We start from the raw sequence: 72089 nt of genomic DNA on the forward strand, positions 1-72089 counted from the left end.
AAATTGAACCACTTTCTTATACCTTACACCAGTGGTTGGCAAACTGCGGCTCGCGAGCCACATGCGGCTCTTTGGTCCCTTTAGTGTGGCCACAAAGTTTCAATTGCACTGTACATGCGCGCCCGCACATGGTATTTTGTGAAAGAGCCACACTCAAGGGGCCGCAGTTTGCTGACCACTGCCTTACACCAAACAGCTATTGCCCTTAAAACCCCTCCTCAGTCCCCACCTTAGGTTCTGCCTTTGCAGTTCACCCAGATTAGGTCTTGATTGGTCGGTTTCTATGCCAGTCAGCATCAAAAGCTCCACCTCCTAGGCAGCCATTGGCGCCTCTGGGAAATCCAGAACAGCCACGCCTTCACGTCGGTGCCAGCCCTTCAGTCATGCCCCAAGTCCACTACTGGGTGTATCTCTGGCCATTCTGAGAAGTGACATCTCAGGTCTGTGATGGTGGCAATTTTGGATTCTCATCCCTGACCTAATCTTCTTACAGTCAAGCTCTGTAAAGGCAAGCATTTGTCTTGTTCATTCTTAGTTCACTCATAGACTTTACCTGTGTCTATGCATCTATGCTAGCACCGCATGGTGAATGGTCGAACAGTCATTTTGGTCATCACGATCACTGTATATATATATAATTTCAGATACTAAAGTTAAAGTTTCCTAGGAATTATTTTTATGCATTCATTTGTCAACAAACTTATTGTTTTTTAAGAGGGAAGGGCTAATTTTATTCAATGTAGACTTTTATTTCAATTGGATTATAAAGAATCTTGAATGTACATGAATGGTTTTTAATATTTCACTGTTTGATGTTCAGAATTTGCATTAAATGTATTTTTAAATATATCTCGATTTTAATCTTCTATGCATCTAGCGACATTCTCTGAAATATAATTATTGATATTAAAAGCCAGATGTAAATTGTGAGCTTCCTACATGGGGTTCTTCCTAATCCTTGTTACTGGCACTATAATAAATTTAAGATGACAATGATCCTAAGAAGATATATATGTATATATGTATAGGAGGAGGACATTTTGTTTAGTTCAGCATATTCTAGTTATTAAACAACAGCAGGGAAAGTCTTACTTGACTGGTTTTCTTGTCATTTCCAAAGACCATCAGCTTCTTTCCCAAGTTCACAACTGGATATTTAATCATTTCAAAGACTTTATTTCATTTCTATGCTTTTTTTAAAAAAATATTTTTATTGATTTCAGAGAGATAAGGAGAGGGAGAGAGAGATAGAAACATCAATGATGAGAGAGAATCATTGATCGGCTGCCTCCTGCACATCCCCTATGGGGATGGAGCCCGCAACCCAAGCATATGCACTTGACCAGAATCGAACCTGAGTCCCTTCAGTCTGCAGGCTGACACTCTATCCACTGAGCCAAGCCAGCTAAGGCATCTTTCTGTGCTTTCTTAAATATGGTGTCTTCATTGGCCATTTCTACCTCTCAAGAATAAAGAGGCAACTTTTGAATTTTTTTCAATACATATCTAATGAATAGTATGTATTCATGTATTTATTGACTAGCAAATAGTATTTAATGTATCATTTCCTATCTAATATGTCTGCATTTCACCTACTATTCATAGGACCATAAAATGCTCAGATAATTTTTCTTACAAAGCAAAATTATTGCCTACAGATTGTAAAATTATTCATATCCAGAGAGATCTGGCTGTTGTTAAGTGAAATAAATATCTACACAGCACTGGTGTGTGTGTGTGTGTGTGTGTGTGTGTATGTGTGTGTGGTGGGGGGGGGGAGAGTATTATCTGTGTGTGAAGGATTCGTAACAGACTATTTTTAACTGTTAACTGTTATATTTTCTCCAGTGTTTTCATTATCCTTTGAATCTTCCCACATTGAGTAATTCAAGCCTTTTTTTTCTTATTGTTTCAGAAAACGTGAATACAATAGGTTTTTTTCCCCTTCATTTTTTAAAAATATATTTATTGATTTCAGAAAGGAAGGGATAAGGAGAGAGAGATAGAAACATCAATGATGAGAGAGAATCATTGATTGGCTGCCTCCTGCATGCTCCCCACTGGGGATCAAGCCTGCAAACCAGACATGTGCCCTTGGACAGAATCGAACCTGGGACCTTTCAGTTCACAGGCCAAGGCTCCATCCACTGAGCCAAACCGGCTAGGCTGAGATATGTTTTATATATTATCTCTTTTAATGTTTACAGTATCTCTTTGAACTGGTGTTATTAATAATTCTCATTTTATGGGTGAGAAAATGAGGCTTAAAGAGGTTAAGTAAGGTATTCAAGGTGAATACATAATTTGTATTTTATTCTTTGTATTCTCAGAAAGATTATAAACTGGAATTTGAATCAAGATCAAACTGATTTCAAAACTATGCTCTGAAAACTGTACTAATATAAGTCAGCTATTAAAATTTTAGAACAATCAAGGATTCAAATTCCATATCATAGCACTGTAGCTATGAACTTGGCACAATCAAACAGTATACGTGTTAGCTATTACATGAGAAAAAATTCAAAATGTGTTCTTTAAATACCCAGCAGAACATATAACTATCACCTCAAATATAATTTTTGCAATCTTAAAGATAACAAAGTAAAGAAGATAATTTAAATGTTAACAAACTAGTACAAAAGACAGGAAGAACAAATTTATTTTCCTGGGTTTGAGCAAATGCTAGACATGGACAACCAAGTCAAGTTTATCACTATTTTTAATGAAAGTAATGGTCATCTGACTGTCATAGAAGGCATGATCATATGACAATTGTGTGCTGAGCTCACCATTCATCCCTGTGGAACTACCATGTCCCAGCAGAAAGCATTACTGACTTTAGGAAAACTCCAAGACGACAAGACCTAAAGGGCCAAGATAACCATTATTCTTAAAGAAAGATATTAAAATTGCCTCTAGATTTTTATGAGATTAGGAATCCATGAAAGTGGATTATATGCAAAGGAAAGATTTTCCTTCATCATTCATTTAATACATTTTATTAAATGCCCTTTCTGGGCATGCATTGACTTAAGTGTCACAGGACAGACAAAGAGTTTGTAGTCACAAATGGATATAAAAAAATCACAGGATTGCTGGGTAGAAATGGGCAAGAGCTACCGGTGCACTAAGTGTGAGTCATTTATGATTTGTGATGCTACTGGTGACTCTCATTGTCTCTAAAACTTTTAAAAGTTTGATCCCAGAGTAGCAAATATTTCTTCTAGGTATTGCATAGCAATCAGTGGTGATGCTAATTAAAGCAACCTCTGTCTACTGTTAGATGTGCAAAGGAACATGAAAGATTATTGTTCATTTGTTGTACTATCATTTGCTCTCCCAAATAACTAAACTAAAAGATGCCATGTCTTACAGTCATGTGATAGATATAAATGAATTCTTTTTTCACTCCTTTCTTTACCTGGAATGTATGTATTCTTTAATGAAACACACTCTCAAATTTCATTTCTGTGCCAGGAAGCAGGTGGTCATCATAGATAACATTTTAACAGCATTTCTCCATGTGATAGGCACTTCACATATTATTTCAGTTAACTTTGGGACATCCCTGTGAGGAAAGTCTACAGTTTGGAAAACTGAATAACTTGCCCAGAATTACAAGTTAGCAAATGGTTTGAGATTGGAATCCAACTCATCTGACTCCTGGGTCCATAGGCATCGCTCCAACTCTAGGCTGCCTCATTAATGGATGAGTTGACAGATAAGACCTTGCATTCACTCTATTGCCAGCCACAAAAACAAGCCCTGCAGGCTGTCACTGCAGTATTTCCATGCCCACGTGACTTTAACAACAGAACTCGATCACTCAAAGTAACAATAGTTACATGTTAACAGCAATAATTTAGAAAGCACAGAAATACTTGCTGACCACATGAAGTTTACAAGCTACCAACATTTTTATATAGCAATCTTTATCTACCAACCAACCTTATCTACTGTAGAAATCCTTCTACTTCCAGAACAAACAGATAATACAACCTATTACAAGATAAGAGTTGTGTAGTTCAAGCCAGAAGAGCAAATGGAGGTGGCAAAGAGGGATGGCCCAGATGGGAAAACAGTGTAAATGAGGTACAAAGTATCAATGAAATGGACAGGCAGGTGAAGAAGGTGAAAGTGCTGGATCACACATCGGGGTGCAGGAGAGAGAAGTAATGAAGGGAACTCAGTGTCCTCCACCTCTGGTTCAGGTGCGGCAGCCTGTGTGCCTGTGGAATGAAAGGGCACATCCTTTCCATGGGCCATTCCTGTATCTCATCCATGAGTCAGACATCAAAACTCATGCTGCTACTAGTATATAGCATCTTAGTGAAGAAGGGGGGAAAAAGACTCTGCATTGAAAGTTTACATAGTAATCCCTCCCCCAAATTAATTTCACTACTTTTAGTTTTAACAAAGGCCAAGTACATCATAATCAGGTCCAATGTAAAATGCATGGGCTTGCTCCTCGCGTTCACCTCCCTGCCACTCACTGCCCGCCTTGCTTCCATTGGAGCCTGTGGGCCATGGGCAAGGGACCCAGAGATGCTCAATGCATCTCATTGTGACTGGTCATTCGGTCGTCATGGTTGTCAGGGACATTCGCTTTTTATATATATAGATATATATATAGATAGTTGGTATACTATATATATTAGTTATATTAGTTTCAAGTGTACAATATAGTGATTTGACACTTTTATACCTTACAATGTGGTCACCCCTCTAATTCTAGTGATCACCTGTCACCATGAAAACTTATCACAATACTATTGACTATATTCCCCTTCCCTTTTCTCACCCATCCCCCATCTCCCCTCTGGTAACCATTGTTTTGTTCTGTTTCTATGAGTCTATTTTTGTTTTGTTTTGTTTAACTTTTTTTAGATGTCACATATAAGTAAACCATATTTGCCTGTGTCTATCTGACTTATTTCACTTAGCATAATAGCTTCTAGGTTCATCCATACCCCCAAATTTATGTGGAACTACAAAAAGTCCACAATAGCCAAAGCAACCTTGAGACAGAAGAACATAGTTGGAGGTGTCATGCACCTACCTCTACTTTAACCACCTCCCCTCTCCAGGTCTCTGGGCTTTAGAAAACTAAATATACATTTCAACATTAAGCAAGCTAATAATTAGTTGCAGCTATCTGCAAACTGGCAGGCCTTCAAGGTGTCAGTAGTATAATTTAAATCCATTGTTGAATGATATTTGTTTATTCTATGTTATACATAGCCACCCCAGAAATTCAAGAGAGAAAAAAAATATACTTCACGATGCAAAAGTCTATAGTATTTCCCCTTTGTATACTTTCTAATTAAAAAAGGAATGAGGTATGAAAGAAAGGGAATATGGCTATTTGTGCATGTAAATAAAAAAACAAAAAACCTGGTGTACTCAGGGGGCTGGCTAATGTCCTACAGAGAGTACAAGTTCATTTCCAGAAGAATTCTTGAATGTACATATCTGTGCATATTCTCACAGCAATTATCTAGCATTCATTGTCTGCATTTTTAGTAAAATCAATACATTTGCTAATGCAAAGTAGTCACTTCTATCCGTAATGCCAAATACAGTGATATTAAAAGTATCTATTAAAAGTGTGTAGATAATACAAACATGGACTGAAATGCCCAGTTCTCCCACTGGTCACACTGATGTGTTTCAAGGCCTCTTTGTAAAAAGCACTAAGACTAGAGTTTAAGATCAGTGTGTAGATCTGTTTGCTCATAAATCTTTAATTGCATAAATGTTAAGGACCAGTAGCTGATAACAAAGGCCTAATTCCTCACCAGTATGTATCCTAGCCACTTATCCAAATGCAATTGATTTTCCTTAAGAAAAAAAATAATCAGTTGACTCATGTATTTTATACTGCAATATTTTAAATGAAAAGAAAAAACTTGTTTAACTGCTTATTTTAGAACTGAGGTGAATGTCATGCAGTTTCATAAAAATCTAATTATTTAAATTGTGAATGGGTTAGAATCAGTGGTGGGTGTGGATGTGTGTGAGAAGAGTCAAGGCTGGTGGGGGTTGGGGTGGGGGAGGGTTCTTTGCTAGCTTCACCAGATTATAAGGCAGAAATCTCCATTCAGGAATGGGACCTTGTGGTCTGCCTTTAACCATTTCACTATTTTCTTGTAGGATGCAGATAGCTGAATATGTTTGCACTCACTTAACTGCTCATTAAAAAAATAAAATTCACCTGAACTCTAAAATGCACACTTTATAAGAAGAATGTTTTCATTACTGCTCATGATGATGAAAGAGAGAGAGAGAGAGAGAGAGAGAGAGAGAGAGTGTGTGTGTGTGTGTGTGTGTGTGTGTGTGTGTGTTGAGGAAAATGTCCTCCAGTTCCCAGTGAAACCATTGTCAGCATTTCTGGGGAACCTGAGGGCACTTTGCAAAGCCTCAGGAGCTCTAAGGTAGACATCAGAGGTGTCCTGAGCATTGCAAGTGCCCTGGGTGTCAGATGATGTCATACATATGTCAATTAACCGGATGTGGCACGGAGAAAACCCCTCCCACTTGGGATAAGAATTGGGGCTGATCCTTGAGAAGTAGGGAGGCATCATTTCTTAAAATTGTAGCTGCCCTGCACGTCTGCCATATTCTGCATTACAGGCTGGGACCTGAGCTCCCTTCAGAGTCCTGGAGAAAACCAGGCTGTCAGACAACCCCTTAAGGCTGAGAAGTGAACCAAATTCTCCCCTTTCCCTTCAAGCCCAGCATCATCTCCTCTCCCGCCGGGCTGGTGAACAGCAGAGGGTTACCTCGGAGAGAGTGGAGCAAAAGCCTGACTCGGGGGCTTAAAAAGAACAGAAAGGCACACAATTAGGACCCAGGAAATGGGCAAGGAGGCTGCCCAGGGGAGTTGGTGGAAGTCCTTGCAAATAGCACAGTGTTCTAAGCACGCCCAGCAAGGTGGCTGCTGCAGACGGAGGGGTAGGGGTCTCATGGAGAGACGGCCGGTCCCTGCTGCTACTCACGCGCGTCCGGCCTCCTCCGAGTCGCTGTCCGAGGCCCACTCCTCGCCGATGCCCGGCAGAGTGAAGAAGAGGGTCTTGGGGCCAGGCCCGGGGGGCATCCCAGCGCTGGGCTCTTGGTCTCCGGGGCCAAGCTGGCGGGGGTTCCGTGGGCTGGAGACTGAACTGCTGCTACCCATGGCGCCCCGGATGGATGGCAGCGCCGCCCAGACCCCGCCGGGGCCTGGGGTCGACCGCGCCCCCGCCCGCAGGTGCGCAGGGGAGCTCTCAGCTCTGCAGCCACCGCCCCACGGGGCCAGGGGCAGGTCCTGGGGCAGGGACTGGACTTTGGCTGCTCTGGGGCTACTGGGCAGGGACAAGGCGGTCCCTACTGCTTCTGCCGCGCGGCCGGCGACCGAGACCCTGGGGGAGGAGGCGGTGAGCAGAGCATGGGGCGCGGCGGGCGCCCCCCGCGAGGTGCAGGGGGAGTCGGGCGCCAAGGCGGGGAGGAGGGGCAGGGTGGGGGCCGTGCTCAGCGCTGTGCCCGCCGGCCCCGCGATGGCAGCGCCTTCCGATTTGCTGGAGGACACAACCGGGGAGGGGACCGCCGGGGACGCTGGGGACGCCGTCGAGGTCTTGAAGATTTTGGAAAAGAGAGACCCGAGGTCCAACACGGCGACCTTCATGGCCCAGACTTGGAAATGCTGTCCTCGCTGCTGCTGGAACCTCAAGACCACGGGGAGCCGGGCTTCGGGGCTCCATCCACCCCTGCTCGCAAGAATCCGGAGGAGGCAGCCCCAGGCGGGGCGGGGCGGGGATCCTGGGGTTCCCGTCTGCTGGGGTCCCCCCGCCTCCCGGGAGCCTCTGGTGCGCTCCCCACGCAGAGGAGCGTCTCTGGGCGCTCAGCCCCGAAGCCCTGGAGACCACCTTCCCGACGCCCAGATGGCTCCCGGGGCTGAGGCTGCAGGGGCAGCGGCGCCCTCTGTCCCTCTCTGTCCTGGTGCCCTGAGACCCCAGCGCCCAGGTGCACAGCTGCCAGCGCCACCGCGGGCTGAGGGTGCGGTTGGGGCCTCTGGTGGCGGAGTTACCCCCATGGGCCTCCAGGACGTGCTGGCGGTTGCTAAGCTAAACAAAAACGCTGCCTGGCTCAATTGGGCCTGGATTACAGCTCAGGACTGTGTCCACAATAGGTACCCAGGCTCCCCTCCTGGATACCTGCCTTAAAGGAACACTGTCCAATTTCTCCATCACCCTTTGAGCTTCACCCCACTGGCCAGGCTCTGGGCTGAGGGCGAGGAATTTGAACAGAGGGAGATAACTCTGCTTCCAAAAGAGCTGGAACTTATCTAGTCTGACAAGACCAACTGTGCCAGGGCAGGGGGCGGCCAGCTCTCTGGCAGCAGGGAAGGCTGGTAAACAAACAAACAAACAAACAAACCCCAAACACCTGTGTTCAGGTGAGGGGACTTGGAACAGCAGTGCCCACTCCTCCCCCTTCAGGGCCAGGTTCAAACTGTGCCACTAAAAATGACACAGAAGGCGACTCACCCAAGAACTTGGAAATAAGATGGGGCCTGGACAGCTGAACCAGCAACATGCTCAAGGATAAAGGAATTAAAGTGTCAGAAGGTATTCTCTTACAGTTTTTGCATATTATTATGGAACATAATCCTTGGTTTCCTGAAGAGGGCACATTAGATGTTGAATGTTGGGAAAGTGTGGGTCAGAACTTGAAAAAAGCAGCAGGGGAAAAGCTTGCCTCCAAATTGTTTCTCCTTGTGAAACATGGCATTGCATTTGCTAGACCAGTGATTCCCAAAGTGAGCGCTACCGCCCCCTGGTGGGCGCTGCAGCGATCCAGGGGGGCGGTGATGGCCACAGGTGCATTTGTTTTAACTTTTTTTTGTAATACCTTTCTATTCTGAGTTCAATAAATAGTTTCATAATTTCAAACTTCAATGTTTCTAATTTACACCTTTCTTTACTATATTTTACGGAAAAGGTAGAAACGTTAATACATATATCTTTCTGTTTAATTGCTATTAAAATTTAAAAAAAATTAATTTCCAGGTAGCCGTGGAGGGGTATGAAGTCAGAACATTGGACTATTTTCATAGAGTACCATTCAGGATTGCAAAGATGTGTCTTAAAGAGTGTTGTTTCTTTCATAGAATAATTAAATCCTCAATACATTAGGTTACTCTCAATGCAAGAGGTATCACTTCTAGAATATGCACTTTCAGTGTTTAAACTGCTAATTATCTGATTGATTCTGGGCTCTCACAGCTGACCAGCCTCTCCTGTTGGAGCCCCAATAACCTGATTCATAAAATCCTCAGTGCTCTCTTTCTCACCCACAAATTGCCTTCAAAATAAAGATATAATTTCTAAGCCTGGGAGTCAAGGTCATTCAAGCTGGCTCCATGCTCTTTGTGGACATTAACATTGTCTTGTCCTGGTCACCCTGAGCCACCCTGTGCTCCAAGCAGGGGTCCCCTGCACACTTTCTTGAACCTATCATACCCTTCTCTGCTTAGGAACACTTCCTACTCATGTTGGCTGCTGCCTGAAGCACTCCGCACTACCCCTTCTCCACTTCTTGAGGGTAGTGATTATATATTCCTTGTTTTGTCCACAGAGATGAGCAGAGAGTCAGATATAGAGAAATCCCATGAGTTCATAGCTGTGATAGACTTTTAGAGAGATGAGATCTACTTAAAAATATTAGAGAAAATATATTTAAAGTCTTAAACAGATGAAATCATATCAAAGTGAATAAAATAAAGTTTGTAAGTTCTTCTTCTCCGTGGACATTCCATAAGGTAGACCAGTGTTTTTCCTCCCAGACATTAGTCTACCTGCAGAGAACTAAAGTTTTTCTCCCCAAAGATGGCATTACATTATGTACTCTGTTGTGCAACTTTAAAAGTTTATCTTTCACTTACTATTTCTTGAACCTTTTTCCATGTCAAGACAGATGGATGACTTGAAAAAAAATCAGTTGGAGAAAAGTCTTAAGGATGTTTTTCTCTGCCCAGAAGAGGCCCTGCCACCTGTACCAGAGCTGCCAGTAAAACGGAGGGAATTGAGCAAAGTAGGACCCAGGGCATTTCTCACTATAGGTCATCTTCCTTGGCACCTTCCCGGTCACTATGGACCTGCTCCTAGAGAGGGACACTCCTAGCCCAGTGCCTCTGTAGGGAGGATCACCTGTAGAAAAGAGAACCAGAGTCAGGATTGGGGTCCTGCTACCTGAAGAAGGAAAATTCCTAGTCAGTGAACACAGCCATGGGCAGAATTGGGGCATCCTTCTCACCATCATTCCCTTTCCCTTCCTTCCTTCCATAGGCTCAGTGGTTTGTCTTTTGAGAGTTACTTCATAATTACTGCTCCTTTATCCAACCCCGCTCTGCCAGCATCTCTTATCTCTCCCACTTCCAGAGACCTTGCCCTTCATCCTCTCCACCCGCCTGATGTTCTCTTGGTCCCGAGGATAATTGGGAAACCATTGGGATCACAAGAACATGATTCAGCTCTCCCGTGACCTGATGACGAATTCTACCTGCTCCCTCAGGTTGGAGTCCCAGGTCAGAGTAGGGATCTGCTCTGAATGACCCTGATGCTCAGCCAGGATGCACCCCACCTCCTGCGCGCAGCCAGTTCCAGGAGAGTAGAAGACACCACAGGTTGCGCAAGGGAGCATCATGAGGCCAGGCGCCCAGCCAGGGAAAAACTAACCCCAAACCGAACTTCCAACCCGGCGCCCCTTTAATTCCATTCTAAAACGTACCGCTCACTCCTATAAGGAAAATCAGCGCACCCCTGCTTAGTGGGCCTCTCCATCCTGAAGTTGCCCCTAATTGCACCCATTCTCCTCCCCACGCCACTCAAGGGCCTCCCTGTCTTCTCAGCACTCTCTGCCTTCAGAATCCGCCTTCCGGGCTTTCGTTTCTGCTGGAACCGAACAGAGGCCCTTGCGCGTTACTAGGCGTTTGTCTGCACAGCAACCGGCAGTGCTTTCCTCCGAGCGGGGGAGGCTCCAACCCAGTCCCGAGGGGCAGGGCGGTCCCTGCACGGGAAGTCCCGCTTCTGGGTGCCTGGGCTGGTGCCTACGGGTTGCGGGAGGAGGGAGAGGCGATTGGGCCGGGAGCCACCTCTTCCCCCGCCCTCCCGGCCCGCTGCGCCCGCCCCCGGGAATGTCGGGACTCCTCCCAGGCCCTGCACTTGAAAGGTAGGGGCTGGACCACGCCCTGGCGCCAAGCACCGGGCCCCAAGTTTCTGGGTCTCAGTCCCCAAGCAGAGCTGACCGCTGGCGCGATGGTGGCCGTCTGGCTGGTGCACGTCGGGCAGAAGCTGCTACTCTGGGGCGCGCTCAGCGCCGTCTCCCTGGCGGGCGCCACCCTCATCCTGAGCTTCCTGCAGATGATGGCGAGCTACGCGCATAACTGGCTGCAAATGAGGCCCATCCCCAGCATTTCTGGCGCCTACCCCTTCCTGGGACACTTGCTGATCCTGGAGCGAGGAGGGAAAGGTAAGGGACTGTGCGCCCGGGCCCGGCCGCATCCCCGCCACGGGCTGTTGGGCCCCTTGCAGGGAACCGCCCGCTTCCCCGCCTGGAGCACCAGGACTGGAGCTGCAGGCTGCTGGGTGAAGGGCGACTCTATCACCCCCTGGATAATGGGTTCCCAGTTCTCTCCAGTTTTCATTACACATAAGTGCAGTGTTTCTAAACTGCCGTCCTTCTGGCTTTTCTCTTCTCATTTTCCCAACTGCTGGCTGCTGCTATCTGAAAACACCGCCTGTATCTCTAGCTGGCTTGGCTCAGTGGATAGAGCTTTTGACTGTTGACTGAAGAGTCACTGGTTTGATTCCCTTCAAGGGCAGATGCCTGGGTTACGGGCTCCATCCCCAGTGGGGTGAGTGCAGGAGGCAGCTGATTAATGATTCTCTCTCATCACTGATGTCTCCATCTCTCCCTCTCCCTTCCTCTCTGAAATCAATAAAAATATATTTAATAAAAAAACACACAACAACAAACACCGCCTGTTTTTCTTCTGTCTTTAGTGTTAAAGTTCTAAAGGCAGGCACAACTTATAACTTATGCTCTCTCTCTCTTTCTCTCTCTCTCCTCTCCTCTCCTCTCCTCTCCTCTACTCTCCTCTCCTCTCCTCTCCTCTCTCCTCTCTCTCTCCAAAATAAGGGACAAGAAATGCACTTGAGACCAGAGCCACTCCCTGCAGAAATCACAAGACTTGACCACAAGTTTCATTCCTCCTTGGCCCTTCTAAGGAGGTTACATAACAACATGAATTAGGATGTTATTCACCAAGGCCTGCCCCAAGAGTCATACAGCAAGTTTCAGAAATCTTATTTGTTAAAGAGTGAATTTTTTTTTATTGAAATCATCTTTTGAAGAGACAGCTTTATGTTATGTTATGATAGGGGTAGAGGGGTCACTTTAAGTTAGAAAGCTCCTAAAAGCCCCTGATGTTTGCATCCCCCCATGAGGGAGGGTGAGTTAGATCTTAGCATTTCATCTTAGTGGCGGTATAAGTTGAGATACCCAGAACTGAAAAGATTTGCCCCAAATGACATATTTTAAAATGAGCCCAGAACTAGAATCCAATCACCCCTCAGCTTAATTGAAGACGTTTTATAGACTGAACATCAATTCCAAAGCTTAAAGGGTTATTTCTTTTCCACTTTCCTTTCTCCAAATAAAAATAATCCTGTCATTTCAACTTCACAGGAAGACATGAGGCCTCATGGGAGAGTGTTACCAAAATACAGAAAATGTTTCTGGCAGAAGAAATCCCAGTAAACTTTTAACCAACCAGACATCAATGCGACTAATGTTGCAAGTGATGCAGCAGAATTTGAAATATGAAAACTACATTTGTAAACATCATCATGGCAAACACTAAAGGCAGAGCTAATCTTCCCTTCTACCCAAAGGCTTTATAATATTAAAAAATAATGGTGTAGAAATATAGACCCCTCCCCCCAACAGGAAATGATCTACTTAAGAAATCTCATTATAGTCTTTTGGGGGAATTTTCCTAAGAATTGAAATCTCTAGTGAATAAGATCCATTTCAAAACAAACTGAGTTACTGGATTCTTTAAAGTAATCCTCCTTATAGTTACTTCCAGAGAGAAGAGAATGATAACACATTATCTTTCTCAAGGGGACTTCTTTATGCATCAACAACTACTGGATCTGGGCATGAGACCAACCTTTGCTCCCTTTCTGCTTGTAACAAAATTGTTTGATGCCGCAACCTTTGTGGAGAAGTTCAGGATCTGAAGGAGGGGCCAACGCACAAATAAAAATACTATATAAGAAATATGAATTTAGAAGGCATGGGGGCCAGATGGCGACCTCTCTCTTGGAGAGGCACAGGGACTTCTGGGTCCCGTTTGCTTTTTATTCACTTGAATACACATTTTCCCTTTAGAAATGCATACAGACAGGAAAAGGTAAAGTTTGGTAAACAGTATAAGGATTATCAGGTTAGATAATTGCCTTGAGCCATTGAGCAAACAGCAGGGCAGTATCATGCTGATTTTCAGTCCTGTTGAATACCAAAGTCTATTGGCCTTCCAAGGTCTCTTTTTGCATTAATACGCTAACTACTGTTGGTATTAGCCTCTGGCAGTTTGAATTTGACAAGTTGTTTAAAACTCTTTAAGTTAGAGTGTGTTACCCTTTACTTGTAAAAGTCACTATATTACAGTTACTTTGAGGATTACATTGAATGCCTGCATTTTCTAGACCATTGTCCAGAACTTGGTTTGAGTCCATTTTTTCATTGTCAATCATGCACTTATTTGAGGCCCTCCTTTGTGTCCAGCATTGGACTCACCAAAAGAAGGCATAGGACAACATTTAAAGGTATATTCCCCACCCTCAATACCCTTGTGTCTTGTACAAGAGGCTGTGCCTTTCATTGTGTGGCTACTATTCACATTCTGGCCACAGAAGTCTCACCTGGAGAATTGCAACTGACTTCCAACTAGGCTGTTGAACTCTATCTTTTGCTTTTTCAATCCTTTTTGTCTACACCTGCCTTCCCCAGCTGCTCCCTGCTATTGGGCCCACCTGAGGCCTTCAAACCACGGATTGTAATTTCCCTGTCTCCTCTGTCAGACCAGACCAAGTCAGTGTTTATGGCCATGCAACATATATTTTGACACTGTTGATCTGACCTAGCTATTTTCACAATTATTTAGGCAATGGTTTGACTGGAAGGCAATTTGAATCGGTGTGATGTAATGGTGAAGATGGCACATTGTGTGTCTGGGTGCCTCGGGTACAAAGCCAGGCCTATATTTACCAGCGCAGTGATATCGTGCAACTACTTAGCTGTGCACAACTTCCTCAGTTGTTCACTAACTTCTGTAATAGTGCTTCTCATCTGACTGTGGTGAGGCATAAAAGACATAAGGCATGGATAACCCTTAGCTCTGGTCTGATGTTTAATTACCCTCCACAGCAAATAAACATGACAGAATGAATGTTAGCCATTTTAGAAGATTCATTATTAGGTTTTGAGGTGCCCAAATGTGCAAACACTATAAATAATTATTACTGTTTATTCAGTATCACATACAATGGACATCCCTGAGCTTTAGTGTCTCTCCCGCTGCACTTAGAGCAGCTTTCCCTGAAGCCCAGGGGTGGGGGAAGCTGAAGGATGGGAGAAGGAGTAGTTGAGCATGTGAACATTTATTGGCACGAGAAAGAGCTGGAAAGTTTAATAGTTGTTTTTTTTTTTTATTCTATGTCAATCTGTCCTTGGGGTCCAAATTCCCATATGAAAAAACCCCATCAAAACCTCAGGTGTGGAGAACCATGGTGGCGGCATAAGGTATGCACCTGTACCTGCTGCCCCCCACAACCACATTAAAACTACAACTAAAAGACAAAACAGCTATCATCCAGAACAATGGGAAAGCTGGCTGAGTGGAAGTTCTAAACTAGAAGGAAACAGAAAAGCGCATTGAGGCTGGGTAGGAGGTGCGGAGGCGCCAAGAGCAGAGTCTAACCTAACAAACTGAAGCTGGGTCAGAGAGCTCCAAAATTCCAAACCCCAAACAAAGAGGAGAAGTCTGCAGATCTCGCAGTAGCTCCTGCTGGGTGGACTCACACAGTGGTTGAATTTGCACCTCCTTGGAGATCCAGGAGCCAGTGTACCCAGTGGTCACATACCAGATTTCAACTCCTCACATCCATAGTGACACACTCAAGAGGCAGACTCAGTGAGCCCCAAAGCCCCACTGAAGCAAGTCCTGCCCCATAAGGGTGTCTCCAGTGCAGCAGTCCTTCCACTATAGACACAGTGGGTCTTGCAGTCAATTGGCCTGGAGGTCATTTCCTCCCAGAGATACCCACAGCAATCAATGCTTAACTACAACAAGACTGTGCACCCAGCCCACAAAGGGGTGCACCAAGAGTGTCCACTTCATGTGATTGGGGAGGCTGAGCCACTGGGCTCAATAGGACACCTACCACACAAAGCCACTCTATCAATACAGGGAAGCAGCCAAAATGCAGAGACAAAGAAACATGTCACAAATGAAAGAAATGGAGGAAAGCAAATTACTGGATTTAGAGTTCAAAACCACAGTTATAAGGTTACTCAAGAATCTTCTACAAACCTCCGAGGAACTTATTGAGACCTTCAAGGATCCTAATGAGAATATGAAAAAAATGGAAAAGGACCAGTCAGAAATTAAGCATACACTGACTGAAATAAAGAATAATATACAGAGATCCAACAGAAGACTAGAGGATCCCAAGAATCAAGTCAAAGATTTGAAATACAAGGAAGCAAAAAACACCCATCCGGAAAAGCAAAAAAAAAAAGAATCCAAAAATATGAAGATAGTGTAAGGAGCCTCTGGGACAACTTCAAACGTACCAATATCCGAATTATGGGGGTGCCAGAAGAAGAGAGAGAGCAAGATATTGAAAGCCTATTAGAAGAAATAATGATAGAAAACTTCCCCTAGCTGATGAAAGTAATAGTCTTACAAGTCCAGGAAGTGAAGAGAACCCCAAATAAGAGGAATCCAAAGAGGACCACACCAAGACACTTCATAATTAAAATGCCAAGAACAAAAGAGAAAGAGAGAATCTTAAAAGCAGCAAGAGAAAGACAATCAGTTACCTACAAGGGAATACCCATACAATTGTCAGCTGATTTCTCAACAGAAACTATGCAGGCCAGAAGGGAGTGTCAAGAAATATTCAAAGTGATGAATAGCAAGAACCTACAACCAAGATTACTCTACCCAGCAAAGCTATCATGTAGAATTGAAGGTCAGATAAAGAGCTTCACAGACAAGAAAAAGCTAAAGGAGTTCATCAACACCAAACCAGGATTATATGAAATGCTGAAGGGTATTCTTTAAGAAGAGAAAGAAGAAAAAGGTAAAGATAAAAATTATGAACAACAAAGGGACAACAAATACATATCTATCAGCAAGCGAATCTAAAAATTAAGTCAATAAAAAAATCTGATGAGCAGAATAAACTGGTGAATATAATAGAAGCAAGGGCATAGAAAGGTAGTGGACTGACAATTCTCAGAAGGAAGGGGGTGTGAAGGGTGCAGGAAGAGACTGGACAAAAATCTTACACCTATGGATGAGGACAGTGGTGGGGGGTAAGGGCATGGGATGGGAACCAGGTGGAGGGGAGCTCGGGGGGTGGGGGGGAAAGAGGATCATCTGTAATAATCTGAACAATAAAGATTTATTTTTAAAAAAAAAAGAAAAAAAGAGAAAAAAAATCTCAGGTGTCATCTCTATTAGTAGCCTCACAGTGCTGTGGGCATTAGTCCTGCTGCTGTCAAGGGGCATTCCCTTTGCCTAGAAGAAGCCTGGGTACCACATGCCTCCCAGCTAGTCAGCTCTCCTTATCCCTCCCTCCCTGGATTTTGCCAGCAATCTCAGGAGAGTGCCTCATTTCCTAACCTAATTAGAAAGCCAGTCCTCCCATGACCTCATGTTGTTTGACTTGGGCTCTAACCATTGCCAAGTCTTTTCTCTGAAAGCTGGACCTAAAATCAATGACTTCTCCAAGGAGAATTGGTTTATTCCATTGTAGGACAGTCTTTAGAAATACTGAGATCTGGTGCCCGTACTAGAAATGGAAGCCAACCTGGGAAGTTATATTATCAGAAATCCTGTTAAGAATATCAGAGAAGACTTTGCAGCAAAATCACATTTAAGATGACACTTGAAGAATAAGTAAGTGTTATTAGACAAAAAGCAGTAGGAATAAGAGTTTTCTACAAAGAGAAGAGGTTCTGTAGAGGCCCTGAGACATTTGAGAAGTTGAAAGATTAGTAAAAGAGAAGAGTTTTTGTAAAATTATTTTTTTTCTTGAGGTAACATTGGTTAATAACATTATCTAAATTTCAGGTGTACAATAGTATAATTTGATGTCTGTATACTCTTTTGGGTGCTCACAACCAAAAGTCTAGTTTCCATCTATTTCCATTTGTTTAACCCCATCTACCTACTTTGCCCTCTCTCTACTTTCCTTCTCCTCTGTAACCACTATTCTGTTCTCTGTATCCTTGAATTTGTTTTTATTTTGTTATATTTGTTCATTTGTTACTTTTTGTTTTATATTTTACATATGAGTTAAATCATACTGTTTTTGTCCTTGTCTGTCTGACTTATTTCACTTAGCATAATACCCTTAAGATCCACTCATGTTATCACAAATGAAAATATTTTATCTTTTAAAAATATATATATTCTTTGTTGATTTCAGAGTGGAAGAGAGGGGGAGAGAGAGAGAAACATCTGTGATGAGAGAGAATCATTGATTGGCTGCCTTCTGCATGCCCCACACTGGGGGGTCAAGCCTTCAACCCAGGCATATGGCCTGACCGGGTCAATACTCAACCACAGAGCCATGCCAGCTCTGCTAATATTATCACATCTTCTTTATCCATTCATCCATTGATGGACACCTAAGGTTGCTTCCATATCCTGGCTATTGTAAGTAATGCTGCAATTAACATTGCGGTGCATATATCTTTTTGAATTAGTGTTTTCACGTTCTTCAGATAAATACCCAGGAGAGGAATTGCTGGATCATATCTTAGCTCTAATCTCAATTTGCTGAGGAACTGCAATACTGTTTTAGAGAGGGAGAAAGGGAAGCATCTATCTACCAGGGCTGGAGAGTTGGGACAGGTATCCCTTTCTATAGAAGAGTAGCCTGAAGCAGGTCAGGAGAAACTGAACAACCTCACTGTTCTTGGGGAAGGCATGTGATAAGGTCACCACAAACATCCACAGTGCTTGGCATTTCTCAGTTAATCAGGTTGTTGCATATATATCATTCATAATTAAATTAGCCTCATAATTCATTCATTAATAATTTAGTAAGGACAAATGTGTGGTTTAGCTTCAAGATGTGAAAGATCTGGGAGGTATTGAGTGAGTTGCCCAAAGTAAAAAGAGTAAAAACCCAAAAATGACACAGTAAGTAACTTATTTAAAATTCAATATTTTCTTCTAGAGTTTTTCCAGCACCTGATTTATTTCACTGAAGAAAACAGACATGTACCAATGCTAAAACTCTGGTTTGGCACAGTACCAGCAATAGCCATGTATAAAGCCGAAACTATAGAGGTGAGTCTATGGTGACTATGATCAATGTTCCACTGTATATATGATGATGTGAGAATCTCATCAGAATAAACAGCAAATATATGTCCTTATATTTAATTGAATTCAATACAATGAGGATTACATTAAAAATCTAAGGCTGTGAAGGTTCCATTTAATGCTTTCCAAATATAGTCTGAGTTCTGGGAAGAGTAGCAGCTTCTACATGTCTATACACACTCGGTACCAAGTAATATATTTGTCCTCCTTTTTTGGGAAATCTTCAGTTGAACAGAACCATAAATAAATTATTCTACAAGGTGAGCTCATATCATCTGCCAAGGCACTGTTTTAAGATTACACAAATATAAGACTAATAAAATATAAGTGTTTCCCTTAAGATGCTCAGAGTATCCATTCTACTTTTATTATTTTAAGTTAATTTTTTAAAAGGGAACACTAATCTGATATTGATGGGGAAGATATTGTTAATTCACTCTTTTGAAATTACTCCTCAAAATTGTTTACCTTTCTTTTACTTATTATCATGACATTGGGGGTATTATATTTTGGTTTGATGACAAAGGATTTGGGTCAGGAAGTAAAAATGGGATAAGCAAACCTCCTCATGAAGCAAAATTAACAGCAGTATTTCCTAGGGTTGTTGGGCTTGGATACATCTTTCTTAGTCATTGTGGTAAAACTCTTAGAGTGTCTCTGGTACCACACTGCTGAATCTACTGGTCCAGAGGGATAGCGAGAGGGCCACATGTGGGATGTCAGCCATTGATGGCCTAGTTAAGTGGGCTTAGAACATGTGGATAGAGATCTGTCCAAAGTAGGGAACTGCAGCAAGATCCTGAGAAGCATTTTGTGCATATGCTCATCCCTTCTGCTTTACTTTGGCTCCAGGCAACCTAATTATACCCATGGTTCCCAATGCTACTTATATCCTGGAGACATTCAAATGTGTACCTAGTATAAACCTTAATCCTGAAATTCATACCTGCTTTCAGACTATGTCAACATGAATGCCTCCAAATCAACATACCTGATCATGAACTTGTGATTTCCTTCTCCCTAAAGCTGGTCATACTTTGCTTCACCCACCTTCCCTTCCCTCACTCCTACCCTCAATAAACAACTGCACTTGGCTCCTAATTCATGGCAGGAGTTAGGGAATTATCTTGGACATTTTCCTATCTGTCAACTCCAGCTAGTCTCCAAGAGTGAGTGACAGTTTTATGCTCCAAACTCTAATTGAATTTCTTTGAGTCATAGTAATGAAAATGAACCACCAAGAAGTAATTGTTATGAAATGTTACTTTGGAAAGTAGTTGTGTTCTAGCCCAGTATTCTAATAATTAAGGTTGCTTTCATATCTCTATCTCTCATTTTTCTTTTTTCTCTTTCTAAGGTAATTTTAACTAGCTCAAAGCAAATTGACAAGTCTTATCTGTACACATTCCTACAACCATGGCTTGGCCTAGGACTTCTTACAAGGTAAGTCAGTGTAAATTGGTAAAGCTGTCTTGTGCGTAACTTATGTCAGGCATTGACACGGGGTAGTTTTCCTGTAGCAAGAATGTGCAGTCGGGTAGTAGGGAGAAGCTGAAAGGTTGGGTGATAATGGGCCTCTGAGAGACAGGAACCCAGGGTGTAGAGTAATCTCCAGCCATGGTATTCAATAATGATGATCACCAGTATTCCAAGGAGAGTTAGAAAGTCCCAATGTAGAAATGGAGTATGGCACAGGGGAGTTTTGAGCAGGGAAATCTTGAAAATTCAATGAAAAAGGCAGTCATCCTCAGAGAAGTAAGCTGAGCACAGTAACCTCAGTCCTTGAGCTGTCATCCAGCAACAGGACCCCATCAACTGAGAAAGAGAAAGCAGGACTTCGGTGGGGACTTTGTAGACTTTGAAGATGTTAGAGATCAAAGTAGACTCATGGAGCTCCTTGATATGCAGAGGGTTAAGGTTGGGTAAAGAGGGGAAATTTCTCATTTTTGGAAACTCAGAACTTAGAAATTTAGTGAAATTCTTAAAATTTTCAATTTTGTTGAGTGCTCTTTTAAATATTAGTAATATAGAAGGATATCTAAAATATGCCCATCCTGTAACTGTATATGAATCTCCCCTTGACATTTTGACCACAGCATTTGGGAATCTGTAGATTAAGAAGAATTTGTTGTCTTGACTAAGCTTTATTTGCTTTGGATGTTGCTTTTCTCTTCTTTGTAACCATGTCTTGTATTTCTAGTACTGGAAACAAATGGCGCTCCAGGAGAAAAATGTTAACACCCACTTTCCATTTTACCATTCTGGAAGACTTCTTAGATGTCATGAATGAACAAGCCAACATACTGGTTAATAAGCTTGAAAAACATGTTGATGGAGAAAAGTTTAACTGCTTTTTTTACATCACTCTTTGTGCCTTAGATATAATCTGTGGTAAGTCTCATTGATTTGTTTCTAGAGCTATGGTGTAAACATACAATGGCCCAAATAGAAAATATCATTTCACTGGGAAGGCAAATGAAGGGGTTAGAAAGGATATTGGCTTCTTTGGGGTGGTCCTTCTGCTAAATTAGGCTCCTGAGAAGCAGTACCCACTGCTTGGGCTTGGAGCAGAGCCAACCTGCCAGGAAGGTCAGAGGGAAGGAGCATGAACAGGGAGTAGGAGAAACTAAAGGTGCAAGAGTGAAAGGGGAAAGGAACAATTCTAAAATATATAAGAATTTATGTCTTTTTTGAAGTGTTTGCCACTGGAAAATAAACACAAGGCATGTGTATGAATTGATTGGTTGCTTCTCATCCATATTTTGCAGAAACGGCTATGGGCAAGAATATTGATGCTCAGACTAATGATGATTCTGAGTATGTTCGTGCAGTTTATAGGTAAATGGAGCCCTTCTAATTATTTTTAAAATTGTTATTGATTCAAGCTTTAAAAAATATCGCTAATAATTTTTTGTCTGTGTTATATCTTTTTCATTGTTTCGCAATGAAATATTGAACTAAAAATCAACCTAATCATTTATGCATGTATTTTAACAGTAGAGGATTTATTGCATGAGTTATTAAACACCCAGGCTATGGTATAATTTTAAATGATTATTTTATGATATATTGAGAAATTACATTATGATGCTTAGTGATAAAATAAAGATAAAAACAATATTTTTAGCATGATAACCACTAGGTATAAAAAATTATTCATTAAAAAACTTATAGATATCATTCCAGAATGTTAGCTATAATATTGTTTTGTGTTATCTGCTTCTCTTTCTTGTTTGCATTGTTATTAATTCTCTCTTCCCATATTTTCTGCACTGAGTATGTATTATTTTTTAATTGAAGTAGACATATTTACTTTGAAAAACTGCTTGAGATTATTCAACTATTACAAGGCAGGGCCAGGATTTGATTTGAGGAATTCTGTGTTTAAGTCCACTGCCCAATTCAGTTTAACACATATTAGCATATAAAATCTGCCATTCATCACACAAGATACTGACTAGTTTTATAGTGGTCCACAGAACAGAATAACAGGGAGACGAGAATTGAAACAAATAAGTATCTACACTAATAAAAGGGTAATATGCTAATTAGACCGGGAGACCGGACATCTCCCAACTATCTGACTTCCTTCCAGACAAAGCCACGGTGGTAGGTACGAAGCAGACGTGGTTAAGGGTGATCAGGCCAGCAGTGGAGGGCAGTTGGGGGCCATGAGTCCATCAGGGAAGGGCATTAGGGGCCATGAGGCTGGCAGGGGAGGGCAGTTGGGGGCCATCAGGCCGACAGGGGAGCGATTAGGTGGCGATCAAGCCGGTAGGCAGACAAGCGGTTAGGAGCCAGCGATCCTGGATTTCGAGAGGGATGTCCCCTGAAGGGTCTCCCGAGGGTTCCCAGATTAGAGAGGGTGCAGGCCAGGCTGAGGGAGCCACCCCCCCATGCATGATTTTCATGCACTGGACCTCTAGAAAGAAATAAGTAAAGTTGATATTTAAGAAGAAAACAGCAATAGGGCCCACAGATTGAGTGACCAGGAAAAGCCACTCTGCATAATTGGCCTGTAAGCTGCTCTTAAAGAGAAGATCATGTCTAGGTTTTTCTGCTCCATCACTGGAAATGTTGCGGGATGGCCTCGGGGCAGGGATGTGACAGAGGGACACTTTCCTGGAGAAGAGGACAGCCAGAGGAGTGATCAAGCAAATGTGTGGACATTAAACAGACAGATTTCATCCCACCCTGTGGTATAAGAGCTACAGGCAGTTCGGGGAGGTCTGGAACTCTTCCTGGAGAAATAGAAGGAGAGATCAGATGGCCATCTAGTAAGGTGCTTTGGAATGTATTCTTCATTCCTCTATAGGACCCATTTAATTTTTAAGCTTCCTTGGATGTGTAATAAACCATGCCTTCATTGTTGAGCATTAAGCATAGAGCTCTTAGTAGCCGCTGAGACGAATTATCATCGTTGCCACATATTACCCTCATTGATACCAGGCACCAAATACGTACTCAAGCAATGCACGTTTTTGATATATCAGCTGATACATTTGCATCCTGTTTATAGTATGAGTGATTTGCTACATCGAAGAATGAGGACGTTTTGGCTCTGGCATGACGTTTTGTACCTTTTGTTTAAAGATGGAAGGGACCACAAAAGGAATCTAAAGATCTTACATAATTTTACCACCAATGTAAGTCCTCATTTTTTTTAATCGTGGACAATCAAACATAACATAAAATTTATCATAATAGCCATTTTAAGTGTGCCATTCAGTGGCATTAGGGGCATTAACAATGTTGTGCAACCTCTACCACTATCACTTTCTAGAACTTTTATAAGTGCATGACTCCTATGTTTGTTAACATGCCCAGTCATTAATGTTCCCTACTGGGGAGGTTAGTCTACTAGGGAGGTTGTCTATAAATCAATAATTACAAAATGTGATATGAGCTATGATAGTTTATTAACAAACGGGGTGCTATGCTCAGAGAATAAAGACACAGGGATCTTTGTTATAAGAATCTTCTGAAAAATGTTTGGATTAGGCAATGGTTTTCAAAGACAAAGGGCATTTATAGCAGTATCTTAAACTCAAAAAGATAAAAATTAACTAGATATTACTATTTAATTTTTAATGACAAGTAAACAGCAAGTTTCTGGATATAGTCTATCTTTGTGTTAAAAGTATGTTTATGAAAAGGCAAACTTCAATTGAAAACATGCATTATAATTTAAATGTACAGAGAAAAATGTAATTATATTTATCATTTGATGTAAATTTTAGTTTAAAATATGATGGCATTGCTTCCTGACCATGAGATACTGCCTGCAGATCAAGTGGTTAGGGTCCCTAGAAGTTAGATGAATGAGATGTTGGAGTGAGCTGCCCTCAGTGGAGTATAGCATAATTGCCTGGCCAAAGGTGAACGGTGAACAGTTTATATTTTATTTGTATAATTATACTTGTCTTCAAATTTCATGCATTAATATCAGTATCAATAATGAATGAATTCCAAATTGGATGGATAATATCAAAAATTGCATGCTGAGTGCCAGGCACTAGGGGTTCCACCAAGAATCAAAGAGAGGACATGGTGCTTGTCTTTACGGAACTTGGAATCTGTTCATGCAAAGCGGAAGCAGGTTTGGACAAGGAGGAGAAAGTTGAAATGTATAGCCAAATTAAGCTCATGGCCTTTCATTCTTTTATTCATTCAACACATACCTGATGAACATTTTTAAAATGCCAAGCAGTGTTCTAAGGTTAGAAATACATCAATGAATAAAGACAAATTTGCTGCTACATTGAAGTTGGAGAAAGTCACTAAACAACAAATACAATGCCAGGTGGTAAGTGAAATAGAAAAAAATGTAAAGTAGGCTTAGGAAGAGAGTGAGTGCTAGGGACTAGGGTAGCAGTGACCCTGACAGTGTGACATTGTGCAACTGAGATCTAAAACTAGGGTGGAAGCTAATCATGCTGGCTTCTGAGGCAATAGCATTCTACGCAGAAGGAGTGACAAGCATACAGGGTGAATCTTTTCTCCAATACAACACGTAATTAGAATTACCTATAATTAGTCTATTATATAATGACTAGTGGCCCGGTGCACCAAATTCGTGCACTGGGGAGTGGGGTTCCCTCAGCCCAGCCTGCCCCTCTCGCAGTCCGGGAGCCCTCAGTGGATGTCCTACTGATGTCCACAGTCTGGCAGCAGAGGCTCGGAGCAGGCGTCCCGTGTGTGTGTGTGTGTGTGTGTGTGTGTCCCCACTGGGGGGTCTGCCCCCAGCCACATTGGAGGCTCAGAGCAGGCAGTGTGTGTGTGTGTGTGTGTGTGTGTGTGTGTGTGTGTGTGTGTCTGCTGGGGGCCTGCCCCCAGCCACACCATGGAGGCTTGGAGCAGGAGCCCCTCTGTGTTGATCTCTCAGGCTCCTGGCCTTCACTGCATGTTGTACTCTCCCTTGAGCTATGGCCAGGATGGGGGTGCTGCTTGCAAGCCGGGCTTTCCTGCTCCCAGATCGCCATGGTGACCGGGGAGCAGGCCCAGCTGGGGGCTGCCCACAGGCCGGGCTTTCCCGCTCCCAGGTCTCCATGGCAACAGGGGAGCAGGCCCAGCTTGGAGCTGCCCACAGGCCAGGCTTGCTTTCCTGCTCCCGGGTCACCATGGTGACCGGGGAGCAGGGAAAGTTTGGGGCTGCCCGCAGGCCAGGCTTGTTTTCCTGCTCCCGGATCACCATGGCAACTGGGGAGCAGGCAAAGTTTGGGGCTGCCCGCAGGCCGGGCTTTCCTGCTCCTGGATCAGGTGCAGCTGGGGGCTGCCTGCAGGCCCCACTTTTCTACTTACCGATGGCCGGATCACCACAGCAACCCAGGGCCCAGCGGCACTTTCCTGCTCTCCAATAGTCATAGGGTCCCGGCTGGGGGCGGGGCTTAGCAGTGCGGGGCTTAGGCGGCTCGGGGGTCCCAGCTGGGGGCTCAGGTGGCACACAGGGGTCCCGGCTGGGGGCGGGGCTTATGCCCCGCTGCCCAGGGCTGCACATGGGGCCCGGATGGCAGCTCGCGCTGTCCCGCCCTGCCTGTAGTATAGAATAGAGGCCTAGTGCACGGGTGGGGGCCGGCTGGTTTGCCCTGAAGGGTGTCCCGGATCAGGGTGGGGGTCCCGCTTGGGTGCCTGGCCAGCCTGGATGACGGGCTGATGGCTGTTTGCAGCTGGTCACACCCCCTTCGGGGTGGGGGTCCCCACTGGGGTGCCTGGCCAGTCTGGGTGAGGGCCTGAGAGCCGTTTTCAGGCTGGAGGGCAACTGAAGCTCCCAGCCTCTCCTTTTTTTCTTTTTTTTTTTATTCTGGGATTTATTTACCTTCTATAGCTGTCACTGGAGCTGAGAGCCGGCTCCAGCTCTGAGGGCTGAAAGCAGGTTTCTGGGTCTGTTTGGCTTCTATAATTGAAACTCTGTTGCCATCACTGCAGCTCTAAGCTCTGAGGCTGAAGCTGGCTGAAAGCAGGTCTCTGGAGCTTGTTTAACTTCTATAATTGAAACATTGTTTCTTAGAGTGTAGCTTAGAGCAGGCCGGCAGGCCGGGAATGTTGGCTTCCTCCTTCACTGGAGCAAGCAAGCCTCCTGTTCGCTTCAGCTGCCAGGCTGCCAGCGGCCATCTTGGTTGGCAGTTAACACTTGGAGTGCGGGAAACGAGTTAAGTCGGCTCGCGTGAATTGCGCGTACTCCGCGGGAGCCGTCTTTAACTCGGTTCATATAGATTTGCGGTGGAGTGCGGGAAACGTGCAAACTCGGGCCGATTGTAACTGCGTATTACCAAATATTTGTTTGTAATCCACCCTTTTGGTGGATGGAACAAAACCAAAAGACAGAGCCATCTTATATTTTGGCGGGAAATTCACCCGCACTCCAAGTGTTAATTTGCATATCCTGCTGATTAGCCAATGGGAAGGGTGTCGGGGTTATGGTCAATTTGCATGTTTCTCTTTTATTAGATAGGATTGTGTTCTTTCCACCACCCCAATTTTTTCTCATGAGCTCTTTCAACTCGCTGGGCCCTATTCAGGAGACTACTACTCTATTCCCATGTTGGAAAGGCTGCAAAAATAGTCCTTGGAAATGATGTATTTGCCTTTCATTAAATTTGTTTTTAAAAATCTTATCAAATAACGCCTTAAAAATGTTCATAGAAAGCTTTACCAAATTTACGCAAAACCCTAAGTTCCTGTTGAGTGAGACAGAACAGGAAAGGCTTGGGAAAAAAATCTGTTAAAGAAGCTAGTATATTTTCACAGGAAAATGGATTATTAGGCCATATCAAATTCCACACAAAAGCCTGTGATCATTTAAATCATACAGGTCATCAATGAACGGGCCAATGAAATAAAGAGAGATGAAGAAGGTAAAAGTGATGACAAGGGCACAACCCTCTCCAACAGAAAACGCAAGGCTTTTCTCGACCTGCTTTTAAATGTGATGGATGATGAAGGGAACAAGCTAAGCCTGGAGGCTATTCGAGAAGAAGTGGACACTTTTATGTTTGAGGTATTTTGCGTTGTCATGTTAGTCTCAGGTATCATCATTTAACAAATTACAGTTCCTGTTACATAACAAGATAATGTTTTTTGGTTGTTGTTGTTTTTTTTTATCTTGGGAGTTAAAACTGCTAAGGATGAAGAAATAGCCAGCACTAATATTTAGACATGTTTAAGCATTTAATAGTAAAATTAGAAATAACATGAAATAGTAGGATTATTTGTAGCCTACTTTTAAAATATGTTGGGATCCTTGGTTTAAGGGATGATCTGTTCTCAATTTATTTTTAACTTAAAAAAATCAATTTATAGGAATTCTTTAAAAAAGTTTTTAGCATGGGGAGGGGAGAAAATGGTGGCGGTATAGACGGAAGTGTCCCGTGCCTTGTCCCGGAGCAGATAGGGTGAGCAGCTGAACCGAGTAACATCTAGCCCGAATAGGCAGAGGAAATTCAGCTGGGAGACAGTTTGCAGCCGGGAAAGGCAGAGGACTCCCGGAGAAAGGGGACTGTTGGAGACTTCGGCTGAAAACTCTCCCAGCTGGCTCAGCGGCGGAGTCCGTGCCATCTTGAGTGGCTGTTTTCGGAAGCTATAGATCTAGAGACCCTGCAACCACGGCATCCAGGAATCGGCTACTGACCCAGAAACACTGGATCTAAAGCAGCGCGAATACGTGGACTCAGAGGAGCCCTGCTCCTCCTCACGGAAAGGTCATATTTCGCCTTGATAAGGGTGCGGTTTGCAATTCAGGTTGGAGAGAGGAACGCGCCCGCCCAGGCATAGTCTGTGCCCCACGAGGTCCGCTGCCATTGGGGCCAGAGTGATCCGGGAGTGCGGATGGGGTCTCACAGGGCTGCCGCCAGAAGGGAATGCTAAAAATAAGCCCATAGCTGGACTGGGTACAAAAAGGCAGCCTCGGATTTTGCCTGTGTACCGGCTGCTTAGTGCCAGGGGAGAGAGGATGTGCGGAAGAGACTGCTCTGTGCTTTGTGTTTGCTGCTTTTGGGTCGCAGACAAAAATAAAACAGGAAGTTCATTTTCAAATTCAAGAGAAGCTATTAAAATTGTTTAGCAAAAGCATGTCCTCTATGACTTTGCTAAACAACTGAGTGACATGGGCCAGCTTTTGTCTGGACTTCAGGGTCATTTCTTTAAAGAAATTGCAAGTGTGAGAAAATACAATCATGCCAACATCAGAGACTTATAAACTTATTTTTTAAAATTGCAGAAAAGTCCTCCACAATTCAAATTAGGAGCTAAAACAAGTGCTTCAGAGACTTCTTCCAGGAGATGAAATATTACAATGGTCACTTTTGTTGCATAGGGTAAATGAACCAGTAAGAGTTATAATATTATTTTTTATTTTTCAAATACATTTTTTTTCTGAAGAACTTACCATTTTGCATGTGGAGTGTCCTGGTGAGATGAGGACAGGAAATAAGGGGCTGATGCCTAAAGACAAAGAACAGACAGAGAAGAAGGTCGCCCAGGGTGTCACCATCAGTATTGGAGCAGGAGTCTCCTCACCCCGGATCCTCCACGCTCCCCGAGGTGAAGAGTGTGGACTCTGCTTTGTCATCAGAAACTCTGAGGGTCCTACTTTTGCCTCCACCTCCTATGAAGCTGTCGGGACCTGGGAAAGTCATGTAGCATCTTTTGGGGGCTCAGTTTGTCATCTCTAAAATGTGAATAACAGTATTATGTATCCCACGGAGATTAAAATATATATATATTTTTATTGATTTCAGAGTAATATATTTTTGTTGAAGGGAGAGGGAGAGACAGCAACATCATTGATAAGAGAGAATCACTGAATGGCTGCCTCCTGCATGCCCCCTGCTGGGGACTGAGCCCACAACCCAAGCATGTGTCCTGACCAGGACTCGAACCATGAGCTCCTGGTTCATAGGTCGATGCTCAAGCACTGAGCCACGCCAGCCAGGCTCCCATGGTTTTTTTGTGAAGAATAATTGAGTTCCTTTCCATAAAATGATGGTATTTTGCCTCAAACTCAGCAAGGTTTAAATGGGGTATTTATCAACTTCTTGATGTGGAGACTGTTGTTCAGAACCACCCATGTGCTGCCTGGTGTCCGCCCTACTGTACAAATGGGTGAAGATCTGGCCACTTGGCTCAGGAAAGTCACACTTTTATTCCCTCAAAAACAGTCCAGCGCACGGAGTTCCCTCGGAATGCCTCCTGTTAGCCCAGCCCAGCCACTCTCACCAAGTATGTGATCTGTCGTATTGAATGTCCCTGTACCCAGAGGCATCCCCTTTGAAGGGATTGTTTCATTGGTTTGTTCCCCACCGAGGTAACATACTGTATAAAATTAACTTGTTCTGTCTGGGGTCGTGTCTCAGCTGTCAAATCCAGAGACAATTCAAAATAGAGTTAGCATCCCTAACCTTCTCAATAGAACTCTGCTTTCTAAGCTGTTGTTTTTTTCTCTTACATTTGTAGGGCCATGACACAACTGCAGCTGGAATGAACTGGATCTTGTACCTATTGGGTTGCTATCCAGAAGTCCAGAAAAAATTAGACAATGAACTGGACGAAGTGTTTGGTATGTATGGCCTCTTCACTACTTACATTGAAGGTCCCAAGTCACTGAAGCAAATGGCATTCTTGCTCATAAAGAATGTGCAGTTGGGCCTGTTCTAAAGACACTGTAATAAGCAGGAAGGCTGCCATATGGGACCCCTTCCAGGCCTAATGTCCTTTGCAAGACCTCATCCATTTGTTTATGGGCGCTGGCTGATTGCTTGGCCTGTGACTGCACCAGGCTAGATGCGGGGGCTACACAGATAAATGTCACTGTCCTCAAGGAACTCACGCTTCATAGGTGAAGCAGACACTGTGTATAAAGTATCAAGTCATGGCTGTGCTTGGGCGATATGAGGAAGAAGGGGCTAGCAGAGAGCAGAGAGGAGAGGTGAAGCTGGTTAGCGGGGTCAAGGAGAGCTGTTCCATATAGGATTTCCGTGGGTTAAGCTGATGGGACATACATTTCTTTTGTACACCAGTAACCTGTAGGTAAGGGGTCCTAGGCTGATGCCTGTAGGGATGTTGTGAGAATCCCGGGCTTACTCTTTTCTCTCTCTGTCATTTTCATCATCGTGGATTTTGTTTTCTTGATTGTTGTTCTGGGTCTCATGTTTATCTCTAAGGCAAGAAGAAAGGGGAGAAAGGGATGAAGGATAATATTAGTCTCCTATGACTGCTGTCACCAATTCTGAAAACTGGGTGGCTTAGCACAATAGAAATTAATTCTCTTATAGTTCTGGACACCAGAAGGCCCAGATGAGTATCTCTGAGTTAAATCAATGTGTTGGCCGGGGTGCACTTTTTGGAAGCCTGAGGGGAGAATCCATTCCTTCTGGTGACTGCCAACATACCTTGGCTTATGGCCACATCATTCACATCTCTGTTTCCATCTTCACATCACTTTCTCTTCTGTGGGTGTGTGTCAAATCTCCCTCTCTCTTATCATAACATTTGTGATGGCATTCATGGCCCAACTGGATAATTCACAATCATCTCTCCATTTTAAGATCCTTAATAAAATCTTCAAAAGATTTTATTGGAAATATTATTCTTCCCAAAAACGGGTAATATTTAAAGGTTCTAGGGATTAGGACATGATTTATTTGTGGGTCACGATCAGCCTACCACAAAGGAACTGTGCATTGTGCCATCAACTTAATTCTTTGTTTAATCAGATGTCATATGGCTTCCCATGGCTGGGAAAAAAAAGGTAAAGGTTGACTTGGCCAACCAACAAAGTGGTATCTGATGTATTTTCCTAGTGCAAAGTGGGGAAGGAATAATAAAGGAAAAGAGAAGGAGGTGGAAGACATTCTGGAAAGAGAGGCTCTAGTTGAACAATGGCAAAGTGGAGAAGGTGGAAGATAACAGTAAGCATTAAAGAACAGGTGGAATTCAGAACATTTGTTAGAACCCACTGAGAGGTAAAGTTGGAAAAGTAATTTCATGTCCAGATGGTGTGAGGACTGAATTTTCATATCAAGAGCGAAGACTTTTTTTTTATAGAATGGAGATGATCTAAACTTCTGGGCTCTGTTTCTGTCATTTCATTTTTCCCATATCACTTTGTATTTCTCTCAGATTGCCTCTGTTGGGTAAATTGGGTGTTCTAGAAACCCAGGGTCTTTTGTAATGTGTTCCCATGTTTGTGTTTTTTACAATTTCTAGCGCAATGTAGGTGTCATAAGTACTTTTGGTTCTCACATAATTGACGCCATTTTTGCTAGAATTTTTATTCTGCTGCTTCTCATGCTTTTTGCTAATTGTGCCTCACTTCTCTTCTATCCCCAGTATTAGTTCTAAAAATTTTTTGAGCAACTGATCTTTGGAAATTGAAATGTAAGTATTCATTCCTCTTTTTCTTTTCTTTCTTTCTTTCTTTTTTTTTTTTTTTTTTTTTTTTACTGAGGTAAACTTCACATTTAGATTCATTATAAGAAAGCAACTGGTACACTTTTAATGTTTAAAATTGATCAATATCTTTTCTTTCCAGTGAAACAAAAAAAATTAAATAAACAGGAACAAGATTACAATAGAGAATGACGATTCCAAATAAGATTCTGTAGGACCGCTACTCTCCCATTGAGTGGCAGGGCCCAGGCCATTATTAGGAGAGAATTTTATTTTAAAAGTATCATCTTAAACTGCAAGGAAGTCCATTAAACATCACAATTAAACACACCAAAGGGGAAGCCTTGTTGTTTAAATGCCGACTTAACTAACCCAAACATGTCATTCTATAAACCCTTTGTCCTTCTATAAACCCATTTTTTTTTTTAGTTTAAAAAATGTTCCATTCAAGAGAAAGTAGACAGGTATATGATGGTAAATGCTAACTGTCCACATTGACAGAAACACAGTGTAATCTGTGTGCTCAATGTACAAAGAAAGTAGGAAACAAGCTAGAATTCTGTGTACTACTGCGCAGGCTGAGCCTCCAACCTCTAGCGGAGCAATTTAAGCAGAAGGTTTTTCTTTCCCATGGAGCACAGGGGCATTGATTCCATATAGTTTATTAGGAAGGGATAAAAGTGAATTTGGACTTGTATGCATGCATATAAGCCTAACCCATGGATGCAGACACCAGGGGGTTGAGGGCATGAGTGGGGGATTAGGGGGGTAATGGGGGGATAAGGACACAAATGTAATACCCTAATCAATAAAGAAAAAAAAAGTAAAAATCAAGGGGAAAAAATAAAAATACTTTTAAAAGTAAAAAAAAAAGTGAATTTGGAACAGAAAGCGTTAGAGATTCTTTTCCCACTGTATTCTGCCCAAGGTATTTCCCCCCAAATAAGTTGAGAACCAGGATGTAAGGGAGAGAAAAGACTTCAAGAGCAGAATGAATGAGCCTAAGAGTAAAGCAAAACAAACAAACAAAAAACCAGACTGTAACTTGCTCCCAGTGACTGGAGGAAACTTTTAAAAAGAAGGTTGGAATCCATCAGTGTTCCTTAGTCATCTTCTCCTTCATCCTCATCAGCTTGTTCATTGGTAGCTTTCAATCCTCTCCCTCTCCCCCTCCATCATCATCTTCTTCTCTTCTCCATCCCTGTCTTCATCTTCCATATCAGGAAGCAAGTAGTAATGAATTGGATTTTGGCAAATACCACCTTCGATGATCTCTCCCACCTTATCTGCACCTGCATCAGAATGGCCATAAACCAGATTTTTGTTTCTCGGCCTCTTTCTGCTGGCTTTATCCTGCATTGGATGTGAACATTTCATCAAATCCTTGCCAGATATTTCGTGGACTTTGAAAATGCATCACAGCTTGCACTCAGATGAAATTCTTTGGGTGCAATTATTTTCCAAGGAAAGGTTTTCATCGCAATGAAAATCTGTTCTGTGACCTGATTTATTACTTCTCAATTCTGTCACTTCAACTCTGGTTAAATAACACAGTGCCTTTCCATGTGTCTCCCCAAGCAGTGCAGGCATAGAGATGGTTGCAAATGTTGTTGGTTGAAAATTTGGGTTTTAGGCCATCAATTCCTACCTCTTCTGAGAAACAGTGGTTGGCAGGATTTGCTATATGTCCGCCTTCAGAATCTTCTCACTGGCTTGTTCATTGAGTTGGTCTGTCTCATTTTTTGCTTTCTCAGTATGTTCGGTTGCTTCGTGCTGTGTTTTTTCTCCTGTTGGCACATCCAAGAAGCCATTTGGATTTCTTTTTGAGGTGGGAATGGAGGGCTTTCGGGGGCCAGGCTATGCGGAGAGTCCAAGAAGCTGACCCTGGAGAAGATTCACTTCTGAAGAGACTCTGAGAATTCAAAATTAAATGTTTTAAACTTATAGTTTCATGCATTCACAATGTTATGTAACTGTCACCCCTGTCTAATTCCAACCCATTTCAGCAGCCAAAAGGAAACCCTGCACCATTAATCAGCCACTCCCCATTTTCTCTTCCCCCAGCCCCTGGCAGCACCTCATTTACACTCTGTTTCTATGGATTTATCTTCTTTGAGTACTTCCTCCAAATTTAATGATACAACATGTGACCTTTGGTATCTTTTTTTTTTTTTTTACTTAGCATTATTGTCTCATTTTATTTTGATTATCTATACTATGAAGAATTTTACTTTAGCTGTTGGTATTTAACATTCAGTGTATTGATGTTATAATATATTCTTTTTTGATGTCTTATCCGCCAAGCCCAAATACTTCTTTCATTTATTTTATTTCATGTATTTACTTTGATCAGGGAATTCTGATCGCCCTGTTACCTTAGAAGACCTGAAGAAACTTAAATATCTGGAGTGTGTTATTAAGGAGACCCTTCGTATATTTCCTTCTGTGCCTATAATTGCCCGTGAACTTAATGAAGATTGTGATGTTGGTGAGAATTCTTTCATGAGAGTAGTGGGGAGAGTGGACTTTTCTGTGTCTGTCTTGCTCTGTTCTCATGATATTTTGACTGCCTGACAGGGGGATACAAGGTTGTGAAAGGCTCTCAAATACTCATCATTCCCTACGCACTGCATAGAGACCCGAAGTACTTCCCTGACCCTGAGGAGTTCAAGCCAGAGCGGTTCTTTCCCGAGAATTCAATGGGACGCCATCCATACGCATATGTGCCCTTCTCTGCTGGACCCAGAAACTGTATAGGTTTGTATCCATCAGAATCGGATTAACCTTTCAGATGCACATGGCAGGGGGTTTCTCACAATAATGTCTTTGAGATATAGTGTCTCAGATACAAGTCTGTGAAAAAACTAGTTGTTTTATTTTTCCCCCACTTTGCTATGACTGTCATAAAGTATATCAGTTTTCTAGGGCTGTTGTAACAAAGCACCACAGACTGGGTGGCTTAAATGACAGAATTTTATTTTCTCACAATTCTGGAGGCCAGAAGTCCAAGATCAAGGTGTCTGCAGGGCTTGTTTCTTCTGAGGCATCTGTCCTTGGCTTATAGATAGATGTCTTCTCCCTCTGTCTTCACAGAAAGAGTTTATTCCTCTGTCTGTGTGGGGGTGTGGGTGTGTTTTTAATTAATCCCCACTCAAGGATACATTTTTATTGATTTTTAGAGAGAGAGGAAATCATTGATGTGAGAGAAACATTGAGTGGTTGCCTCCCATACGTGCCCCAACCAGGAATCTAACCCACAACCTAGGTATATGCCCTGATGGAACTGAACTCACAACCTTATGGTGAATGGGATGACATACCAACCAACTCAGCCACCCAGCCAGGGCTTGATCTCTTCTTTTTATAAAGACACCAGTCAGAAGGGATTAGGGCCCATCCATAGGACCTCATTTTCTTTAACTCACCTCTTTAGGGGCCCTATCCCCAAATGCAGTCACATTGTGAGCTACTGAGGGCTAAGAATTCAGCAGATGAATTTAGGGGGAATACCATTCAGCCCATAACATAAAGCATAACCAGTTTCATGGTAGAGTTTTAAAATGTAGATCTTTAGATTGAAGTAGAATATACTTTATATGGTAGAAAGCTTATTCATAACAGTTAGTTTATTTAACCTGTTTTTATTGCTTTTAAGAATTGCTTTTTTCAAAACCAAAACTGAGAATGCTCACCATAGGACCAGTGGAAGTACTTAAACAAAATGATTGCACACCGCCATGCATTATAAACACTTTGGCTTAGTATCTCTGGCATTTTATTTATGTAAATGCAGGCATTGGTGCAATGAGGCCTGGTAACTCTATAGTAAACTGCATTAAAGGCCCAGAGGAGAGCATTCTAGAGTAGTGGTTCTCATGCTTCAATGAGCCCAGGATTCACCTGGGTGCTGCATGGCCTGGATTCTTTGTCCATACAGCTATTCAGATACACTGGGTGGGAGCAGGGAAGGGCACTCAAGAATCTTTATTATTAGGAAGCACCATGAGTGATACTGCTTCCCGCAGGGCCTACTGTGAAAATCTAACATCACTTGCTCCCTCTAATAGAACCTGTTCTTTCTCCCATTTGAGATATATCTGTAATTAAAGTTATGCTGTTTACATTAATTTGAAGGTCAAAGGTTTGCCATGATGGAAGAAAAGGTCGTTCTTTCATGCATCCTGAGGCATTTTTGGGTAGAATCCAACCAGAAAAGAGAAGAACTTGGTCTGGCAGGAGAGCTGATTCTTCGTCCTACTAATGGCATCTGGATCAAGTTGAAGAGGAGAAACACAGATGCATCCTAACTCCATTATTGGACTGTGCCTTAGTAGGAATAAAGTCTTTCTTTAAGAGAATCTTTGCATTTACAATGTGTAGATCATGAATTTAATAGTCTTAATATCTACACCTAATTTTTTGTTATCCCCACTTACCTTGGGGTCAAGTCTACCAAAGAGAGAGTTTTTATATTTTCATCACCACCATTATCTTACCCTTGCTCTTGATCCCAAAAGGTGAGTTAACCAAATAAACATATACATTTCTCAACAGAGGGGTCCATAGTCCAATTCAATTTCAATTGAGAGACCCAAAGGATATAAGTTAATTGAAGTTCCAGAATTTTTAAGGTATTCTTGTTGAACACAAATATACATATACACATATACATTTAATTTGAAAAGGTTAATTAAATACTTAGGCTTGAGCTTAGGTTTTAAAAATTATATCAGTGGCATCAGTTATTAGAATAATTATGATGATGATACTTTCCAGATTGTACCAAGGAGAGCAGATCATTTATAAGTTGACTCATAGGTTCTGTTCCTGTTTCCCTTTTAACTGTGTACTTATGGCCTTCACTTCATTTCATGCTACATAACATCACAATTACCTTTACATATCATATATTATCAGGAGAGATTCCTCTTGGTGATCTCCAATCCCTCATAATGGCTTTTGGAGCTGGAAGCACCTTAGACCTTATCAGGTTATACTCCTTTTCATTTGAAAAGGATAAGATCAATCAGGGGTAAGTTTCTATCCAAAGTCATACCACTATGGGGTGACAGAGCTGGAAGTAGATAGGGGTCTAAACTCTAAATCTCTACTACAATATGCTATTGCTTTATGAAACTCGGGTCTATAACTGGGTGTATCATTAGAACACAGATCTTCTAGAATTCTCCTATCATTAATGAGAAGAGAAGCTGCACATGTATAGTAATCCAGCACTTAGTTTAGGGTTACACTACTGGGAAATTCAATCCTCCAGAACATACCTGTCAAGCTGATAACTGACACAAATTCCCTGAATTTTAATTCCATTGATAATATTTCTACTTCCTCATTCAGTGACTTTTAAAAACGTCTTTTAATAAATAATTTTAAGGAGATTGTTTCTGTTTCTAAAGTGATTTTAGAGTGGGAGGAATGGGGAGAGAGAGAAAAACATTGATGTGATGTGAGAGAGCTACCTTGATCCATTGCTTCCCGTTCACCTCCCAACTGGGAATTGAACTCACACCTAGGTATGTGCCCTGACTGGGAATCAAACTTGTGACCTTCTAGTGCATGGGACAGAGATTGTTTCTTTAGTTTTCTCAAGGCAATAGCAGGTAGAAGCAACAAACTAAGACAATGGAATATATATTCTTTAATGGTTATCAAAGGAAGAGGTGACCCAACCAAAGCCATCGGGCAAGCATTATGGACTGGGGCATTCAGGACAGGGTCAACATCTCTACGCACTTTATCATCCCAAAGACCCTCAGTGCAGACAAGTTGGTCCACATATTGCTGATAAAGTCAAGAAAGTATATGATGCAGTTGAAAATGATTTCCAAGATATGGTAAACTTTGTTATCTGGAAAGTAGATATATATAGAAATCACCCCAGGTGATTTGGGATAATTGAAGTTTTATTCTTGGAAATTGGTATTACTTGTCAATTTCCTGCACTTACATTTAAACCTTGCCTTAAAAAAAATTTAGTGACCCTACACTAGACTTGAAATTAAATTTAAAGCAAAGCATTGCTTTGTGTTATATTTTGGCTTAAAATCTCCATTTGCCCCCAGAAAAATTTATTTTTCATATTTTAATTGGAAACTCTCTTAAACTGTGTCAGTTAAACTGAGTTGGAATGGAGAAAGTATGTCATGGTCTGCAGTAGCAACATGAAGATGCTGACTTTTTTTAAAATAAGAAGATGATCAAATATCTGTTTGTGTCCCTATTACCTATCATGCTCCTGCTTGAATGAGGTGTCCTAAGAATAATAAACTACATTTTAGACATGGGTGCTACATTTTATGCTAAGAATTGATGTCAGTTTGAAACATAGATAACTTTAAAAGATAGTGGGTGACTGCTTCATAATCTATACTAATAAAAGTGTAATATGCTAATTAGACCAGACAGCCAAACGACAAAGCCCCAGTGGCAGGGGCCAAGGCAGATGTGGTTAGGGGCAACAAGGCAGGCATGGGAGCAGTTAGGGGCATCAGGCAGGCAGGTAGAGTGGTTAAGGGTGATCAGGCAGGCAGGCAGATGTGGTTAGGGGTGATCAGGCAGGCAGGAGAGTGGTTAGGGGTGATTACACAGGCAGGCAGAGACAGTTAGGGGTGATCAGGCAGGCAGGTAAGCAGTTTGGAGCCAGCAGTCCCGGATTGGCAGAGGGATGTCCAACTGCCAGTTTAGGCCTGATCCACAGCGGGACCAGGCCTAAACTGACAGTTGGACATCCCCCAAAAGGTCCCAGATTGTGAGAGGGTGCAGGTGGGCTGAGGGATGCACATGCAGGAATTTCATGCACCGAGCCTCTAGTAAGTAATAAAAGAAATGGCACCTTTGAGTCAGACTTCCTAACAAAATGATCCCTGTGCAGTTATCATAGACTGATCTTGAGATTTCCTGACTCTGAAAAATAAACTAGAGAATTGGAAAGACCAACATATTTTGCTTAATAGAAAGGAGAAAGTGAAATCTCTTAGGACTACCTGGGAATGAGCAAAACCCCCAAGCATCCACTGGGTACCCAGGGATTTATCATCTAGAAATCTCTGCAGGTGATGGACTCCTGCATTGATGGTCTGTTCATTGTCACAGACAACTGTGGAACATCAGTTTCTGGACCAACGACTGACCTGGCTCACAAATAAGCGGATTCCTGGACTATATTTAGAAGATCAAAATGTATTTCTAGCATCTCATGATATGCGTGTGTGTGTGTGTGTGTGTGTGTGTGTGTGTGTGTGTTACAAGCCATTAGCAACCCTATGAATGAGTGATGTTCACAATATCATGTTCTCAACTGCCTGCTCAGCCCTTGTAGACTGCTAACTATGGCTTCTTTTATGTACTCAATCCATCTCATATTTGATTTTCCTCTTTCCTGCTGCCTTTGATTTTTCCCAGCATTATTGTCTTTTCAAAATAACTCTGCCTTCTCATGATATGCCTGAAGTAAGAAAGCTTTAGTTTTGTCTTTTATTTTGTTTTATTTGCCTCCAGTGATGTTTCAGGCTTAACTTGCCCTTGCATTCACTTGTTCGTCTTTCTGGTGGTCCCGGGTATCTGTAGAGCCTTCCTCCAACACCATACTTCAAATAAGAAATCATGTCTAAACACTATGACAAATTTTCTTTTGAAAAAAAGAAAATATTAGCATCAGGTTTCTATATAGAAATGTGATTTTTAGTACAGCCTTTATGCTCATGAAACATAAGTTGACTAAGATCAGGAAAGGTAGGACTCAGTAAACATAAAGTACAATAAAAAAGAAATTGTTGGTGTCTTGATTGATACCCTCAATCTAAAAGGCATCACAGCTTGCATATTTGAAATATGCTACTGCATTACAACCAGAAATTATTTTATTGGCCTTGCTATCCTCCATTTTTAATAAACAGAGTTCTGCAGTGCAACAATATGCATTAAATATTTACTTAAGCATCAAATCCCTGAAAATCTAACTTTCTAACCAAACTGATGTAATGCAATTTTTAAGAATAGTTAGAAAACAAAGGAGATTTAGTGGGAAAGTGGTTATGTCTTTAAATATTTTAAAAAGTACAAAAAGGAGAATAAATTATTTTGTGTGGATGGAGTAAATAAATCTAGGATGGAAGGATAGAAGTTGCAAGGAGGTGTATTTCACTGTATAGGGAGACCTTTTCTTAAAAATTAAAATAAGATAGAACTTCCTGAGCAGAAATGGGCTCCTCAGAAACCAGTATGTTTTTTTTGCAGTCAAGGTATCCTGACAGAGAAGTCCAAACTCTATGCCACGAGTGCTAAACTGGGTTTCCAACCTACTTTTTTAAAAAATTCTCACCCAAGGATATTTATTGATTTTAGAGATTGAGGGAGAGGGAGAAAGAGAAAGAGAGAAATATAGAAGTGAGAGAAAAACATCGATCATTTGCCACCTGTATGTGCTCTGACCAGTGATTGAATCCACAACCCAGGTATGTGTCCTGACTGGGATTTGAACCTGCAACATTTTGGTGTACAGGAGGATGCTCCAGCGAACTAAGCCACCTAGGCAGGGCCAGATAACAAATCTTTTCAGCTTTGTGGGCCTTACTGTCTCTGTCACTGTAGTTATAGGGTGAAAGCAAGCCTCCATAATTATGACTGAATGTACATGGCTGTGTGCCAATAAGACTTTATTTGCAAAAAGAAGTACTGGGCCAGATTTGTTCTGGGAATTATAGCTTGTCAGCCGTGTTACATCTTATTTTCTGAATTAGGAGGGAGCAGGACCTAGACATCAACCAACTCCCTTTCGTACTTAAATTTCAGTGTTATTAGATACTTTGCTCATGTCATAGGTACCATTTGCCAGAAGACCCTTTCAGGTTCAGCTATCCACACCCACATGTTATTCAGTTGTGCAGCTAGGCAATTACAATAGAGAAAGTCCCGTTAGATGAGATTTAAGCTTCATTTGACTCCAAAGAATCGGGAATGCGACGAACATTTTTCAAAAAGGAAACCTGCATATGAATTGTATGGCCCCAACGTGAAACAGTTAATATATTCAACTAGAGGCCCGGTACACAAAATTCGTGCATGGGGGGTGTTCCTAAGCCCAGCCTGCACCCTCTCCAATCTGGGACTCCTTTGGGGATGTCCGACTGCTGGTTTAGGCCAGATCTCTGTGGGATTGGGTCTAAACTGGCAGTTGGACATCCCTCTTGCAATCCGGGACTGCTGGCTCTGGGACCACTCACCTGCCTGCATGCCTAATCGCCCCCTAACCACTCCTCTGTTGGCCTGATTGACACCTAACTGCTCCCCTGACAGCCTGATCGTACCCAACTGCCCTCCCTGATGGCCCAATTGCCCCAACTGCCCTCCCCTGACAGCCTGGTCACCCCCAACTGTTCTGCCCTACAGGCCTGGTCACCCCCAACTGCCCTGCCCTGCAGGCCTGGTCACCCCCAACTGCCCTCCCCTGCTGGCCTGATCTTGCCCCTAACTGCCCTCCCCTGCCAGCCTGATGGCCCCCAACTGCCCTCCCCTGCCAGCCTGGTCCCCCCAACTGCTCTCCCCTGCCGGCCATCTTGTGGTAACCAACTTGTGATGACATTGGGGTGGCTATCTTGTGGCAGCCATCTTCTGACAACGTGGGGTGGCTATCTTGTGACGACTTTGCGCGATGCCACATACGCTTTTATTATATAGGATAGCTGGACACAGGAATGGCATGCTCATGGACCATGTTGACAGGACAAAACGCTGAAACCGTTGGCAGAAAGCTAAAGTCAATAGCGAAGGCAAGTGAACACGGCCTGCAGAGCCCAGCAGGGAGGCTGCAGACGGGTGGCCCTTTGTCAGAGGCAGGAGATCCTCGGCCCAGAAGCTCAGAAGCAGCTGTGCCTTCAGGTAGAGAATTTCTATTATTCCCATTGCTTCCAAATAAAGCAGGTTTTTAAAAAATTAAGTCTAGTTTTTACGTTATGAAGAAGCCACTAGTTTGTTTTAATTGCCTGCCTATTTAGAAAGTATTGAAGAAACTGGTGTTCTTATATGTGGACATATTTAAGTGTTAGCTATTTTAAACTCAAAAGAATATTGACTGATTTAAAAATTAATACATGCACTTGAATATTTTGAGAGCTTTACTTGGGGATATTATTGCCATTATTTACAATAATTTTCTTTCTGCTCAAATCAAGAGGATTCACAACTGTTTAGTTCCCTTTTACCAATTCCCTTTCCATAATTATGAACAATACAGGTGACAAATGAGCAATGAACACAAGTATTCCTCTGGATGTCTCAATTTGCATCCTGTTTCGAGTCCCGGAGCACAAAATGTGTAGAAACCCATGTTCTCTATATGGTAATTGTGTGCTTCGAACGACACTATTGTTTGCACTTCTAGAGATAATACTGATTTTTTTTTCCTTCAAACTGGACTTGAGCTATGGGAGCACACAGAAGCCTAGGGTCTGACACGGTCTTGCCATTATGTGGAGCAAAGGCGACACTGAAACAGAGCAATCGTCTGCAGACAAATGGTGTTATGATAGGGTCAGCTGAGCCCCACGCCCAGGTCTGCCTGAATCCAGATTCCTCATGGACTCTGGGGTCTGAGCCCGTACATTTCATTTGTATCAGTTACGTTGAACTTTGAACTAGGCTTTGGTTTTGTTGTTTTTTTATCATTTGCAACTAAAGTCAGTACCTCAACACAGAAAACTTAGATCATTTAAAATGTTTGCTACTCTGGTTAGTAAAATGGCATCTAGTTGATTAAACTTGTCTGTAGTTATGATTCTTAACAATTTTTCATATACTTAATCAGTCGCTTGTTTTAGTTTTGCAAATATCCTTTTCATATCCTTCACTCAATTTTTAAAAATCAGAGTTCTTTTCTTGTCCTTATTGATTATGTATTTTTTTAAACAAAACCAAATAGCCCAAAGTTTATGGACACAGGGCCCAATGTGATATAACATAACTTTATGTTATGAGATAACTTGTGTAACATTGTTTTACAGACGCTCTAAAATACAATACAAAAAGCCTCTCATCAAATTGTCATCATCATCATCATCATCATCATCACCACCAACTTATGAGGATAAACAAGAACACTCACTAGAACTTTCTTTCTGCTTCTCTCCAAAGTTAGTGTATTTCTAGCTGCCTTACCCACGGCCAACTCACCTGGCAGTTGACAAAGGCTCAGGCCCAGCATGGGGGCTCTCAGGCTAACACCAGTCATTGTGTGCACCCTTTCTGAGCATTGAGATGGGGAAGGTGGTAGCTTAGTAATTATGAATCAGCCAAAAACACCAGTTGTCTAAGAAGCAGGCCACTCCTGCATACTTGGCACTTGTATTCCCAGAAGCTTCCGCCTAAAGAGCTCTCTGCTCTTCCTAAATATAAACCTTACCCAAAGGCAAGTCATCTTAGCCACACCTCTGAGAGGGAGAGAAGCAATTTTGTTAGGTTGGGTGTCATAATAGAGCCCAGGGCTAGAATCCTCAGAGGGGTTGGACAGTGCAGAGGAAATTTAAACTTGAGTGTTAATGAAATGCGTGTGTCTAAGCTGAAAGACAATACAAAAATAGACATGGTTAAAGTTGAAGCGTGACTGCTGCCCTAAGCCATGGACAAAGTTGTTACGTGAATATCCTGTGGTTAACGGAAAGTTGACCAGCCAGAGGGAACGCACTACTGGAGTTGGAAAAGCTTATTAAACAGACTTTGAAGTGGGTCTTTCCATGAAAACCCAAGAGTATAAGAGTAAAGATAACAACAATAATATGTGGGATGCAGGGTACTTTAGAACTATGAACAATTCCAAATAGCAAACACCTCCAAATATATTTTCAGCTTGGCATATACATGCATTTGCTTAAATTATCTAAAAATAGTGCTTGTAGAAACTGAGCCAACACTGCCTTGCACTCATGCCTAAAGTAATAAATGCCCAATAACGGTTAATTTGCTTGATTAAACTGAGATGAGGAAGAACATTTAATATTGGACAATAAAAGGGAACAAGATGGGAAGTCGAAAGGGCCGGGTTTATGTCCCGGACACTCATTAGCCCTGTGGATCATGGATAAGTCAGTGCTGCCCTGAAACCCAGTTACTTAACTGCTTTCTTAAAAAAAGAAAAAGTCAGATGCACCTGGTCAAGCCTGTCTCCAGCTTCCCTTACAGAACTCTTGTGAGAATCTAGGGGGATGTTAGTTAAGAAAGTGTTTTAAAAAGAGACCATACATCATTATTTTTAAGACATGGTATTTTCATAGCATGTCAGGCAACAGGGAGAAGCCAAGCTAGGATTGAGTTTTCTTGGCAATAAGTTATGTGCAAATTATTATATGATTTAACAAAAAATCAACCCCAGTGTTTTTTTCATATAGAAGTACTCATAAAATGCCTTTGCATCATATCTTGTTCAAATAGTGGCCTTAATATGTTTTATTCTGCCTTTATACTTAAGGTCATGTTGCACAGATCTTTGGGAATTCCATTGGGGAATTAAGAAGCATCAGGACACAGATACATTTCTATTAAAAGCATTATTTGCACTTGTTCCAAATTGATGTGTGTTTTTTCAATGATAATATCACAGGATGCCTACCTCAACTATATGAGAATGTCTTCTTCAGAGGCGGGGATGTGACCGCCATGTACACTCCGAGCGCCCATCACTGCCAGGTCATGTGCACCTTTCACCCCAGGTGTTTGCTATTCAGTTATCTCCCTGCAAGTTTAACTAACGGCACAGATAAAAGGTAAGAGGTGATATTTCCTTATTGGGGAAGCCAGTCATTTTTCAAAATGGAAGCAGTTGTGTGCAAAGTGGTGCAGCATCTCACAGGGGTATGCTTCTCAAATGGGGTTCAAGGAATCACCTAGAGTGGATCTTACAAAAGTAATTTCTTAGGCCAGTGGTCGGCAAACTGAGGATCGCTAGCCACATGTGGCTCTTTGGCCCCTTGAGTGTGGCCACGAAGTTTCAATCGTACTGTATGTGCGCGCCTGCACGTGGTATTTTGTGGAAGAGCCACACTCAAAGGGTCGCAGTTTGCCGACCACTGTCTTAGGCTGAAGCCCAGACCTACTGAACCAAAGTGGCTTTGGCCTGGAAATTGCATTCTAAACAAGTGCTGCATTCACTTAAAGTAGTAGAAGCTAGTCATTTTCCATCAAAGGTTTATAAGGAAAATGCTTGTGAATCGTCGGGTGAAGCGATTGTTTCAAGAAGGGATTTAATAACAGGTGTACATTCCACCTGCACAAGGACTCATGGTCACAACTGCCAATAGCACAGTCCTAAGAAAATAGAATGGGAAGCAAGCATTTTGTTGAGAATATAATTGAATAAGATCCAGAACTTGTGACCTTGGGAGGGGCCTGGACTGAATGGTGCTTATAGTAAGACAGTTGGGTCATCTAGGGTACGTATGGGGAGTGAATATATATTTTTAACTGGTAATTTGGAAAAGTAAGAGCACTGAAAAAATATGACCTAATAACATTAAAAATATTATTAGGTCATAAAGTTGCCTAAATACAGCCGTAGTTTGATTGTTCTTTTCTTTAATTTTGATCAATGTCCAGAATGAATGTTTCTTAATCATTCCCATTTCCAATTTTATAATTCTTTTTTACTCTTCACTGTATTTGAATTTAAAAAAAAAAGGAATTAGACAATCATTCTATGATTCTACATGTTAAACTTGTACAGAAAACCCATATTGGATGTGAGAGACTATAACTTTTTAAATAAAAAGTTTAGCTAGGTTGTAGAATACTTCTGAATAATGAAATTACCATTAAGATTGACATTAAAGATGGAAAAAAGTCTTTCATCAGGTGTGGACTAGAAGGAGTTATAAGCAAGATAAACACCATATGTAGATTCAACTCTCATGACTGACAATTTCTTTTTGTTGTTATTAATTCTCACAGGATATTTTTCCTTTGATTTTTTTAGAAAGACTGGAAGAGATAGAGAAAGACAGAGAGAAACATTGATGTGAGAGAAACACATGGATTGGTTGCCTCTTATACATGGTCTGACCAGGGCCTGGGCCTGCAACCAAGGTATGTGCCCTTGCCGAAATCAAACCCGGGACCCTTTGGTCCACAGGCCGACACTCTATCCACTGAGCCAAACTGGCAAGGGCTATATTTTTTTTGTTGTTGTTTAATTGATTTCAGAGAGAATGTAAGGGAGAGGGAGAGAGGGATAGAAACATCAATGATGAGAATCATTGATCAGCTGCCTCCTGCACGCTCCCTACTGGGGATCGAGCCTGTAACCGGGTTATGTGTCCTGATCTGGAATCCAACTGTGACCTCCTGAGCCACATAGGCGAGGAGGAAATTATTTCTTAGGTAAATGAAAGCATATATAAAAATAATCACCAGATAGGAACATAATTCCCCCAAAGTTTAGGACCTCAGGAAAAGTCATTAACTCTTTAATATAATTGACTTTCTTTACTTAAAAATGTGAATGTAAAGGAAAACAAGGCTGAAGTTAGGTATTACAAATACCATTAAATATTATTGTATTGCCTCTAAGAATATTCTTTCCAGCAAGTGTCAGGGAAGCTGCCCTGTTTTTCTTATTGCTGACTCTATTGATCAGTGTACAAAAATGCTAGACATTTCCTCGATGTGTGTTTATTACTCTACTTCCTAAGTGACGCTGCTTTTAAAAACAGGTTTGGTTGCTTCTTGAAAGACAGTGTTACAGGAGCTCTGCCAAGAGTGCCACGGAGAAGTGCAATTTCTGGACATTCCTTAAAGCAATGTGGTCATCGAATAAGTGGTAAGGTGTGGGTTTCTCAGCTCAATTTGCATGAATAATGAGTCTCCCTAAGAGTAGCTTCTGCCCCAAGTCTATATTCCCACAGATATATGGAAGGGAGCGCTGAGAAAGATGACAGAGAGGGGTAGTGCTCTAGATGTATCTTCTTGTCTTTAGTCCACACATGCTCAGTGAGCCTCTATTATTTATGAGGTTAGCACTACAGGGTAAGAGTTGCAGAAAGGAAACACACATCCAGACAGTGGTCTTCCCTTGATTCCGGATTTAAAGAGAACTCAGAGGGGGTCATCCCAGTGGTTCTTCCTGATTCTCACCCAGGGCGATGTTGTCATTTTTCCAGGGGGCATTTGACAGTGTTTGGAGATTTTTTTCAGTTGTTACAACTTGGGGATGATGCTATTAGCATCCAGTGAGTAGATATCAGAGATACTGCTAAACATTCCACAAGGCACAAGGAAGACCTCCAGCAAAGATACTCTGCCCCAAATATCAACAGTGCCAAGGTTAGGAATCCCTGCTAACCCCTCACCCTGAAGGGCTGGCTTCTGTAATTCTTGCTTAGAAGAAACATGAGGACTAGGAAGTCAGGAAACTGTAATTCTGATGTTTATTGCTACTAATGTCTTGGGAAACAATTCCCAACTCTATCCTCATAAATTTAAGGCAAATGACCTATAACTCTCACATGACTGATCAGAAAACAAAAAAGTACTATAAAGGTTCTCTTAATTGATAGGTTGGCAGAAACTAAAAATAATCATGTCGTGACTCTTCACCTTTGCTATTCTATGTTTCCTATCTACAGTTAACCTCGTAGTTTCAAATTTCAGATGTTTACAAACTTTCCATTCTTTCCTCTCCCATTAACAACAATGCCTCAGTACACATTTTGTGCCTGCAGTTTGTAAAGTAAGCAGCCCTTAGTTATAAATATGGTGGCCTGACTCAGCCAATAGGAGGAGTACATTTCCTAATTTATAAGCTCACATTTATATCTTAATATAATTCAGTGTAAATTATGCAAGTAAACATTATTTTTAATTATGGTATCATAGTGAAATTTAAAGAAAAATAATATTATGTCTTTTCAATTCTCCTTATTGTCCCCACCCCGCCATTAGTCTACTCACAGAGCTTGATTTAATGTTCCCTTTTAACTCTCCCCAAATAACTTAAAAAAAATTAAAATGAAAAATGATTACAGGCAAATGAAGATTCTAAACTCAGGACCAATTTTAGTTTAAAACATTTAGAAGTAGGTTTATAGCTTTAAACTAACTGTAAAGAAAAGTTTTGGTCTGTAAGTATCCCATCCCAACTCTTAGCCTGTTTCTTTTCTCATATGCAGCAGAATTGATACGATATTCTATTTCTACAATCTGCAAACTCCTGTGTGTGTGAAGCACCATGAATAGTCCATGGTCCTGCCCACCTCAATATATTGTTTTTCTAATCCTTTGCATGTTTTCTGTCATTCCCACCATTAAGTCTAGTTTTAGGACTTTTTCAACCTTACCTCTTAGGAGTGGAATAATACATACAATAAATGTTTTTTTCTTTAAGGAAAAACAGAACCTAACTCAAATTTGGTTCATTGTCTGTAAAAAGAATTATCTATCTTTTTTAAAAATATAAGATACATTTTAATTGGAAGGGTGGTTAAGTGGAATTTAAGAAAACTTAAAAGCAAGAAGGGAAATGGTTTCACCTTGCTTGTAAAGAACTCTCCACATTTTATGATAATGATGTGACATATAGATGTCAATCACAGGGCTTACAGAAGCAATTTGCAACCAGAGAGGAGCAGTTGAAAACTGAGGGATAGGCAAAGAGATAAGATGCTCCTTCACTCAATGCAAGAGGTCAAGGCTTTACTGAGGCAACTGCCTAGCACACAGTAGCAGGGCCTCACTGCTACTGCCTCATCTCCCACTGCTCATTGACCATTTCAGGGAAGTATTACCTGTATTGCTGCACACACCTTGCAGTTTTAGAAGGAAAGTAACCCCTTTCCATGCCAGTACTCTAACACATATTGGAATGTGTTCATTTCAAGCAGTTTGGTCATTTAATGATGTAATAAAAATTCTAAATCCCCTAATGAATAGGGCAATTTCCAAAACCAGAATATCACCCTTGAAAACTACACTGTCCAATTTGATGATCTGCTTCTAGAAGGGAAACTGAGTTTGCTCTATGCATCTTATTTGTTCAGTTTGCCATAGCAACATTTATGAAGGAATTGATATGAGAGGAGTCAATTTTAATGTGTCTAAAGTTGAAAGTGTTGAAGAATGCCAAAAAAGGTGCACCAATAACATTCACTGCAAAATTTTCACCTATGCCAGGCAAGCATTTCACAATGTGGAGTACCAATAAGCAAAATTCAGTATTTGTTCTTTACCAGAGTGATTTTATGATTGAACTAGAGGCCCGGTGCACGAAATTTGTGCACTCGGGGATCCCTCAGCCCAGCCTGCGCCCTCTTGTAGTCTGGGAACCCTCGGGGGATGTCCAACTGATGGCTTAGGCCCACTCCCCATGGGGAGCAGATCTAAGCAGGTGGTTGGATATCCTTAGTGCTGCCGTGGGGGTGGGAGAAGCTCCCGCCACTACCTCTGCATTCACCATCTGTGAGCCTGGCTCAGGGCTTCTGGCTGAGTGGCGGTCCCCCTGTGGGAGCACACTGACCACCAGGGGCAGCTCCTACGTTGAGTTTCTGCTCCCTGGTGGTCAGTGCACATCATAGCAAAGAGTCATTCTGCCATTTGGTCGATTTGCATATTAGCCTTTTATTATATAGGATTGCATTCTTCTTAACCTTTTTTATTTTCCAACTAAAAACTAAACAGGGATTTTAGACCTAAGCACTCTCCTTATATACTTACTTTTAGTGTCATTTTCCCTGAAGAGAGTAATCTTCATTTGGTTTGCAGATAGCTGTGCTTGTGAAATGAAGGTTCAGTAGAAAAATGTCTTATAGAATAAGGTTCTCCTACCGCATTCTCTCCTTAACCTTTGCTCTGCAGAGGAGGAGGATGTTTATTTCATTACCAGTCATTGTTTATATTGTTTTGTTTATTTTTCATGGACCGTAGGTCATTTCAACATGAAATGGATGAAAGTAACCTCCTTTCTCCACCTTCAGGAACAGCTGCCTATTAAAGCACAGTTTATCCAGAACACCAACCAGTATAAAGGTGCTGGAAAACGTGGCATCTGGATTCTCCCTGAAGTCCTGTGCACTCTCAGAAACTGGTAATCCCATGGCTTCTCTTTCACTACATCATTGTAGTAGGCAGAATAAGAGCTCTCCAAATGAGTTCACAACCTATGATTATGTGACCTGATAGGGCAAAAGGAGCTTTGTAGATGTGATTAAGTTCAGGACTTTGACATTGGAGATGATTATGATTCTGGATTATGTGGATGGGCCCAGTGAAGTGAAAAGCTTCCTTATAAGAGAAAGAGGGGGGGAGTCAGAGAGAGAGAGAGAGAGAGAGAGAGAGAGAGAGAGAGATTTGAAGATGGAGGAAAGGTCCATGAGCCAAGGAATGCAGGTGGCCCCTAGAAGGAAAAGGCTAGGGAAGCCCTGAGAACATGCTGATGGTAGCTCAATAAGACCCATTTCAGACTTCTCCTCTCCAGAACTGTGAGATAATAGATGTGTTGTTCTAAACCACGAAGCTGATGGTCATTCGTTACAGCAGCAATGGGAGGCTAGTGCAGTGATAAGGCAGAGAAAGCTAGAGGGTCATTTCTTGGTGATGTCCATTGTTTAGTTGAGTGATTCTGGCATAAGGAATCCATGAAACCCTGTAGTTTCAGATATACAAGTATTTTCAGTTTGAATTATGCAGAAAATTGCCATGATGTTCTACCTTATTTAGCCTATCAGGGCAGGAATGATAAGTTGTTATTGAAATCAAATCACTGATAGCCAATTCTATAAAGTATCAAGTGACAACTCTGTACCAAGCCCTATAGTAGGTGCTGGGCTAGGACCCCTCCATGGAAGATTGGGAAGTCAGCAACAATGCATCTCTTTTCTGGTTTGTTCCTTCTCTTCCCCAGTACCACCCTTCTCCTCTCCCTCGATGTTTAGCAGATTTATTGGTTCAAATGGTACTGATTTTCAATTTTTAATATGCATATCTTTTTTCTGTTTCTTCAAGTGTGATATTTTAATATAGTATATGTTTTTCATAGTTTTTAGAATTTGATATATAATTTACATAATATAAATTTAAATCTGTTAAGATCTATGATTCAGTGGTTTTCACTGTATTCACAAAATTGTTCAACAGTGACCACTATGCAGTCCCAGAACATTTTAATCATCCCCAAAGAAACACTGAATCTAATGGTAGTCATTCTCCATTCAGGGTGTGACTGAAAAATTGTATTCCCACTTCAAAAGATGCCAAAGGCTAAGACCAACAGTAGTTAGCATATTAATGTGATATTCAGTATAATATTGCACTGCTGGTGGCCAAATGGCTCAGGGCAATTCCCTAACCTGATAATCCTTCTACTATTTCTCAAACTTTACCTTTGATATGCCTGTTTGCATTCCTAAAGGGCAAATGTGTATTGAAGTGAATAAAAAGCAGACGGGACCAAGTTTTCAGGGAGTTTCTCTACTAGAGGGAAGTTTCTACCTGGCTCCCCCATGCCTTCTAAATTCATATTTCTTTTCTAGTGTATTCATTTGTGCACAGCCCCTTCTTCAGATCCTGAACCCGAGCCGCAAGTGGATGCAGCATTCACAAAAAGAGGATAACCAGGAGGGTAAAGTATCTAGAAGTGATGGGAAATTTAAAAAATGGTTAAAGGAGTAACCTAAAGATATTTCACCTGAAAAAGAGCCAGGATGACTGTCTTAATTTTTTCTGTGTTTTGATGATTGCCATTGGGAAAGGAATTAGTTTAATTTGTGTGGTTTTGTAAGAGAGATCTAGGTAAATGTTTTCATGAAGAAAATAAGAAAAGTTTCTAATACTAAGAGTGGTTCAGAAAGAAATGGGCCTTTGTCATTAGGTAGCAAGCTCCTTATCAATGTAAATGTCTAAGTAAAACTTGGACAACTTGCTGGGGATATCTTTGAAAGGATGTAGTTATAGGTTGGCATGGATGACCCATAAGTTCCCGCCCAGCTTCCAGAGTCTATTAAAGATTTCAATAGTTGAAGTCTAATTTCCGAGCCTGCCTCTTTGAAGATAATTATGTTATGGAAGGTGCTCTCTCCTGATCTAACTTAGTGCACTTAAATTAATTTTTTTTCTCTCACATAATTGCTATCATTGCTATTTAAATTCTATAATTTTAATAGAATTTATGTGGTATCAGACTGAGTACAATAATATAAACACAAAATGTGATTCAAAATAAGATTAAATAAGAACAATGAAAGTGAATTTTCTTCTAATTTCATTGGGCACATGGCATTTTTGTTAGCTAACTGATATTTTTCTTTCTTTTCTTTTTGAAATGTGTTTTTATTGATTTCAGAGAGGTAGGAAGAGGGAGAGAGAGATAGAAACATCAATGATGAGAGACAATCATTGATTGGCCGCTTCCTGCACACCCCCTACTGGGGATTGAGCCCAAAACCTGGGCATGTGCCCTGATAGGGAATCAAAACTTGACCTCCTGGTTCATGGGTTGACATTCACCCACTAGACCACACTGGCAGGGGCTGATATTTTTCTTAATCTGTTTTTATTAAAATCTTCTGCACAATACTCAAGAAAATATAACACAAAACCGTATGTTCCTAAGGCCTGGAATTCAGAGTCAAGGTAATATAAAGAAAATATGAAACAATGCTGAGTAACCTATATATTTTGCATTTGTTAGACTAGAGCTAGGAGCATAAGTTGAGCTATTTTATTTCTCTGACATAGGAATCTGTCTTGTATGAAAGTTGGACCAATTTTCCCTTCTTCAAAATAGCAAACAAGGTTGGGGAGATGTTGACATTTTTTTACTTAAGATGTTTAGTGCTTTGAATAGCCATAATTTCCTTAGTTGTGATGACCAAGTACATGAACATTTAGCGTTGCGTCATTTCCTGAGTAGCACCTTCCCTCTGTGAGTTCACAGGCTGCCACATGAACATGTTCCAACATATGGCATTTTCGGATGTGGACGTTGCCAGAGTCATCACTCCAGATGCTTTTGTCTGTCGAACCATTTGCACCTATCACTCCACCTGCCTCTTCTTTACTTTCTATACAAATGCCTAGAATATAGAATCGCAAAGGTGAGTTGGAATGTGTAGTGTTTGCAGGTCAGAGCACATGCCCAGTTTGGAGACTCGATCCCCAGTGTGGGGCATGCAAGAGGCAGCCGATCAATGATTCTCTCTCATCATTGATGTTTCTATCCCTCTCTCCCTCTCTCTTCCTCTCTGAAATATATATATTTTAAACCTATGTAACACAAATTTCCAAGTTGCCCGTGATAACCATACTGATACCAGGTGTGCTACATTAAGCTGAAGTACGTTCACACAGAAGTGACCATTTATAAAATATTGTGTAGGTTAAGTAGAAAAATAGAAAAATTGCTAAGAGAGACGGAGTTTTCCTTCCACACTCAGAGACTCTCAGTGGTAAGAAGGGCTAAAGATGGAGGGGCTGAAAAACAACCACGAGGTCTGGGTTCTTCACAAACCACACAATAGGACACTGAAGAGTTAAATTTCCTCCGGAGGGAACAATATCCAGATTTCATCAAATCTGGCTGGGTTCCAGGAAATGAATACAAATAAACACAACCTCATCTTTTACTTGGGCATGTAATCAAGATATTGGTCTTTGTTCTGTGTGGATGCTGCTTTATGTTGAAACAGGAGAAAACGGTTGGCAATAAAAGTCTTTTATCTGTGGCCCTTTGGTATTGATAATCCTATGGGGCCTTTGAACAGTGCTGGCAGGGTCACCGCTGGGCTTTTGTAGGTCAGGGCAGGACATTGTTTGGGCAGAATTGAGAGGAGAGTTTTGAAATGTGACCTCCCCTGGGGTAAGAAGGATGGGTTTAACGTTGCCAGTGGAAGCCAGTAGTACTGGATCGATCTCTTTATTACTAACAACATCTTCGTGTACAGGGGTGAACAGAGGAGCCCTTCCCACAGTCAGAGCCTTTGGGACTGAGAAGTGGGTAAGAGGCTAAGAAGGCGAGAGACTGCCATGGCTTCAACTCTCATGAGGGAGACTGAGAGTACAGAGAAGGAATGGGCTATGGGCAGTGCTGCAGTCTTTTTGGAGCAAGGGTTCAGGAATCTGGAGAAGAGGCTGTGACATAAATGGATCTACTAGACAAGAAATACAAATTTAGAAGCCATTGGGGGAGCCAGACACATACCCACTCTCTAGTGGAGTGGTTCTCCGAATGTCTGGACCTTTTTATTTACACATTTTGCCCTTTAGCAAAGCAAACACACATATCAAAGGTAAGGTTTGGTAAACAGTAAAAGATTATCAGGTTAGGAATTTGCCTAGAGCCATTCATTGTCTTGACAGAACAATAGGTGCATAGCCTTAGTTCTTGCTAAAAGCCCATGGTCCCTCAGCCTTCTGAGGACCTCTTGCATAATTATGACCTGCTGGTCTTAGCCTCCAGCAGGGCAGGGCCACCAGTAGCAAGAAGGCAACAGAACATGGACTTGGATAATGGACTTCACAGGTACACATCTGATAGGAGGACAACCAAGGAATCCAAGGTCTGTCTCCTTTTTCACCAAGGTGTGGGAAACCTCTAGTTGGAACTTAAAGCTCCTATTTTAATTACTGTTGGTCTCTAGCTCCTCACTAAACTGTGAACAACTTTGAAGGAGGCCGCCTTTCATATTGCATGTCCATGGGCATTGAGTACATGTCTAATGAATGAATACATCTTTATTCTAAAACGGAGGCTCAAAGAAATACAAGTATTAGCTCGAGGGCATAGCAAGTCCAGAACCCGGACCAAGGTTGGCATTCATATCCCAGGTGATGGCCCATGCCATGTATCCTCAGACTGTGAGAAGGACAAAAGATGGCAGGGCATTTGTCACCACCATTAGTCATTTTCCTTATCGACTAAGGCTGTGGTTCTCAACCAGAGACAGTGTTGGCCCCCAACCCCACCCAGGAGACATTTGACTAGAGCCATTTTTGGTTGGCTCACCTGGGTGAGGGGGTGCTACCAGCATCTAGTGGGTAAAGGCCTGTTGTTGCTAAGCATCCCAGCAGGCACAAACAGGGCCTCACAACAAAGAATTATCTGGCCCAAATACCAGCAATGCCATGGTTGAGAAACCCTGCTCTAAGGTCAGTATTAAAACCTTATAATGAAAAGGGGATAGTTCAGGGACAGCAAGAAAGGGGTTGTAGGACATGGGAGGCTGTGCCCTTGTTCACAGTAAGACTTGAGGAGAGAGAAGGAGCTCTCTCTAAGCTGGGACAGAGAGGGGTCTCTGGCAGCAGAATCCCTGTGTGGTGTCCCCTGTCCCAGACAGAGGACTTTGGGTCACCAATGACCCTGACTTGTGACTTGCACTTGGGTCCCTATAGACTAAATTCTGGATTCTTCCAGAGATTTTGTCTAACAATTTGCCATTTTCATTGGGCTTCAACAACATTTTATTTCACTGGTGGGGGATGGGGTGGAACCTTTATCTTTACATAACAGTAGTCAACATGAGGATTCTAAACTGCAATGGAATTCATTGAAAAAAGTTTTTAGAATACTTCCTCTCAGTTTGAGAGGAAAGTCTATTTAATCTCAGAGAATTTCTATGGAATTAAGACTCTTATCCACTGTTATTTAAACAGAGAAAAATATTTTTGGAATCTTTATATTATTTCAGTGGGTTTTTAGATTTCACTAACTAGCTAAACCAAATTTAGGAAAATGTTATTGTTTCCCAAGGAAGTATTTCTCTCATTAGAGTCTTTCTGCTTCTCTCAATAGGGTTGAGAGTTATCAGTATAGCCTTTTTATTTGGGCTTTAGGATAGAGATGGGGTTTCATGGTTAAATAATACAAGAATATAAGGAACTGATATAATTTCACATATCAGTTTTACATGAAAACCTACCTTGGCATAAATTAGCCATTCCACGCTGAGCTTCGTAAAAAGCAGAGCATCATAAATATGTGCTTTTTGTGTAGCTGGAATGTACTTAATTTTAAATTGGAAACTCAAGAAAGCAACTAAGGACTCTTTAAACCCAGATAGGCCATAAAACCTTAGCAACAGATCAAATAAAAATATCTGAATAACTGCCTGCCAGATAGAATGTCACAATAGTTCCTTAGCATTTTACATAATGACCTCTTCCAAGTTTAAATACCTCTTAACTTTCTGTTCTATCGAATAAGAACAACAAAAAATGCTGGCTTATTTCTTCTCCAAAAGTCTCAGATGAGTTTATATGGGGCTAAGATACATGGCATGGTATTTACCTTTACTAACTAGTCTCTCACTGTCACCTTCAGTGAGTTCTCTCCCCTCTCCCACCATGTTTTTGTTTGTGTAAGAGTTCTGAAAGAGCCATCCATAGTTCTAATCTTACGTCATCTTTCATTCTTTATTCCCTCATTAAACTTTGTTTTAAATGGGTCTCAAAATTATGTGACAGATTTTTGGTCAAGTTGTTACCATGAAAAAGTACTGATTTTAAAAACTAGTAACTTAAAACTCTCTCCCTCTCTCTTTTACACACACACACACACACACACACACACACACACACCACCACCACCACCACCACCACCACCACCACCACCACCAAATGGTCCACAAAACATTCTCCTTTCCTTCTGAAGGTTAAACCTTCTGAAGGTTAAACCTAAATAGCTTTTTCCAAGAATGATGATCAAGCTTCTCCTTCAGCTCAGCGATTTTGCAAGCGATGTGAGCTGCGTGGCAATCCAGCACAGGTGAACAGCCAGCACTGATTTGGCCTGGGTGGTTCAGGATAATCACCTGAGCTGTGTAGCCAGCTGCTTCCGCTGGTGGGTCCTTTTTGCTGTCACCAGCCACATTGCCACAGCTAACATCTTTGACAGACACGTTCTTGACATTGAACCTACCTTGTCCCCAGGAAGAGCTTCACTAAAAGCTTCATGGTGCATTTCAACAGACTTTACTTCAGTTGTAACATTGACTAGAGAAGAGGTGGCCACCATGCGGGCTTTCAGAACACCAGTCTCCTCTGGGCCCACAGGGACAGCACCATTTTGTAGACGTCCTGGACGGGCAGACACAGGGGCTTGTCAGTTGGACGAGTTGGTGGCAGGATGCAATCCAGAGCTTCAAGCAGTGCGGTTCCACTGGCATTGCATCTTCACCAGTGACTTTTCCTCCCTTGAACCAAGACATGTTAGTGCCTGGCTCCAGGAAATTGTCGCCATCCCAACCAGAAACCTGCACAAATGCTACTGTAGACAATTTTCTTAATGGAGGTGCTGACTTTCAAGTAACTTCCTCATATCTCTTCTGGCTGCTGGATGACTCAGTGGAATACATTTTGTTAGACCAACAATCATTTGTTTCATACCCACCTAGTGTGTAAGCCAGAAGGGCATGCTCATGGATCTGCGCATTCCTGGAGATTCACCAACACCAGCAGCAACAATCAGGACAGCACAGTCAGCCTGAGATGTGCCTGTAATCCTGTTTTTGATGAAGTCTCTGTGTCCTGGGGCATCAAGGGTGGTCACATAATACTTGGTGGTCTTGAATTTCCACAGGGAAAAAACAATGACGATACCATGCTCGCATTCAGCTTTCAGTTTATCTGAGACCCAAGCATACTTTTAGGAGCCTTCCTTATCTCAGCAGCCTCCTTCTCAAAATTTTCATTGTTTTTGTTTTTTGTTTTTGTTTTTGTTTTTTTTTTTTGGTCAATCGCACATTTGTAGATCTGTTGGCCAGTAGTGGTAGATTTGCTAAAATCTACATGTCCAATGACAATGATGTTGATATACTAGTAAGTCTTTTCCTTTCCCATTTTGGCTTTGCTTTAGTAGTGGTTGTTCCAACACCTGTGTTCTGGTGGCAAACCTGTTGTGAAAAGCTTGGGTCATCTTGCTACGTAGGCATTTGGCCAACAGGGTATTGCTCTCTTCAAAAACCATTCAGATAATGACAACATTATTATGATCAAGAAACAATGAGATCTCAAACAGGGGAAAACTTGTAATTTTATTTCTTTCCTCATCGTCAGAATATTTTTTAAAACTTATAACTTTATAAACACCTAAGATCTTCTTTTGATTTTCTACAGGAGAAAGCTGCCCCCAAGTTCTTGCTCTGATGCCAGATAATTTAGTTCCTCCATGTATGTCCCTGAATCTTTTCAAGCTGCTTCCCCAGTGCTGGACTTCAGAAGGAGTGAGTCTGAGTAAGTAGGTGTATGGGGCCCTTTAAGAGGAACTGCCTGGGTCTCTGGCTGCCTCCATGTCACTCAGCCACAATCTCCACTGGTTTTTATGGCCCCAAGTTATAGGGGCTTCTCTTCCTGGCACTGGAGCCCTGGGCTGAGGCATCTGGTGTGGGGTTGGGACCCCTTGCTCCTCAAGGCAGGAACTCCATGGCCCATATATCACTCCCCATTAAAAAAAATACCACACATGGGTGTTGGACCAGCCCATTCCAGGCCTCCACCCCTCTTACCCATCTCAATGTGTCTTCCTCTTTAATTCTCTAGTTGAAGGGCTTTTCTTCAGCTATATTTCAGGTGGTTCTGAATTATGGTTATTCTGTGGTTTAGTTGTAACTTTGATGTGGTTCTGAGAGGATGTGAGTGCCGTATTTATCTACACCACTATCTTGGCCCCTCCTCTGGACATATTTTTTTATTGCTTGTCATGCAGCAGCTAGACATGGCATTTCCTAGATCTCCATTTGTGTCTCAGTGATCCTAGATCCAAAGAAAGCTATGAAAGTCCCATACTTTGTTGTGTTTTTTAAATTTTTATTTAATTTAGACTTTTAATATTTGCAAGTGGGATAAAAAAGAGTTTGGCTCCTCAGAACTAACTGTATCTGCAAAGACCTCTGAGGAGGTAGCATTATATAAAGGGAAAGTGAATCCAGAAGAGCAGGGCACCTCACAACAGCTGATGCTCCATTCATAGACTGCCCCTGTTTTCTTTTTACTCTGGGAAACTCAAATTAGCCTTGAATTAATGCTTAAGAGTTGCCATTTGAAAGTGTGGTTAAATAAAGCTTGGACTAGCAGGCATACCAAATGTGAGATTGCCCAGCTGCTAGGGCACATGGGAAATTTCAAGAAGACAAACACTTTTATTAAGAATTTCATCAAACAAGGTTTTTTCAGGTATGGTTTCAAAAATGATTATTTATGTTTCTATCAAGCAATTATTCCATGAAGTGCTTTTTCTACTACAGGCGTTTTAAAAATTGTAGTAGAAAATGATTGATTTTTAAAAGATGTCTGATGTAACATTTTAGAAGATTTATTTAATATCCTTAACCAACTTGAGAGGAGATACAAAATGAAAGAACTGTAATAGTTAATACTCAATACCAAGTATTTTAAAAATTAAAATGATATTCAAGAGCAATATTAAAAATCAGAAGTCTTAATTTATCTCACTGACAGTTTTCACAGTTCAGTGCTTCATGGGGTTAAGTACCTTTATATAGGTCACCAAGACAACCTAGTCATCTATTTGCAACAGAATTTAAAAAATGGAAAACATAAGTAGAAAAATCATCTACTTTGATAGCTACAGAGACTCCAAAGATGAAAAAAAAGGAAATAACTTGAAAGAGAAGATAAAAATGAAAAAATTGGGTTGGGAAAGGTGTCAGGTGATGACAAGAATATATGATGAAGAGTGAGCTAGGGGTGGAGGTGAGGAAGGGGAGAGAGGAGGGCAGTCCTGTGTTCTTCAGAACTATGAAGTGTTGAGCACTGCACACAACCCTACTGGGGCATGTTCTGGGCTCTGGGGAAGATAAAGGTCAGCATTATGATAGGAACCCTGTGCACACTATTAAAGTAAGTACTCCTCTCCCTCTCTATTTCATGTAACACCCCCTCATGTCAGCAAACTAATTAGAAATTCATATTTTGTGTTCTAAAACATGCGCATTTTTCTTTTTGTAGGAAGATTTTATTATACCAAATGGTACATTTCATTTTATTTGCCTCAGTTTCTGCTGGTAAGTAGAGATTTATCTTGAGTATGAACTGGAAATAGCTTGTCTCCTGAATTTGATTAGAAAACAAGAGGGCATAAGCCCAGAGACAGAAATCACGCCACAGCCCCATACATGTGGGAAAATCTCACACCATCCACTGCAGGGAAGGGAGGAAATAAAATTATTTTATTTATTTTCCTCTTAAGGTTCCAGGGGTTTTCAAAGCAGGAAGGAAAGTGAGATGACAGGGTTTATAGTCATGGGAAATTATGTCTATATGTATATTTCTAACTATATTTATTTCTATACCTATATTCATATGTAAATTCACATCACAGATTTAAATTATATTTAAGAAGAATATTAAAAATATAACCAGATGTCTGGATTTGCCTCATTGATTAGTCAGTTTGCCATAAAGCAGTCAGTTTAATGCAAGACATACATACCTGCAATTTTGGACTGAAAAATATTATGCAAATATTTTCACAATTAGACTTTATACATTGCAATAATTTACTGCTGTTAATTCTCCACTTCACATAATGTCCACTACATTTGTTTACAAATTACTTAACCAATATTCAGAAGGATATATCAATACAAGTAATTTTGGCCCCTATGTTTATTCGCTATTTAAGATGAAAACTTAAGCATTTATTTTTATTAAATGTTTTCCTTTATTTATTATTATTGTTGTTGCTGTTGTTGTTAATTCTCACCTGAGGATGTTTTTCCATTGATTTTTAGGAAGAGTGGAAGAGAGAGGGAAAGACAGAGAGAGAAACATCAGTGTAAGAGAAACACATGGATTGGTTGCCTTCTGCAGGAGCCCTCACCAGGGCTCAGGCCAGGGAGGAGCTTGCAACCAAGGTATGTGCCTTTGACTGGAATTGAACCCGGGACCCTTTGGTCCGCAGGCCTATGCTTTATCTGCTGAGCCAAACTGGCTAGAGCAAGCATTTATTTTTAAAGTAACATATATTACAGTTAATTTCTATCACTGTTGCTAGCATTTTATGCATAATAAACATTTTTGGCATATGTGAAAAACAGCAATCTAGGTAAAAAGATTTAAAATAAAATAAATTCTATTACAGTTAATAATTTAATTTTTCATCGTGACAAGATTCTTCTCAGGTTATTATATTTCTTCATTGTAAAATAATAGTGTTATTTCATTGATAAACAAATCAGTGATAACTAAATGGACATACTTTGAACAATGGACCCGACAATGCATTCTTTACATATGCATATGGAACACTTACAAAATGTGACCACATACAAGGCTCTAAGGCAAGTCTCAACAAATTTTAAAGAATTAAAATTATGCAGAATATGTCATCCAGTCACAGTGGAATTGAGCTAAAAAATAAAAGACAACTGGAAAATCTCCAAATGTTTAAAAATTAAGTAATACCCTTTTAAATAAATATGGGTCAAAGAAGACATCCAATGGAAATTAGAAAATAGCTCTAGCCGGATTGGTTCAGTGGATAGAGCATCAGCCTTCAGACCAAAGGGTCTCAGGTTCGATTCTGATCAAGGGCACATAACTTTGTTGCAGGCTCGGCCCTGGTCAGGGCTCATGCAGGAGGCAATCAAGCGATGTGTTTCTCTCACATCGATGTTTTCCTCCCTCTCTCTTCCACTTTTCATAAAAATCAATGGAAAAATATCCTTGGGTGAGGATTAACAACAAATAAAATAAAATAAAAATGTATATTTAATTGAATAATAATGAACATATGGCATATCAAAGCTTTGGGATGTAGCTGAATCAGTACTGAGATCATGGGTGTAGACCTACAGGCATTCATTAGAATAGGGAAAAGGTAAAAATTAATGATATAAGAATCCAGTTCAAGAAGGTAGAACAAGATTAGTAAATTAAACACAAAGAAAGTAGGAAGAAGAAAAAATTAAAGAAAATGGCAGGGAGTAATTAAATGTAAATCATATTTACTAGAGAAGATCAACATAGTCATACTCTCCAACCCATTTTATAAGGTGAGTGTACCCTTAATACTAAAACCTGACAGGAACATTATGACTAGGCCATGGAATGCTAATGATCCTGCGGGAGCCTTTGTTTCAAATAAACATGGAGTTTTGACAGAGAAGCAAGGAGCAAAGGGAAAAGCAGGAGGCCCTTTTAGACTTGGATGGGATCCTAAAGAGCATCTTTTGTTAATAAATATCTGAGAAGTGACTCAAGTCCCCACAAAGCACCCATGTCTCTGAGACTGTCGCTCATAAACACAAATCCGTTGAGGCAAATGTGTTATATTGTGATATTCTTTTCTATCTGAGGCTGCTCATCCAAGAAACTAACATAAAGGTGTTGATTTTCCTGATTTCCAAGTTCAGTTAAGTCAGTCTCCTTTGCTTGCCTCTGTAGATGATTGCCTAATTAGACATGTGCCTAAAATCCCAAATAACACCTGCCATGATTGCATCACAGAATGCGTGGCTGAGCTGTTCAAAGACCTGCTTTCAAGGAGGTGACATTACTACTGTTTCTACACCAAGCGCAGAGCACTGCCAAGTCATCTTTGACCCAAGGTGTTTGCTTTTCACATTTATGGCTGAGTCATCAGCTAAAGTTCCTACCAGATGGTAGGTGTTTGCATTTCTACATAGAGAAACTAGATTTTACAGAATTACCTGGGGTACTTCATCATTATGGTGTCTTGCTGGCACCTTTATGAAAACTTCGGTGGGTGCATTTTCTGTAAAAAGCTGCTATACATTAAGATGATAATCATAATTGTTTCAAATCTACAGGCAGAATGACAGGGATCCTAAAAAGAGAGGGGAAGAAGTATCATTGTCGGTTAAGGCATTGAGGGTGGCATTCTGGCCAGCCAGCCTAGTGAACAAGACACAATGAATGAATGATTGATCCTTTCGTTTGAAGGTCCTTTGAAAATGCGCTATAATTGCAAACATAATCAACAATTCTCAGCAAGATGCTGGGTCTTTTGTACCCATTGTTCACCTATCAACAGTCTTTCAGAGAGATGTTAGGTGCTACCCTGCTTTTCTGTTAATTACCAGTAGCAAAGCATTCTCATAGAATGAGCCCAGGTGATGTGCCACAGAGGTCTGGCTCAGGCAGAATAAGGAAGTGAAAGTAAAGGCAGTGAATTATTGTTTCTGACCACGACCATGTTCATTTTAGATAGATTTTATTAGAAACATCAAAGCAGTGTTTTGTGTGATATAATTCTTCTGTTAATACCGATTAATGAACAATTTGAAGAATTTATTTTCTGATGTGTACAATAATGCTTGGCTATATCATTGAGAAAGGATTAGGAAGTCATGACCATGTTGCTATGAAGAAATGGCATGTTTTGGAAACCTGGAAGTTAAAGCAAATAACCTGAGTAATTAATCTGCTTCAGAATTTAAATGGCCTCCCTTAGCATGACACCCTGGCCAGAACCACCCGGTCCCCTCCCCGGTTGTGTCCTCCAGCAAAGAAGAATCCTGTCACATTGGATTATAAAAATTTAAAATTTTGAACAATGAAATACATTTGTTGATTTTTTCCCCCTTCAATTAAATCTTTATTGTTCAGATTATTACATTTGTTCCTCTTTTTCCCCCCATAACTCCCCTCCTTCCAGTTCCCACCCCACCCTCCGCCCTCACTCCCCACCCACTGTCCTCATCCATAGGTGCATGATTTTTGTCCAGTCTCTTCCCGCATCTCCCACACCCCTTCCCCCCTAAGAATAGTCAGTCCATTCCCTTTCTATGTCCCTGATTCTATTATAATCAACAGTTCATTTTGTTCCTCAGATTATTTATTCACTTGATTCTTAGATTCATTTGTTGATAGATGCATGTTTGTTGTTCATAATTTGTATCTTTACCTTTTTCTTCTTCTTCCTCTTCTTAAAGGATACCTTTCAGCATTTCATATAATACTGGTTTGGTGGTGATGAACTCCTTTAGCTTTTCCTTATCTGTGAAGCTCTTTATCTGACCTTCAATTCTGAATGATAGCTTTGCTGGATAAAGTAATCTTGGTTATAGGTTCTTGGCATTCATCACTTTGAATATTTCTTGCCACTCCCTTCTGGCCTGCAAAGTTTCTGTTGAGAAATCAGCTGACAGTCATATGGGTATTCCCTTGTAGGTAACTGAGTTTCTTTCTCTTGTTGCTTTTAAGATTCTCTCTTTGTCTTTTGCTCTTGGCATTTTAATTATGATGTGTCTTGGTGTGGTCCTCTTTGGATTCCTTTTGTTTGGGGTTCTCTGCGCTTCCTGGACCTGTAAGTCTATTTCTTTCATCAGGTGGGGGAAGTTTTCTGTCATTATTTCTTCAAATAGGTTTTCAATATCTTGCTCTCTCTAATCTTCTGGCACCCCTATAATTCTGATGTTGGTACGTTTGAAGCTGTCCCAGAGGCTCCTTACACTATCTTCGTATTTTCGGGTTCTTTTTTCATTTTGCTTTTCCGGTTGGGTGTTTTTTGCTTCTTTGCATTTCAAATCTTTGATTTGATTCTTGCGCTCCTCTGGTCTGCTGTTGGGAGTCTGTATAATATTCTTTTTTTTTTATTTTTTTATTTTTTTATTTTATTTTATTTTTACAGAGAGGAAGGGAGAGAGATAGAGAGTTAGAAACATCGATGAGAGAGAAACATCGATCAGCCGCCTCCTGCACATCTCCTACTGGGGATGTGCCCGCAACCCAGGTACATGCCCTTGACCGGAATCGAACCCGGGACCCTTGAGTCCGCAGGCCGACGCTCTATCCACTGAGCCAAACCGGTCTCGGCTGTATAATATTCTTTATTTCAGTCCGTGCATGCTTAATTTCTAGTTGGTTCTTTATCACAGCATCGAGGGTCTCATTAGATTTCTTGTAGATCTCAATAAGTTTATCAGCGGCTTCTAGACAGTTCTTGAGAGACCTTAAAAGTGTGGTTCTGAACTCAATATCCTCCCTTGATAGTTTTGTCCTGTTTCTTTGTCTCCGCATTTTTTACGCTTTCTTGGTGCACCCCCTAGTGGTCTTTGTGCGCAGTCTTGTTGTAGTTAAGCCTTGATTGTTGTAGTTAATACTAGAGGGATTTGACCTCTAGGCCAACTGGCTGTGAGAATCAGCTGTGTCTGCAGTGGGAAAAGTTCTGTCCTCTGGAGAGGTGCTAATCTAGCTTTTGCCTGAGGCTATCCGGCAAATGGCTCTGGGCAGGGCTTGGGCGGGGCGGGGCGGGTCGCATGGGATCAACAGGGCGGGCGGAGGGAGCAGTTATGGCTGCTCTCAGTCCCGTTTCCAGAGGCTCTGCTTCTCAGAACCCCAGCAACCGCTGCAAACCTCGGAGAGAAAGCTGCCCTGGCGTTCTGACCGATGCCAGACAATCCCGCTTCTCCCATTTGAGTCTGAGTCCCTAGAGACTCGCCCGGATCTGGAGCTCAGAGACTGAGACTCCCTCCCGATTGAAAACGACAACCACGCCCTCAGCCACCAGCCCGCTCCACGCGCACCTCCGTACCTTTGTATTTTCCACACTGCGCCTCCTCTGAGCCTCGGTATGCTGTTCTCTTTCCTTCTAGTTGAAGGATCTCTCCTCAGCCAGCCTTCCTGTGGTTCTGGGTGATGTCCGTTCCGTCTTTTAGTTGTATTTTTGAAGTGGTTGTTCGAGGCAGCAAATTTCGGTGTTTACCTATGCCGCCATCTTGGTTTCCCAATACATTTGTTGATTGAACAAATATTTACTATGCACCACAAGGGAGCAGGGCAGTCTCTGGAGTTGGGCTCTCTAAGTTCATATTGTCTCTGCCACTGACCCACATCCTGGCCTCTCTCTCTCCCTTCATGGTTCCTGTCTCAAATAATGGGACATTGTGAGGCTCACATTAATTAACATCTGTTTGGCAGCTGGAACAGGGGGAACAGAGCCCGGCATAGGGTCAGCTCTCAGTATATGTTTGTTTTTATTATATGTGGAGCCAGGTTACACTGAACAACCCGGAAAAAGATCTAGAAGGAAATGAGAGCTACATTTATGTCCAAGTTTATTCCTTTTTGTACTAATTGAAAGTTTTCAACAAGTGTGTCTTATTTGTTTTCAATGGTAAACACAATAAAAGAAAACAAAACAGATCAAAGCCTCAAAAGCCTCAAGCAAAGTTTCTTGATATGTGATGGAGGGCTGTGGATTCTACCAAGCGTACAAAAACAGGAAGAACTTGACCCTGATGGAGAAGCTGCTTTAGATGACAGGATTGCTAATAGACCATGACTGCCCCTCCTGGGTGTGGTAGCAGACGCGGTGCAGTGGAACAAACAGAGACCAGACCCAGGAGGCTTTCCAGGTGCCCTCAGCTGCAAGTGACAGAGAGAGCCCGCACTAACAGCATTTGAGATACTTACGTAGCTCCCAGCAGGAGGCCCACAAGAAGCTGGTTTGGGATTGGTGCTGGGACTTACCAATGTCATCAAAGACTCAAGACCTTTCTTTTTTGTTTGCTCACTGTCAGGATGTTATGCCTTTTCCTGGTGGTCCCAGGATGGTACCCTGAGCCCCAACCATCTTCTACTCAAATAACTACCTTTAAGGCAAGAAGGTACACCTCACTCTGTCACTTTCCCTCTCATGAAGGAACAAAATACTTTCCAGAAGTTTCTCATTTGCCAAAACTAGATTTAAAGTCCTTCCCTAAGCTAATCATCAGCCAAGGGGAAATAAGCATTGTCATGCTTTTTAATCATAGTGCACCCCTAGTGCTTGAGCAAGGGCCTACTATCCCTGAACATGTTGCCATCGGAACAAAATCAGGGCCCCATCAATCAAGAAAGGAGAGATGGGCATGTTTGTTGGATAAAGGAGATAGCTACAAGCAAAAGTTTGACTATCTTCCATCATTAAGTTAAAACGGCAGCTACCAGTTAACAGCTCACCTTGTGCACTACAGATGTAACTTGTGCATTGAGCATTTTAAGTGCTATCATTGAAGAGGCAGTAATAGGCCTTCTCAAACTCAACCTCTTCATATTCCCAGATGACATATCACAGTCAATGTCAATATCATACCCCATAGTATTTTGGTAGTTTTCACCTTTACATTTGAGTCAGACTGCATAGGTTCAAATCATGACTTTAGTAAGTGGCAGAGATGTGACATTGGGCAAGTTAAGTAACCATATGCTTCAGTTTCCTAATCTGCAAAATGAGGCAATAATAGTAGCCTATGTGGTTGTGAAGATTTAAAGAATTACTACATTAAAAAGACTTAAAACGTTTGCCTGACACATAGTAAATGCTCTATTAGGTGCTAATAATAATAATAATAACCATGACTGAAAACCTGGCAAATATTAATGAAGACTCTTCTCGATGCTTTTCCATCCTTTGATTAAACAGCATGCAATTTGCTTTATGGTGTGTCTTTCCATGGCTAGGGAAACCATGTCACAGCGGAGAGATCAATGGTTTTATAGCCAAGCCAACTTGGATTTGAATTTTGAACATTCTTTACACAAGTCACTTGGCTTCTGTGGGCCTCCCAATTATAAATATTCTTTTCTTATGAAATCATTATGAGTATTAAATGCTATAATGCATAAAGTAAGTAGTAGGTAATAAATGGTTGCTGAAAAAGTTTATGAGCAGATCTGTTAAAATAATGGAGGTACATTGGTGAAGAGATTACGGTTAATTCAAAAGTCCACTAAATATGAGTCTAGTTAAATGTTTCTCAAAGGGACATCTACAGATCCTCTCTAGCAGAGTCATCTGGGATGATTCTCAATGCAGAATTTTGAGTCAAACTTCGTGATTCAGAATTTCTGATGGCGATGCCCAGGATCTGCATTTTAGCAAGCTACCCAGGTGAGTGGTCAGCTTGCTAAAGTTTTAGACCTGCTTGTCTAGTTCTTAATATGCCTGGGTCCCTGTCAGCCCAGCATCTGCTTATTTGCCCAACAGGAGTATGCCCGACTTTGTATTAAAGGGTTGTGGAATATTGACGACTCCTCCTACCCTACCCTCCACCCACGTTTGACAACAATGGTGCTCCCTGTGACCTCGGTTCAGAGTACTTTAAATTTTCCTAGTCTGCAGTTTTCTCTTGAGAAACTCCATTAGGGGGTAAGCAGCATATTCCTGCCTTCCTAAGCCTGTTCCCATCTCTTTGCTTTGAGTCCTCTCCCCATACCTTGTCCAATGCATCTCTTTCATCTAACTGTTTCTGAGTTATATCCCTTTATAACAAACCAGTAATCTAGTAAGAAAAATGTTTCTCTGAGTTCTGTGAGCTGTTTTAGCAAATTAATCAAACCCAAGGAGGGGTCGTTCAGAGGCACAGGTGATAACCTGGACTTGTGACTGGCATCTGAAGCAGGGCATTGGGGGGCAGTCTTGTAGGACTGAGCCCTTAACTGCACATTGTGTTTTGGATACTGTTTATCTCTGACTCCATTCTGAGTCCTCATGATCTGAGCTTCTTAAATATAGGGAGTTCCATCATATTCATCTTGGTATCCTCAATATCTGGAAGAATGACTGGGACATAGTAATTTTTCAAACAACAGATTGAACAAAATATGTTGGATTGATGAAAATTTTTTCATGTATTTAGGACCCTGACCATTATCTGGTCCTTGAACTTTCATTAAATAAAACTTAACAGGTTGACTAAATGCCATAGTAATAACATATTATTCAACACAATCATATTCCGAGAAGGCCACATCTTTCAGTAAATGGAGGGAACCGCCACTCACAGCTGGACCATGTTTTTCTCTTTCTGGCCATAGACAATGTCACAGGATACCAACCTCAGACAAAGCATGACCACTTCATAATTCGTCTGAGTACAAACACTAATAAGGTCACTGTGCCACACTCAAAATGCCATGAACTCTCCTCTCTTGGATAAGTGACTACTATTTCTAGTACGTTCTTTCTTGTTCCAGTCTCCCCTCCTTATAGATAAGATTTATTGAGATTCCCAATCATAAAGTTTCCCCCTTTCTGACAATATCAAATCTAGAGTGAACCTTAGGCCCTCCCCCAAGCCACCCAAGGAAAACTCAAACCTATGTAATAAGCTCTTTCAAGTATTTTCTTACTGGGATACCCCATGGTGTGTGTCCTCCTTCACTGCAAATGAGTAATAAACCCAACTTGTTCCACAGCAGGCATGTTTCTGCACTGTTAAGGCATCCTTGTTTAAAAAAAAACGTTGGTTTCTTAGGAAGCCATTTGTTTCCAGAATTTCTGAAAGAGGATTTATTTTAAAAAATAAAATGGATGGAAGCTTGCAGAAGTGTTTCAAGAAACCAACTGAGCGATGTCTATTTTAATTCTCAAATAGCTTAGGATTTAATTAGCAAATACCATAGTGGATCTTGTAGTGAACTGCCAAGATCTCCCATTCAGGATCTTGGCACCTGCTCTTCCAGTGTGTTAGCTCCTGATGGCTCTCAACTGAACCCCTTCCTTGGAATTGCTTTTGGGTAAAGCTTTTTGCTCAAGGTCATGCTTCCTCACTGGGATTGCCTACACCCAGTGACTGCTTAATGTGAAGGTACAGTGGTCCAGCCACTTTGCCTAGATTTGTGTCAATTCTGTAGGGCCATTCTGGTTCTAGAGCTCCCTGTGGGGTCTGCTAAGGCCTCAGGTGCAATTGCAGTTACATCACACTTCATCACTCTCTCTTCTCAACCCAGCTTATTTCTTTCCCTTTCAATCAGAGCCCCCTCCCCAAACCTGCTGCATGTAAATTTCCATCCCTGAGTCTTTTCCATCCCTGAGTCTGTTTCCTGGGGGAATATATTTAACATAAAAGGGAACTAAAAATCCAAAACTGGCTGCCCATAAATTCTCGCACAGAACTGGAAAAGTTCCATCATTGAAAAGTCCCGTGACTCTTGCCCAGTGTACACAGTGGGTTGTTTGCTGAATTGGTGGGGAGAAGAGTCCCATAACAGAACTAGTTTCTCCCTTGGACAGGAAGATGGGTCAAGGCTAGAGAGCTGCAAGAGCTAAGAATGGCTAACATATCAGTTTACCTAGTGTAATTAGTAACTAATGATCAATTGATGGTTTTGTTATTTTAATACAAATTTATAATTTTATGGAAAAAAATAAGTGTTTGAAATCCCCTTCTGTTATGTGAGAAAAAGCCTGTCTGTATGGACTATGAAGCTGTAAGTCACACTTGTCTATTCAACTAGTTGTCACATAAATTTAAGTCATCGGTCCAAGGAGGGAATTTTATTGTAATTTCTGGTTTTGCTAATTGAAACCCATGAATTACAATGTCAAAATACCGGACTCCTTAAGTCTAAATTCCTCTGTCATGCTCTCTGCAACATGGCTCCAGCATCCCTAGTATCTCCCAACACCAAGTTCACATTTCCCTCCCTACCTTTCACCTCACTGTTCATTCTGCCATTGTCATCCTCACTCATCAAATCCTACCCAACTTTGAAAAGTCTGATCCTCTTCCATGAAGTTGTCCTTGTCTGGGTCCATCTTTAGTAATCCCTTCCTACCCTAATTCCTGTTGCCCTGGTTTCTACAATGTATCTCATTATTGTTTAGCATAGGGTTAGGCACATGTAGCTGCTCCATAAATACTATTAATATCCTTATCCTATATAATAAAAGCCTAATATGCTAAGTGTCTGACCGTTCGTTCGACTGTTCCACCAGTTGCTATGATGTACACTGACTATCAGGGGGCAGATGCTCCAACTGGTAGGTTAGCTTGCTGCTGGGGTCCAGCCGATCGGGACTGGGCAAGATGGGCCAGCCATGCCCAGAGCCCTCCCAAGGTCCCTCCTTGGCCCCAATCATGCATCGGTGGGATCCCTCAGCTTTGTCTGCACCCTCTCGCAATCTGGGATCCCTCGGGGGATGTCGGAGAGCTGGTTTCGGCCCAATCCCCGCAGGCCAGGTTGAGGGACCCCACTGGTGCATGAATCCGTGCACCGGGCCTCTAGTTAATATACAATTGACATACCATAAATTTCACCTGTTTTAAGTATATGAGTCAACAACTTTTAGTAAACTTACATAGTTGTGCAATCATGACCACAATCCAATTTTAGAACATTTTTATTGCCCCCCGAAAGATTTCTTGTGCCTACCTGCAGTTATTCCCCATTCTCAACCCTAGGCCCAGACAACAACTCCTCTACTTTCTGTCTCTTTAGATTGCAAGAAATGTCTTTTTAAGCTCCTGATTTGGAGCCTCTTCACATTTTCTAATGGTCACCATCACTTACAATTGAGTCCCTTTGACAATAATCTAAGATAGACATTTCAATAATTAGACATCGTCAAATAAATGGCACCAAATCCCCCTTCCTCACTAATAAATCGATCCTATCTACTACTTATTACAATCTAAAAGATGTCATTAGTAGTTAAAACCTAAATAAACACCTAGATTTATTTTAAATGCAAGGTTGTTGATTCAGCTGTGTTTGGGTTTGAAAGTGAAAATCAGGAAGAAGGAGTTGGAGTGAACAGATAACATAATGGCATCTCAGCGCATCCAAACAAGTCAATTCACTGGTGGAAATTAATAGGTCAGACCAGCATCCTTTTCTACACGCCTTGTGTGAACGCAAGGGAGAAGGACTTCTCCTGAGGACAATTAGAAAAGACAGCCTTGGGAAGTTGCTTCCTGTTTAGGTCAAACACAAGTCAAGGCTCATAGCTTTGATTAGTTTTACTTATATTCAGTTCAACAGGTCATCCCTTATGTATCCTGACCTCTTACATATTAAGCAATTTTTAAAAGGTTACACTTGAACTCAATTTAAATTGTGGCCATTTGATTGTCTACCTCATAAGCAAATACAGAAGAGAATAAGAGCAAAATTACTTCCTGCCCTGTTTTTCATGAATTGATGACATATTAATTCATAATAATAATTTACTTATAATTATTTTAATGAGGTTGAGAACATTGAAACATGACAATGTGCATCAAGAGAAAAAATAGTTGTGGTTTTTATTTTATGATGCCAAAACAAATGTTAACAAAAACGTTATAAAACAAATGTCTCACATGTGCGTGACCTGTGTAATGAGGAAGTAGAAAGAAGTCCTCCACATGTTCACGTTGTTGGAAGACAGCAGACTCTCAGAATCATGGTTCAGTGGATATGACTTTTTTTCAGGATTATGTGAATTTCATCCTGAAAACACTAAACTAGTTAAATCACAGTTCCAAAATGGGACATTTTAATGCTCCCTAAGTTCAATAAACATGTACTTTAACTCTCTTTTACATTTAAATACCAGAACTAAAAAGGTTTTAAAAAGCTATTCATTACAGTATGAGTTTCTTCAAAAAACTAAAAATGGAACTCCCATTTGACCCAGTGATCCCACTTCTAGGACTATATCCTAAGAAACTGGGAACACTGATCAGAAAGGATACATGCACCCCTATGTTCATAGCAGCACAATTTACAATAGCTAAGATTTGGAATCAGCCTAAGTGCCTATCAGCAGATGAGTGTATTTAAAAAATGTGGTACATCTACACAATGGAATACTATGCTGCTG

General features: G+C 41.5%; 1 protein-coding gene across 2 annotated transcripts; it reads left to right on the top strand.

Annotated features, from left to right (window-relative positions):
* Positions 1 to 11291: 11291 nt before the first annotated feature.
* Positions 11292 to 36105, top strand: LOC102429710 (cytochrome P450 4V2-like). 2 transcript variants are annotated; one of them, XM_006092653.3, is made up of 11 exons: positions 11292 to 11505; positions 18519 to 18631; positions 20025 to 20110; positions 20868 to 21058; positions 21436 to 21505; positions 23187 to 23313; positions 26979 to 27164; positions 29618 to 29720; positions 33906 to 34040; positions 34130 to 34309; positions 35687 to 36105. In XM_006092653.3, exons 1-11 carry the CDS (start codon positions 11292 to 11294, stop codon positions 35857 to 35859), a joined length of 1578 nt encoding a protein of 525 aa, XP_006092715.1. In that variant the 3' UTR covers positions 35860 to 36105. The 2 variants fall into 2 exon arrangements, with proteins under 2 accessions (XP_006092715.1, XP_023612941.1); XM_023757173.1 differs by lacking the exons at positions 33906 to 34040; positions 34130 to 34309; positions 35687 to 36105 and adding an exon at positions 31493 to 31529.
* The last annotated feature ends 35984 nt before the right edge of the window (positions 36106 to 72089 follow it).

The sequence above is a fragment of the Myotis lucifugus genome, unplaced genomic scaffold, assembly GCF_000147115.1.
Source record: "Myotis lucifugus unplaced genomic scaffold, Myoluc2.0 scaffold_102, whole genome shotgun sequence".
NCBI classification, from domain to species: Eukaryota; Metazoa; Chordata; class Mammalia; order Chiroptera; family Vespertilionidae; genus Myotis; species Myotis lucifugus.

What these genes read in the sequence shown, in the direction of transcription:
- LOC102429710 (XM_006092653.3), top strand. Translation starts at nt 11,292, where the DNA reads ATGGTGGCCGTCTGGCTGGTGCACGTCGGGCAGAAGCTGCTACTCTGG. An exon ending in ATAAAGCCGAAACTATAGAG is followed by an intron (nt 18,632 to 20,024) that starts GTGAGTCTATGG and finishes TCTCTTTCTAAG; the next exon opens with GTAATTTTAACTAGCTCAAA. An exon ending in TATGTTCGTGCAGTTTATAG is followed by an intron (nt 21,506 to 23,186) that starts GTAAATGGAGCC and finishes TCCTGTTTATAG; the next exon opens with TATGAGTGATTTGCTACATC.